The 72,089-nt window shown below is 46.7% G+C and overlaps 1 pseudogene; it reads right to left on the bottom strand.

The window, feature by feature from the left end:
• Positions 1 to 16,873: 16,873 nt before the first annotated feature.
• LOC149337648 (uncharacterized) lies at positions 16,874 to 45,819 on the bottom strand (annotated as a pseudogene).
• Between the last annotated feature and the right edge of the window lie 26,270 nt (positions 45,820 to 72,089).

Below are 72,089 nucleotides of genomic sequence, written 5' to 3'. Positions count from 1 at the left end.
GTTGTGGCGATCATCCGGTACCTTCGTGTTCTCTTTTGAATGTTTGCATTGAACGCATAGGAGGTCGAAGGCTGGAATGTAGTCGAAAGTGTAGTCGCCATAGCAGCTCTAAAACCTGTACCACTGATATTACTCGTTGGAGGTCAGGGCGGCGGTCCAGTGGCTGAATTTGGTTGTTGAATGCTGCCGTGTAGAGAAGGCCTACAGGGTGGCCAGTGCGGAACACAGCCACCAGGAAGAGGAACAGGACTGATGTTGCCCGGGTCAGTGTGCAGAAGCAGCGTAGTTCGCCAGTGCACGAATAGAATGAGTATCTACGTGAGGCCCGTGCATAAGAAGTTCAACGGCGAGCACGCTCGGACGGGCAGCACATCGCTTTTCCTCCCATGTATACATAGATGGCACAGGAAGCGCAGATAAGGCTTTTTCTTCAAGCAGCAATCAAAAGTGGCGCAAGAAGCCAGATGGGTGAACCTGCAGAAAATGGACAGTTGCGATTCAGAATAAGAATGCTCACCCCATGTCGCCCTAAATTACTTCCGTTTTAAAAAGTAGGAAGTCTGAGCAGGCGTTATTATTTTTGGCAGAAAGCGGACAGGAATGAAATAGATTTGTTTATTTTGGATATATAGCATATTTTCCAAGCCCCATATTTCAGAAAACGTGGTGGAGAAGCCGGAGAAGTAGGGTTTAGCGATAAGAAGATGCCTGCACTTGCTCATAACTTCCGAGTAGCACAGCATTTACGAAAACTATGAACTCCTTTTCAACCGTTGGAGTCTTTATAGCTTGTGTTTGTAAACTTGTGAGTGCACGATTAATTCCTCTATCGGAAGAAAATATTGAGCCGGTTGCGCCTAACATCATCGCTGTAAGTAACCGTTATAGCATGTCCAATTTTATCGCATAAGAACTGTGAAAATTTGAAAATAATAAGTTACTCTTATAGGAATATTGAAGGTGACGGTCCATTCTTCTGATATGTAGCAAAACATTTCTTTTCCAGTGTCTCTATCAATCGCATGGAGCAGTTTAAAGGTGACATACAACAGCAATGGGGAACGCTTTTGATGACAGCAAAATAAGGATGCATGGACTGCCATTGAGTGATCTGAGGATATATTCATTGTTACACCGAAATCTCGCAACATATGAAAAAATTATGTTCATAAGCAGTTTCCCGCTCAAAAATGCTTTGGTCCGGAATCGTTTGGTATGGAAGAGCTGTCGAGTGATTACTGCCTCAATGGTTGATACAGCAGCGATGGCGAGAGAAGCGATGGCGTAGAGGTAGAGCATCCGCCTCGCGTGCAAGAGGACCGGGGTTCGAATCCCGGTGCCACGCAATTCTCCTCCGGATATAAAAAAAAACTCTGCGTGTCGATGGAATTGCATAACCAGGCTTGGAGTGCGGCCTTATTTCGGTGACCAGAGCCGACAACGCACTTCCCCACCAGAACAGGATTTGGCCACCCTGGTGTAGCACTTGGCCACTACCTTCTATGAGCAAACCAATTAACCCTCGGCCCTCAGTACCCAGCGGCTGCGGAGCAACTGCCCAAGGCGGCGGTCAGATCTGTGACGCAGCGGAGGGTGCTAAGAATCTCTGGCTCCGGACAGGCCGCCATTGGAAACTGAACCTGGCAACGTTTAACGCAAGAACCTTATCAAGTGAGGCTAGCTTAGCAGTGCTGCTGGAGGAATTAGCCAGTATTAAATGGGATGTCATAGGCCTTGGTGAGGTTAGGAGGACAGATGAGGCGTATACAGTACTAAAGGGCGGGCATGTACTGTGCTATCGTGGATTAGCAGATAGGCGAGAACTAGGTGTGGGATTTCTCATAAATCAGGATATAGCTGGCAACATCGAGGAGTTTTACAGTATTAACGAGAGAGTGGCAGCTATCGTAATTAGGCTTAATAAGAGCTACAAGCTGAAGGTGGTGCAGGCCTACGCGCCAACATCAAGCCATGATGACCAGATAGTTGAAAGCTTCTATGAGGATGTGGAATCGTCAATGACCAAAGTAAAATCACAGTACACTGTACTGATGGGCGACTTTAATGCAACGGTAGGTAAAAAGCAGGCTGGAGACAAGGCTGTAGGTGACTATAGCATAGGTTCTAGGAACAGTAGGGGAGAGTTATTAGCAGAGTTCGCAGATAGAAATAATTTACGGATTATGAATACCTTCTTCCGCAAACGAGCAAACAGGAAGTGGACGTGGAAGAGCCCCAATGGTGAGACTAAAAATGAAATAGACTTCATACTGTGTGCACACCCTGGCATCGTTGAGGATGTGGATGTCCTCGATAAGGTCCGTTACAGCGACCACAGAATGGTAAGGTCTCGTATTAGCTTAGATTTGAAGAGGGAACGGAGGAAACTGGTGAATCGAAAGGCTATTAACGAGTTAGCATTAAGAGGGAAGGTAGAGGAATTCAGAATATCGCTGCAAAACAGATTTTCCGCTTTAACTGAAGAAGACGACCGTAGTGTTAAAACAATGAATGATAATATTACAGCTATCGTTACAGAGTGCGCCGCAGAAGTAGGTGGTAGGATGGTTCGACAGGATACCAACAAGCCATCTCAGGAGACTAAAGATCTGATTAAGAAACGTCAAAGCATGAGGACGTCTAACTCCACAGACAGGATAGAAATAGCAGAGCTATCGAAGTTAATAAATAAGCGCAAGGTAGCCGACATAAGAAAGTTTAACATGGAGAAAATCGAGCATGCTCTAAGGAATGGAGGTAGCCTAAAATCAGTGAGGAGAAAACTGGGCATAGGTAAAAACCTGATGTATGCGCTAAAAGACAAACAGGGCAATGTCATCAGCAATATGGATAAGATAGTTGAATTAGCCAAAGAGTTCTACACAAATCTATACAGTAGCGAATGTAATCATCAAGTTACTAAGGGAGGCAGTCGAGCACAGCAATGGGACATCCCGCCAGTAACGAAGGAGGAAGTAAAGAAAGTCTTAGGAGCAATGCAAAGAGGGAAAGCAGCTGGTGGGTATCAGGTAACAGCAGATTTGCTGAAGGACGGAGGAGAGATTGTGCTACAAAAACTAGCCACCCTGTATACGCAATGCCTTGTGACCTCGAGAGTACCAGAAGCTTGGAAGAACGCTAACATTATCTTAATTCATAAGAAAGGAGACGTCAAGGGCTTAAAGAATTACCGACCGATCAGCTTATTGTCCGTTGCCTACAAGGTATTTACTAAGGTAATCGCTAATAGAATCAGGACAACCTTGGACTTTAGTCAACCAAATGATCAGGCAGGCTTTCGTAAAGGATACTCGACAATAGACCACATTCACACTATCAATCAGGTGATAGAGAAATGCGCAGAATATAACTAACCCCTATATATAGCCTTCATTGATTACGAGAAAGCATTCGACTCAGTGGAAACCTCAGCTGTCATGCAGGCATTGCGGAATCAGGGTGTGGAAGAGTGCTATGTGAAAATATTAGAAGATATTTGTAACGATTGCACAGCTACTATAGTTCTCCATAAAGTCAGCAATAAAATTCCAATACGGAAAGGTGTCAGGCAGGGAGACACGATCTCGCCAATGCTCTTCACTGCCAGCTTACAGGAGGTATTCCGGGGACTGGAATGGGAAGTGTTGGGGATGAGAGTTAATGGAGAATACCTTAGTAATTTGCGATTCGCTGATGACATTGCATTGCTAAGCCACTCAGGACAAGAACTGCAAAGCATGATCAATCAGCTAGACAGGCAGAGTAGAACCGTGGGGCTAAGAATTAACATACAGAAAACCAAAGTAATGTTCAATAGCCTTGCAAGGGAACAGCAGTTCGCAATTGGTAGCGAGGTGCTAGAAGTAGTAAGAGAATATGTCTACTTAGGGCAGGTAGTGACTGCAGATCCGGATCATGAGAGGGAAATAACTAGAAGAATAAGAAAGGGGTGGAGCGCGTATGGCAGGTTCTCTCAGGTCATGAATGGTAGCTTACCAATATCCATGAAGAGAAAAGTATATAACAGCTGTATCCTACCGGTACCCACCTATGGGGCAGAAACGAGGAGGCTAACAAAGAGGGTTCAGCTTAAGTTAAGAACAACGCAGCGAGCTATGGAAAGGAAAATGATAGGTTTAACGTTCAGAGATCGGAAGAGGGCGGAGTGGGTGAGGGAACAAACGCGGGTTGATGACATCCTAGTTGAAATCAAGAGGAAGAAGTGGGCTTGGGCCGGGCATGTAATGCGAAGGCAAGATAACCGCTGGTCCTTAAGGGTAACGGAGTGGACTCCAAGAGAAAGCAAACGTAGCAGGGGACGGCAGAAAGTTAGGTGGGCGGATGAGATTAAGAAGTTTGCGGGGATACAGTGGCGGCAACTAGCAAAGGACAGGGTTAATTGGAGAGACATGGGAGGGGCCTTTGCCCTGCAGTGGGTGTAGTCAGGCTGATGATGATGATGATGGTTGATACAGGAGACCTCAGCGTCGGCATCTCGGTGCATAGATTAACACTCCCGTTCCGCAGTAGGCCCCACACTGCAAGCAGAGTGGCGCGACTCCGACGATCATATACATTTTGTTCGTCTTATATGCCCCCCACAGGCTGACCTCAAGGTGGCAACAGTTTTCTCGCCAACAATCGTACCACAGTCGCGAGCAACCGTTTCTCGCAAAGAGTTCGGGGCGGTTTCATATGATTTCTCTGTTATTTTTTTTTTTTTGTGAAGGCGAAAGTAGGTTGCATACTGGGGAATGGAACGAAGACCCGCCTCTGAACGCGGAATCTTGAAAGGTCCGAGTGAAATTCTGATAAAAAAAAATCCCTTTTGGGGAAAGCAAAATGCGAAGTCTCGGACTCGATTGAAAGTGCATATGTCGTGGGTTCGAATTCCCGTCACAGGCTAGCCTCCAATGTGGCTAGCACTTGTAAGGTATAGCCAAGGAGAAATCGTATGACACCACCTGGAACGCTGTACGCAGACGGTTGCTCGCAATTTTGGCCCGAATGCAGCGCTGAAAAACAGACGCATTCCGCCGGTTTTTCTTGTAATCGGACAAGTAACGCTTTCGCAATAAAAGGAACACAGACACAGCCAAAACACAGTTATTAAGCAAGAAACAGTAAAGTAGTAAACTCCGCATCTGTGTTTTACGTGAGGTTTTCTAAATGCGAGTCATATGTAGTGTATGGTGTGACGTCAGTACACGTTAAATAGCCACAGGTGGTCGAAACTTCCGGAACCCTTCACTACGGCATCTCTCATAGCCCGAATAGCTTTGGAACACCATAAACCAACACACATTTTTTTATATTTTATAGATACTATAAAAGGCAGATGAGGATCAACGTACCTAAATGGGGTTGGTTAGGTGATAAAAATTACAGCCGAAAAGTGCCCGCCAACCATCCAAATCCCTAATAATGCCGATTTCTAGCTTTTGCTTCATCTAAAAATACCAAAATTTCTTGCTTGCGTGCTGAATAGGGCTTTAGGTTGAGCGCTTATGGAACTAGCGAGGCTGCCAATCAACCCACGGTGCTGCACGTGAATTTCATCACCACTGGAATCCCAAGATGCGGCGAAGCCTTGTCACTGCCGCAGCGATGATCGTCCGCAGAGCAAACCGTTGTCGCTGCCGTACTGGTAGAAGTCAGCGATGCTCGCATGCCACAGGTCGCCAGTATTCCCACAGCATTCCAACAGTTGTCATGTTGGCGGTCGTGCTCGTGGCAGAAACTGCCGGTGGTGCCATTAACGTTCAAGTATCGAGCGGAGTTCGTAATGTTATGTGCTGTCTTAATTTCTGTAAAACATGGGCTGTTGGTGTCGCCCGTGTCGCCCGAGCCAGACTGCAGTTAGTGCTGCAGTATTCTTGTGTTATCATAGTGTTTCCATGTAGTAATGTAATAACTGTATGTGGTGTGTCAGATCGGTGCGTTTCGCTGCCTGTTTTCTTGGTCGATGTGTTTGTGTTCGCTGCTGTTTTTCAGTTGGTGGTTGCGGGGTCATACAATTAAGGGTCAAGTTTATGTTCGTGAGTATGGCTGCATTGACTGTCTCTGTCGTCGTTGTTGTCTCTCCTTGAATGGTGACTTAATTCTTACAGTGTTCTGGGGCCTCGCCCAACTTTTTGTTCTGGCTGTGCTTGTTGTGTTGCGTTCGCTGAGCCTGTTGGAGTAGGGCGTGGTGTCGATATGTAATGCTGGCAAGAGGAGGGACGCCGCAGGCATGAAAAACAACACCACCGCAAGAAGCCGCTGGGACGCGCCGGTTGCTGGCACCATGAAGAACAAGAGGAGTGTCGCCGTGGGCGCAGAAGGTGGCTTTCGGTGGCAGAAAGACTGCGTTAATCCTGCAGACGCCGGGCAGGGGCTTTGACCAACAGGCTCTGCTTGTGAGCGGCGCTCAGGGTCTTCACTGCCTGTGGAAATAAAAGACGCATTTTTTCTAAATGTTGGCCATTGAGAGAATTTAAAATGTTCTAGTTACACAGCTTCGCAGCCGCACATCGACAATCCGCAACTAATGGCGTGGAGCTTTTGCTTACACATACCGAACACGGAAACCCGCACTTCTGAATCCTGCGTAGACCTTGTCCGCACTTATTCAGAGGTTTGATGATGACCTACATGTTGCAAGACGGCGCATAGCACTGTAATTTCGAAAAATGACCGCAATTAAGCTGCACCAAATTCACACCTTAAACGGGCCTGCAGAATTTCGCCTCCATTGACATTCCGCCGCCGCGGCCAGGATGCAGCCAGGGTGAGCAGCCGAGTGCCATAACCACTGAGCCACCGCGACGACTCCTATCTTGACTTGTACCGCGGGGCCAATTTAGGGACTTAAATTTAATTCTTGAGAGACCCTGCAGGGAATCAGTTTTTGTCATGTTTATCGCTATATCTCGCAGAAATGCAGCTATAGGACGGTAGTGCTCCACCACCTTCACGTGAACATGCATGTGTGATCGGCTTTGATTAGCCCTAAACAGAATTACCAAGCGGTTCTGAAGGCTCGAACTTGTTCGAGCTTTTAAAGATTTACCTCCGTCAAACCTTGCCAGGCTACAGGACTAGCGAGCTTATGTTCGCGTGCAAGAAAAGCATAGCCGCAGAGATACAGATCCACATTTCGGATGGAGATTGAATACTTCGTGGATATGATTATTACATTGTCCTGCCTTTGAATTATTATGCGGCCGGCTTGCACCATAAAACACCAAAAAAAGTTCACGCAATGCAGAACACAAGTGGTTTACAAGATACCGCTTAGCTGTGGCCTTGTTTACATCGGGCAAACAGGTCGTTGTTTTAATGAGCGTGCAAGTGAGCATTCCCGAAACTTGCGCAACAACGAAAGAAGCTTCCTAGTTGACCACTGCAAGAGCTGTTCTAATTGCCGTCCCGAATTCGAGAAAACCAGATTTTTAAACAGTGGGAAAGATAAAACTGAGAGAGAAATTGTTGAGGCATATTTCATCGAAAAAGCTGGCAACAAATGCGTTAGCAGGCCTTCCATTAGTCTTAGCAGCGCCGAGACGTCTTTTATAGAAGGTTTTTTGTAGTTCGCAGATTTTCCTTGGTATTGTGCTCTTATTTCGTGCTTTCTTTCGGTGTTTTACAATTTTTAGATTCTTAGACGCTAAGACGACTGTTTTTCAGGAATGATCTTCAGTTTTTATCTCTTGACGCTAGGTGCTGTACCTTCAGACTTCATCCCTCCTTATTGTTATTGTTGGTCATGTTTTTTCCGGGTTATTGTTGGTCATCTTTTCTCACGTGGTTTTATCTCATAGTCGTTCGATTTTTTGCTCCTTTTCGCCTTCATCACGCGTTTCATAATTCGTTAGTGTGGACTTGTCATGCCCCAGTGCCTTGTTTTTTTTGTGTTTTTTTTGCCTTGGTTGATGTTGTTTCTGCTGGCCAGAAAAAAAGTTGGCTTCCCAAGCTTTGTTTAGATTAGATTCTGTTATTATCAGCGTTACTTTATTGCCAGTGGTCGCATGAATATCCGTTTTATATGTACAACGTTTACGCATTTGTTGATATGGCTTGGTTGTGGTATAAAACGCAGGTTTGGTGCAATAAACCCCAGTTGCAAGTTGGCGTCAGTCCTGTGTTTTGTGTGCCTTCTGTGTCCCCGTTTCTTCCGCCATACCAGTTTTTATTTCATCATGAACCAACTCGCCCAAACTAGAGTTTTACTTGAATTATTAAAGCGCCGCACAGAACGACGTGACACCTTTGCTAGCACTGTCACCTTTTCTAGCGAGAATAAGTGCCATTATTCAAAGAATTTAAAGTCCTGCGTAATGCCTCACATTTTGTCCTAATTCTTGGAGCGCAAAAGCAAGCATAAGTTTCATAAGGGCGATGCACTATATCTCATCGAGTGGCTAGTGAACTCATCCATGACATGGCGAAATATATAGGAGGTTCTGGTTTTGGTTTTGTGGGGTTTAACGTCCCAAAGCGACTAAGGCCATGAGAGATGCCGTAGTGAAGGGCTCCGGATATTTCGACCACCTGAGGTTCTTTAACGTGCACTGACATCGCACAGCACACGGGCCTCTAGAATTTCTCCCCCAAAGAAATTCTAGCCGCCGCGGCCGGGATCGAACCCGCGTCTTTCGGGTCAGCAGCCGAGCACCATAGCCACTGAGCCACCACGGCGGCATAGGAGGTTCTGCCCGTTCTTGACAAATTTTAGACGCAGCACGTGTTGTTTTCTCTGAATTTGGTGCCAATGCTCTACTCGTGAATAAATGGAAAGTGCAAAAATCAGCCACCGGACATGGGCGTCATTCCCGCGCTCAAGATGTGCCACTATGGGCATAGAGAAAGATATTGGTAAAGAGCGGACACTCCCATAGGGCCCAGCGGCCCATTTGACTGCAGCGCACCAAGCGGGCGGAGTCTCATAACATCCGGTTTCGGTTTCAACGCGCGCAGTTTGAATGGCTGCATGCGCTGCGCCTCGCTGCCTGGGACGACTTCCGGTTCCGGTTTCAGGGGCGCGCGGTTTGAATGTTAGCATACGCCGCGCCCCGCTGCGCCGTTGGCAGCGTATAATTAAATAGATTTCGAGTGCTTTTGACCAGCCATGAACGCAGCTGCATCACAGCCTTTGCCAAATATTAGCACTCCACAAAAGACACCAGGTTTTGAGTGAAATGAGAACATTTATTTTGTGCAACATAAACAAAGCCGTGGGATGCGGAAGATGGTTCCTGGCCTCCTGCTCAAGGTGATCCTGTTGCGGCACCACGGAACACAGCAGGTGTTGCCGACGGGTGGCATCACCTGAAAAATTCGCAAGTATGGTCATTCTCAGTCACCTTATATTGTAACTCTGTAAACAGTGAAAAGGTGCGAAAGCGGCGAGGGAACGAAATTACGAGCGGAGTAAACATGTTTTTGCGAAACTCGCGTGCTGAACGTCGTTGCGCAAAGTACAATACACATACCCTACTACACGACAGATACCAATCAACTTTTTGCAAGCATTTCTACATTCCCCGACGTTATTGTCTACCTTCCAAAAACCTAGGTGGACAGCAGAGTACGCGGTTTGTTCGAGAATATTTCGTACAAAGACGGCCACAACACGGACTACGAACCAGAAGTACACAATGTGTTAGGGGCACTGAGAAATACACGGGTGCAACGTATGTTTTAAGAAGCATAGAAAATTAAACTATCGACGCAACAGTTCTTGGTTTTCAAGCTCTTTAGAGTTTAGAAAGCCCGACGCGTTGCCTTTTTTTGCCGGTTTTAAAAAGCGCATCCCTGTGTTGTCAATGCACGGGCGAAATGTGCGTTTCCACGAGCGTAGATAACGGACTCTTTCACACGTACTACATACATACATACGTACTACAAGAGTAAGGTTTTTGAGCTTTTCGTGCGTCATCTTTTTTTTCCACCAGTCTTGAAAACTACGGTCCCGTACTTGCTGCGCGGGAACGGTCGTCTTCGCCGTTCGCCCACTTTCAAAAAAGTACATTTTAACCTTACACCGACAAATGTCACCCATAAGAAGTTACATATTGTCGGGGGCCATACAAAAACGTGACGTCCCGAGAAAGCGCGAAACCAAGCAAAACTAACCGCTAGGCACAGCGCGTCGGGTCACAGGCCGTGGGCAGGTTTTTTTTTTTTGTTTCTACGCACCGACCGGCGAGGCTGCATCATGCAGCATCATTCCTCCCGCCGCTCCCGCCACGGCGTAGCATGACAGCGTGCGCGCGCCCTTCACAACTGCGCCGGCGTACTAAGCTAGAGTGCTCGAAATGCAGCGTAATTTTGCATAAAGTGCTTGAAATGTAGCGTACTTTTGCAAAAACAAAACATTCCTTCCTTGACGTTGTCACAAACTGCAAGAATGCCGTGAACAACAGCCGGCTGGCCACAGAGCGAGCGCGCCGCTTCACGAACTGCAGACAGGCAACGGCGGCCGGCGCGGCCGCCTAAATTGCATGCAATACAGCGTACTTCCACAAATAAACATCTCTCACCTTGCCGCCGTCATAAACAGGAGGAGTTCTGCGTCGAAGGGCAAGAGAGACGAAAAAAATTGCGGTCTGCCCGCACGAACAATTACGCCGCACACTTTCACGCGCACAAAACAGCCCCCACGACGCTCCGTTGTCTGCCACTCGGATGGGTCTGAGCCGCCGCGCCGGCTACCCGCCCGCGCGCGCGCGCGCGTTTAGAGACTGGTGGCGCCATCCTGGAGTTGGAAGATTATCTAGTGGAGGAGGAGGATTGCGCGTCATTTCCTGGGGCCAGATTTCGCTGAGTGTCCGCTCTTTACCAATATCTTTCTCTATGCTATGGGCGCTTTATACAGCATGCATACGCATACCCCATCACGCCGAAGGTGGCGATGTTCCGGTTCAGGTATCTTTGTTCGCCGCTGTGGAAATGAATCAGGACTTGTGGATGCGGGTTATGGCAGAGTGAATGGTAATTTGCTTCCCGGAATAACAGTTCATGGGCCAAAAATACGAAACACGCGAAACACGCGAGTTCGATGCCTACCAAGAAGTCCGCATTTTAAACGGCGGCGAAAGACTATGTCAGTGGAACTTAACCCCAGATGGTCGAAATTATCCGCAGACCTCCACTACGGCATCCTTCATAGCTTAAGCCGCATTGGGACATTAGACCCCAAAAAATCAAACCAAACCAATCAATTTTGGATTACCACCTTTGCTCCTCAAATGTCAAAAAAGATGACTAGTTAACTTTAGCTAACTGTGTACTTATTCATACATAATGGGTTCGTAATCTACGTTTTGTTCTACAATCTGCCTGCGCATACCACACCGACGTATACTTCTCACAGTTTTAAATAAAATCCTGCAAGCTTTGAAAAAAACCTTCTGACGTTTAATTATGCAGGCTACGCCCGCCCATCTGCATACAGGTGTTTATTGAATCTACGGCATCGATGTGGGAATTTGATGGTTAACTCTCTTTTTCGCCGGTTTTCGTGCGAACCTTTTTGTGAAGTGAAGCATGTCGTTCCCGCAGATATACCAGGTGTTTGAGTTAAGTCCAGCCCACCACAGCTTTTGTACGGGCGTCGTGCTTTTGCATATTATTCAAAAGACCAATGCCCTCCTTGCTCTCAAAACACGAAGACTTGTTTACAGTTGTAAATCTGTTGTCTTCAAGTACTTCCTTTCGCACGCAACTCAACCACATCTTTGTTTTCTTAAATTATCAAGAACATTTACCGAGAGCAAAAATATTTAAATCTTATGTTCTTTGTCTGTCACTCTCGATATACTGATGGCTGCGTGCATGCTAAAATGATCTATGCCTTCTATGTGCCGTTCAATCTTTCTTAATCTCTCCATTCTTCTTGATGATTTATAGCCACTTTTAGATATGCTCATTGCTCAATATGCTCAGATTTTTCCTGTCTGCTACTAATTCTGACAAGTTGTACTTTGCTGTGTGTGGGTTATGACTGTCAAACTTTTATTGGAGAGCTCGTGCTTCGTTTTCACTGCATGTGAGACTTGCAGGCATGATCTCAGTTGTGTGATGAGCAGATAGGTATCGCTAAGTGCTTATTTTAATACGAATTCTCTCCTCAAAACACAATTTGTCATGCTAAATGAAAATAATTTTTTTGTTGCTAGCGCTGACGTGGAGGAAGAAAACACCTTCAAGTTCATCGCATCAATGCACATGGAATGCAGCAATACATACTACGTTTTGCACAAAAACTTGGACAACTGACCGCATCAAGCTTTAAGGGCTAGAGCATTACAAAAGACGTCAACGTCAAACTCCGCCACATACAGCGGTTCATACGAGCGCAATGTCATGCACAGGTTTGCCTACAATGGGTGTGATATCTGAGCTGCCTTAACACCATACGACGGTAGATACACTACGAATCCTATTTTGAAAGCTTGCATGAATCCTCTCCTTCACACTAGATATTTACTTGACATGGTGCGTTTCCTAAAAATGTCCGCGAACGGTGTGTTATTTTATGCGACCAAAAACCTGGCATGCTTGAACCATCGCACGAAAATACTGCGGACGGAGTAAGCGCGTCAAAAAAACAACTGATTTTTCCTAACGCCACACATTCTATCAATTTTATTTGCAGAAGTCTGTGCTTTCCCGACTAGCACGACGGTAGTTGTGTTCGGCGCTCATTCGAAGACAACGACCAGCATGGAAGGGCGATGTACACTACCAGCTAAGTACCCTAGCACCTCCACTCACTCATGGAACAGAATTTGTTCGGGTGACAGGCGCCAGTATTGAAAGGAGATTTGTTGAGCTGCCCCTCCTGCGCCTCATATGCATATCCAAAACACTCTGCAAAACACTCTGCATTGATCAGACATTTGCTACTGCGCATAGAGGATAAACGCCAAGACTTAAAAATACTGGCCACCCTTCCGAGTATTAGCTGCCGTGGTGGCTCAGTGGTTACAGCGCTCGGCTGCTGACACGAACGACGTGAGTTCGATCCCGGCCGCGGTGGACTAATTTCGACGGAGGCGATATGCTAGAGGCTCGTGTACTATGCAATGTCAGTGCACGTTAAATGCCCCAGTTGGTCGAAATTTCTGGAACCGTTCACTACGGCCTCATCCCTCATAGCCCGGGTCTCTTCGGGACGTTAAACCTCGATAAAGCAAACCAAACCTTCCCAGTATTGCCTCAGGAAACAATCCTCTGCCTCAATGGTACACCTTTCCTAATGTGTGCGACTTCACATAAACACACTTTCGAAAAACCCGCCGCGTTGGCTCAGTGGCAACGGCGCTCGGCTGCTTGCCTGAAAGAGGCGGGTTTGATTCCGGCCGCGGCGGCCGAATTTCGATGCAGGTGAAATTCTCGAGGCCCGTGTACTGTGCGATATCAGTGCACGTTAAAAAACCCCAGGTAGTCGAAACTTCAGGAGACCTTCACTATGGCGTCCCTCATAGCCTGAGTTGCTTTGGGACGTTAAACCCCAATAAACCAAACGAAACACTTTCGAAAAAAAAAGCGAATACCATGCGCACACATATTACAGGAGTATCTGGCACTGCAATAAAACTTTGTGAACTACACCGAATTTCGCATTGACGGCTAAAAAACAGCAGATTATGTCGGAAGCGAGGTAGTACAGAGAAAGTGGCAAAATATAGTACGGTTGCCAAACTGTGCATCCATTTTTATTGCCGAATGTTATGCGGTCTCTGTAGCTGTAGGCAGACAACAGTGTAATAAACATTTAACATGCTCATGGCGTTACATTCCAGAAATGCAATCGAATGTTTAGCAGGAATCATAATGCAGAATGAAAAAAAGTCGTAACACAGGGATATATGATAAAATTCTGCTGGGTGCCGAGCGATGTATGAATACATGGAAACGAAAGAGCGATGCCTGTGCTGCACAATGTCACAATCCTGGAAAAATTAGCATGCCCATAGAGACTGCATGAAATTATTAGAGGGAAATGTGAAGGCTAAATGGCAGACAACTGAGGAAAACGAAATAATCAACACGCTGCATTCTGTGAAGCCTCTCCTGGGCGAATGGAAGACCGGCATGTCGCAGGAACGTTTTATAGTAGTAATTTTATGTCGTCTCCGCGTTTGACACACAAACACCTTACAATTTCCTACTGACTATAGGAGAGAAACATGGCTGTGAACAATATTGAGAAGAACTTACAGTAAATCACATATCGTCGTGTGTGAAAGTTGAACAACAAATAAAAAGGTTCTTCCCTCAACTTCATATCGAGTGCATACTTTTCACCCAACCCTGCTCTTGGGTGATAATCTAACTGCTGACATGTCTTGTATTTTTAGCTTTTCTGGAAAAACTGGTTTTCTCAGCCACTTAATCATATCTGAGTCCCTGGGTGGCACCTGTTGCTTTGGTGAGAAAGAAGGATGGGACACTTCGTTTGTGCGTCGATTACCGCCGCTTGAATAACGTAGTGAAAAACGAAGTCTATCCCCGTAGTAAAGATCAGCCGTTCGAAACGATGATGTAGTGTAGGAACGAACTCTATTCCTGAAAAGTCTGGCATCCGGCAGCGTAGACTTGCGGGTCCGACAAGGAGCAGTCGAGCGCCGCGGCTGCTTACCATTTTAGGCGGTCGCATGCGAAAGTGCGATTACCATTCAGCTGAGCGCCTGCTGCGGATGTCTTTCCAGACGGGAAGACGGCCCTGCTTCGACGGAGCCGCCACTCGCTCACTCCCAGAATGCCTTGCTACTGCGCACCTCCACCACCGGGGACGCAAGCCCATCGAGCTCGACGGGTTGAGAAGGGCAGGCGAATCTCCGTGTGGGTGGCTGACAGGCTTTGTTCAATGCTTCAAACGGGACAGCTGCCGAGCAGCCACTGCAGAAAAGAAATCATAAAGTAAAACCAACAGTACAGAAGCGGTCATTATGGCGATGGCGAGTAGGATCTAGATACCACTTATGTCGCGCTTGAGGGGTCGTGGCAATACTCTGACTGCTCGGTAAAGACGTCTGGCGCTTGCTTTTCTTTGGGACGCAATGTGTTGACGCCTCCGGCAATAAAGGAGGCCTTAATGTATTTAGAATTTCAAATTCTCAGGGAGACAACGTTGTCGTTCTGTATGTATGCTCTCACAAGTCAAATGCAGGTCCCTTGCAGCAAATTTCCACGATTCAATAAAGTTACAGGTATCAACTGAATGTTTACTTTATTCATCACTTGGAGGAGTCATGCTATGCTGTAATGTTCGAACATCGCGCATCATGAAGTGATATATTCCATAGCGAAGCAAGAACTCAGGGGACAAACACAAGCGCTAACTTCCACTAAGTCTTTATTTCGTGCAACACACAAGTTATACATGAAGAAAAAAAATGATAAGTGTCAGATTAAACAAAAGAATTTTTGAACAACAAAATTAAAAAGCAAATCCAAACACGTTTCACCCGTTGGCATACTGCTCTTAGTTTAAAAATGCCATATCTTCCTTTCTTAGCAAAAATGACGGACCGCTGACGCAGATTTCACGTCCAGCTCTTTTGATTGCGGTGGCCTCGATATTCCTCTTGTTAATCTATCCGCATTTCTACTAATCACCTCGCATTCTTTAAAACCAGGCTTGCATTTATGAGGACGACAGTATTGTGCCGAATTGCTGGAACCATATAGTTCCGGATCTCACACGTGTCTTCTTTTTCTTCATGTGCAAACTCTGTGTGCACCAAACAAAGCCTTAGAGGAAATCAGCGCTTGTGTTTGCCCCCCTGAGTTCTTGCTGCGTTATGGAACATAACGCATACCCTCTAGCCCGAACTATCCCCTTGCCATGAAGTGATCCAAATAATAAAGAACGCTCCGTACTGCGCTAGATGGGGCTTGCTTCAACGGACGCAGCTCAATTGAGCGCGGCGTGGTGGATGGCGCGACGGGCGGTCTGCGCAGTAGCCGGCAGTCAGCAGTTTGATGCAGTCCGAGTGCGCTTCTTCGGTGCGCCGTCGTGGCGATCGATCTGACCAGCAGATAAAGTCAGTGCACGACATTTTAGAAGCAGTTTGAGCTGGTGGTGGAACAGTTCTGTAGCCACCGCAGCCGCAGCTTGAAACATTCAACGGCTCCGACGGAATCTTGGAGAACGGTATTGTGGGCGTGGCACTGGCAACTGGCAACGCTTCTTCACGAACGCTTTAAGTATGTTCGTGCGGGACTTGTGCCGGGAATCATATGCTTGCGGAGTCTACGCCTCGGCCAGCCATGTACAATCGCCCAATTTTTTAACCTGAACGCGCGAGCGTCGACCGGCCAGTCGATAAGCGCCGTACAACGGAGCATAGCGGCGAAGTGTGCGAGAATACGCGCGTGCGCACAATGCCCAGTCCAGTGCAGCTGCCCTCTGCCAGACTGTTCCGGGAACCGGACCCCACCCCCTTTCGAGCACCGTTATCGTCTTCGTCTTTTCTTTTCTGAACGCTGCCATCACGCTATAAATAAAGGGTCAAGTGGCACCGCTTGGGCTCGATGGAATGCGACATACACCGGCTGATTGCACTACGTGCGAATCAGCACTTCTTTTTATTTTTATTTTCCCTACGGCTCACGCGGCAATTTCCTGCGGCAAAAAGATATCTGCCGCTGGAAGTCCTGCTGATTAGAAACTTCGATGTTGCAAAGAATAGCGTGCCTTGCCTATGTCTGACCAGAAATAAATTTATTGCTTTTCTCGAGAGCAAAACCAGAAGAAAAACAACGCCTCAATAAGGATACCTTTGCTCGCACTGGTTACCAAGGGGTATTAGAGATTTTGGTAATTCCAGCTGCTTGAGAAATTGTGAGGTCCCGGGTGTCGCAACTCGCTTGTTGCCCTTCAGTATTTGCAGAAGGCTCCACCAGACTGAACAACCGTTGCGATGCGTCGCGGAAGAGAGTCGTACAGCGCTGGTACGAGGTTGTGGTCGATTTTCAACAGCTCCCATTCGGCTTCAACTTTGCGCCATAGTTCATCGCAGCTCACGTTGTGAAGCCCCATTTTTGATAAGTTCTTTTTCATTAGGCCCCACACGTTTTCAATTACATTCATGTCCGCTCCTTGTGGCGGCCAGTCAATGGTCATGATTCCGAGTTCTTCCAGGCGGCCTTTGGCAGCGCGAGACGTGTGCACGGGGGACAAGTCCTGCTGTAGGATAAAGCAGCCGTCATTGAAAGGACCGTCGAGCACATGAGGCAGGAGCACCTGTTCGACGATATTAATGTAGGAGGCGGTACAAAATCGGCCCTGTATTCTGTGTAGTGGTCCAAGGCCCTCTTTGGTTACAATCCCCCAAACGTTGATGCTTTTGCGTCCACTGGCTCTTACTTGGTGGACGTATCGGGGGTCATACCTACAAGAGAGGAGAACAATAAGTCAATTTAAAATTGCGGCAATTTACACCACAAACGTATCTTAAATTAACAATAACAAGAAAAGGCTCACAGGAATAAATTTGAGAAAATAGAAACAGGCACAAACTAACTAAATATTCATAATAGGAAGAAACGAACCTCGTTAGGTCTGGTCTGTATACTTTGCGTTTTTGGTCCCACTGCGTGCAGAATGTGGACTCGTCGGTAAAGACGACATTGTGCCAGTCATCTGCTGTCCAGTGCAGATGAGCCTGTGCAAAATCCAGTCTTTTTGCTTTCGCTGTGTCGGAAAGAAGCGGCTTTTGGGCAGCACTTCGATTCTTCAGGCCTTCTTCCAAAAGCCGTTTTCTCACCAATTCTTCGCTGATATCGAGGCCAACCGCATCTCTAACCTGGCCAGCCGTCATGAAGGGATTAGTCTCGGCGACGAGAACCAGGGCGGCATCCTCTTCTGCTGTCGTCTTCCGAACGCAGTTCCTTGCTGCATCACCTATGCGCCCTTCGTCTCTAAACGCGCAAATTATCCTGTTCACTGTCGCTACATGTAAATCCAAAGCCATCGCGATCTGTCTTTGGGATGTGCCGCTCAAAGACATGCGTACTGCAGCTACTCTCTTTTCCTCTGGCACCCGAGGAGGCATTGTTGATGCTGCGTGAAGCAAACACTCCAGAAAGCGGATGCAAGGCCTTATATACTGTGAAGCGCGATAGCAATGACATCTGATCGGATTATTTCCCTTATCAATTCACACTTCCCTCTCCTACAGAAAAGAAGGCGGTACCACGTTGCCTTTTCTAATCCTTTGGCAGTGGCGTGGAGACAACAGAAGGAAAGGCGATAACGGACAAAAAAGCAGGTGTGGTGGGGTCCGGTTGCCGGAACAGCCTGGCAGAGGGCAGCTGCACTGGACTGGGCATTGTGCGCACGCGCGTATTCTCGCACACTTCGCCGCTATGCTCCGTTGTACGGCGCTTATCGACTGGCCGGTCGAAGCTCGCGCGTTCAGGTTAAAGAATTGGGCGATTGTACACAACAGACGAGTAAGTGACTTCATGCTGCCAGGCTTCAGTTCGCGCACTTGAACAGTTGCAAGCAGGACAATAGGAATGGGAGAAAGGCAGTGCGTAACGCCTGCCGTTGTTTGGGGTTTAAATCGGTGGTTAGCGAAGACGAGCTTTTGTTCGGTGTGCTTAGGAGAACGGTACTATATATTTTTCAGGCTCCCCGTATCTCGTGTGCTCACGCCGGGAAAAGGAATAACCCCGGTCTTCGTGCATGCGCCTCTGAACACTGTTACAGCGGGGAAGCGATAAAACGCAATAATTTGAGGTCTCGGCGACATTTGCGTTTCCGTCCGCGTGATGGTACTTGCTTAAAGATTTTAATCGATAACCTTTAATTACAGGCGAACCGGACACGTATTAGAATACTCACACGAGCTTGAGTGTCCGCGGAATTCCGTACCCTTCACAACGACGCAGAATCCTTAACGAATGTTACAGCTAACAAAAAGAAACTATAATAAATTCCCAAACTTCAAACCAAGTGAAAGAACAGCGGTGAAGATAAAAACAAACGTTGAAGGTGCAAAGAACGGGTTAAAAAGGATAGTGTGCAGGCGCATGAAGATACTGGTGCTGATCCGCCTATCTTTTGAATCATGTCGGCGCCATGCCAAGTACGAGACGGATCGAGCAAGCAGTAGCAAAAAAGTGATAATGAAGAAGCGATATCTCGGCCTTGCGCGCTGTTCGAAGCTTTCGAAAACCACCAAGCCAGTAGTTTTTCATACGGTGCTTCGTACCGTCTGCGAGTGCGGCTGTGAGTGGCAAGCGGGTGGCCGGAGATGTGGGTGCCCCATGACGATATGTGCCGTCGTTTCCAACGGCTGGCCGCGCTTCGTCGGGAACCCGTCGATGTAGCGTGATCCCTCAACACTTGTGCACAGCGCTTCATTGCATGCGTTCTTACTGAGATGATTACGCCAAGGTCAATTGAAATAGGTCGCGAAGCCGGAGCCTGAATGCGGTCCAGAACCAAGTGCTAGCGACATCAAATTAGTGGTTGAACTAAAGCGCCAAAATGAAATGAGTGGACAAACACGACTAGAAGAGGAAAATAATTAGGACATATTTTGTGTTTCAAAAGCATTCGAAAATAATTGCAGTGATTCCTTTTTAAAATGTTTTAGTTGTGTGCATTTTGTTAGAAAGTATAGCGCTTGCTTTGTAAAAATATTTATGACAGCGTTCGCTCAGAGCAGCGGCAATGGCAGCGGGACGATGCCAAGGTTGACGGTGCTCTGATGTCATACCTTGCATATCTTTTGACCATTCTGCTTGCTTTTGTTTGAAACTCGATTCTGCTAGCACTACTTTTTCCTCGTTGCTTGTTGCTCGAGTTCTTGGTGTGCACATCGTTCGTGTACAGTTTCCGCTTTTCCCTTTTGCCAGCGCTTCTGTGTAGTTTCGTTCGGTTGGGTGCGGTTCTGTCGGTTTTGCCCCAAAAGGGCATCGTATGTGGCCATGGGGCCCCCGTACGCAAAAAAGAGGTGTGCGGTTGCACGATGTGCGAGCGATAACCTGTCTGGCGGCGTCACATTTCATCGCTTCAGCGCTACACCTGCGACATTCAGCGCGACACCTGAGGCGGGGACGATGAAAAAAGGCACAACGAGAACTGACTACCTAAAAATAGCGTTGGTGGTCGGCACTCGTCGTGTCTTCTTTCTTCGTTCTCGTGTCGGGTGTCGCGCTGAAGCTTCGCGGCGTTCAGCAGTTTATTTTTCCCGCCAAGCAGCACGTGACGCTGACGTCACTAAAACACGTGACTTCAACGTGGCGTTTTTATTTTAATTATGACGTCACTTTTTAGTTGCCCACGCATTTCGAAGACGGCGCTGGCTGCGCACCATGAGCCGCCATGTTTTGAACGTATGGGCTTCTATGCAGCCTACGCTACCATAGTACATCTACCTTGATTGCGCCTCGAGCAGTTGAAAGTTTCTTCCTTGGCAATCGTCGGCTTCAGTGTCGCGGACAGTGGCGGGGATGGCTTCTTTCTGGCTCCTACTCTTTCTGCCACGTTGTTTTGCGTATTTTGGGTGCTGGCAAGCTTTTTTTAACTCATTTTTAGGCGGGGTATCCAGGCATCAGAATCAGAACGTTTATTCAATCGGAAATTGTTACAGAAATTGCTGCGTAGTTAACTGGATCCTTAGCCGCTATGGCTAGTGATGGATCCATTACAAACATTATCAGAGCTAAACAATCGATAAATGGAGCATCGCTATGAACAACATACGTGTTTAGCTTGATGCATCAAATTCCTTGTTCAGATAGTGCCGTTTTAGTTTAGACACAAAGTCCGACGAGTATTTCATGTAACACGGATGGTATTTCATATTTTATCCCCGATAAAAGATATTGAGCGCCACCCGCATATGCTGTGAGCTAAGGGTAAATTAAAATTATGTTGTGCCTGCTAGTGTAACGTTTTGGAGAGATGAATATGTAAGAAGGATATGTAGAGTCCGTGCTAATTATCTGGTGGACTAAAATGGCCGTTTTGTACTCGTGTACATTGGTGAAGGGCATTATGTTTAATTAATGTACTGGTCACGATCGTACCGTTTTCATAGGTAATGCACAAGTTGTACCCATGCATTGCATTGAAGTTCTTGCAACGATGGAGTAGGTCCACATCCGCTGCGCACAACTGCTGACGGGCAAATTCGGGAGGCGAATCTCATGCACAGCCGTTGCCTTATGGTCCTGAAACGCAAAGACCATGGAATAAAGAAAACTAGAGGCCCTTTCCATTCGCAATATAGTAGAGAAAGTGTGTTGCAAGGGAGGTCAGAATTTACGCTTAAAAAATTGTAACCGCTAGCACCTGCGCATGGCGCCATTGTTGCAGAGGGCCCGAACGTTAGTTTCAGTAGCAGTGGGTGGGATTTCGGCGAGGTGTGCTTGGCCTTGCTTATCAAAACCACATGTGTCTACCTTCTTGACAGTGCCCATGCATTTAGGATTACTTCTGGGGACTGAAGTTGGCTCCATTGTGTCGCGAGGCGAGTGCGCTATCTCTACGCCACAAAGGCGCATGAGTTCAGCAGAGATAAAGAGAGAAAATGCAGCTGACAAAGCACAGGTTGCCATGACATATGATGATTGCGAAGAGGTTTCCTCGCGTCTGGCGCCACGAAATTTGCGCGCTTGCCAGGGAGCGGATGAGTGGGGTGGAAGGTGGACATGAATAGTTACTAAAAGTTTCAAGCAGGCGGGTTCGTACTGAGGAATCCCGCATGCTATCGCGTTCAGACGTGGTTAGGGTTACTACCACGTTTTCAAGGTTTCGTGCGCTCGCACTACCGCTCCCACTTCTGAGTTGGCCCAGTTTGTCCGTCCGAAGCCTGTGCGTGCACGCTGGTTACCATGGGAACTCCTTCTCCACGCTGGCGCTCCGTTCCAGAGGAACACATGCAGGAAAATGCGGCGTCGGAAGGGGAGGAAAAAGAGGCATCTATCGCCTCGTTTACATGAAACCGACCGCGGCAGGTCGAGTCAGGGTCGAGTTGATTGAGGTCAACCCAACTCGATGACACACTGTTTACATGTACTCGCTACTAGCGAGTCGACTCTCCCGGCGCGCCCTGCGAGTCGCGACCGCACGAGTAGTAAACTGCCTCCCGCTTATGTTGTCTCCTGCAGAAAATGCTTTCCGAAGCGTGAAAGAGGATAAAAGGTAATTTGCAGAGGGGGCTGCGAGTGAACCTACCCATTGCGGCGTATTTCAGGGTTCCAGTCCACGCGACCCTCCGACCCGACTTGGGGGTGTTTACGTGAACCCAGTGACCGAGTTTCTACCGACAGCTGTACTCAACGCAGCCCTATTGTTTTCATATAAATACTGCTTTTTGAGACGCATGCGGATGCGTCCTTTATAAAAATGGTCTATAGACAGGCGACTTGCTTGAATAGACAAAAGAAAATATCTCTAGGAAATCATTAGTCTATAAGGAGCCCATAGACAAAAGTCTATTAAAATTGTATGGCCATAAATCTATAAATTTCTTATAGACTTTCTATAGCAATTTGTATTGCCTAAAGACTGTCTATAGCATTTGTATTGCCTATAGACTGTTTTCTAGAACTTGTCTACAGAGAGTCTATAGACTGTCTAAATAAATTTGTAAGGAGTCCTTGCGCCTCTTCATGCGTACGGGCCGAACAATACGGCGGATGGTCGCGTCCGCCCGGGCTGACCAAGTTGGTGAACTTCAGCTTTCGGGCACACGAGCGGATGCCACCGAGAGGTCGCATTGCAGCCATTGGCTGCTGTTCCCTGACATACCAGGTCTTACCTCCTCATTTTTTTCTGTACAATATGGCCTCTCGCGAAGCGGAGAGGCCAGGCCTAGGTGATAGTAGCTATGCCGAGAGACATGTTATATTGGCCGCGTGTAAAGAGTATTGATAGCGACTTCGAACTTCGCCGCATGCAACAGCGGCCAGCGACAATTTCTCCCGAGTTGTTTTGTCGCCGCCTGCACTGAATTGACTGAGTGGCCTTCAAACCTACGCAAGACGTACACAGTGGTGGTGTCGGGAAGATTTTATTTGCTGTTTGTGATTGTTACAAGTGTTATTTACTCCCGCGGGTATCTTCGTGAACAGCAGCAAGAAGTGATCCCAAGCGTGATTTCCTGTGCATACCGTAAGCTTCACAGCGCGGTGACAACTGCGAGTTTGTGGAAGTGATTACCGCCGTTACGAGTGTTTTTTCAACAGTTAGTAAAGTCGCCTGCAAATATATAGTACGTTTGAAAAGCTCACCACACACGCCTTGTTTTCCGAATGTTGAAAAGAGCTTCGAGCTCTACAGCTAGTCGTATTCGTTGCAATGGTTCCAGTGATCGCCAGCGCAGGTCATTGCTGCGACTTAGCCATCACTGATATTGATCTTACTTTGCGTGTATACTGTCAGAAAACCGCCGTGAAAGCGACGTGACCTTTCTGAATTCTGTGCTTTGCCTATGCGAGACGGTCTCGGCTGCACGGCCGTTGAGCTGTTTTCTGCCGGGAACACGAAAGCGACGCCACCACTCTGTGGCACTGTGCAGCATAAAGTGCCACTGGCGACTATGGGTGGCCGCATTACGATGGTTTGCCGGTGGCACTGTGTAATACGTGGGAAAACTGGCATCTGTCCCTTCTGGGATGACTTCTTTGTTTTTTATTTCCTGCAGGCTTATATCTGCAATAAATAGTTGTGTGACGAATATAATGAATCCAACTTCCCTCAATGTGATCATGAGCGCAGCCAAAGCAGCAGTGTTAAGCTTGGGTAGTGAGGTGTTATCACCATATTAGGAACACTTATGTGCGAGGAAAAGTCATTGTCGCGGGCGTTTCACAATGCGAAAATTTCTTATTTGATTCGACAAGTGCAGCTCTTTTCCATGATCACTTTATGTGATGTAAAAAAAAAAGACCACGAAGCCCACAGGCCTGAAGATTTCACGAGACATTCCCCGGAAGCCCTCTGCCGCAGCCATCCGCAGCGTCCTCCTCGGTGACGGGCACCCAGGACAGCACTGTTGGGCTGGGCCTGTTTCCTAAACCCACTATAGTTGGATACAACTTAAGTCTGCAGTGAAACTGTAACGAGACAGCGAGAAAACACGGGACTACAGAAACGAAGAACACATACACAGCGCTGACTTACAACTGGGTGTATTTCGTGCGAGAAAGCATTAAATGAAGGAAGCAAGCACAAGAAAAAGCACAACACACTACTGAAATCATTCGAAAGTATCCAAGAAAGCCGCTTCTTTCATTGACAAGTGAACAGACGGTTCGCTCAAGCATCCATCTCCTTTGCGGTAGATGACAGAGGCTTCATAGATCTCGGTCAAATGTTTACGGGAATCCCCCAAGGTGAAGTAGATTTGTAATAAGGGAGTAATTACTCATTGGCATCCACCCGAGCGCAGCCATACGGCTACAAAGGAAAGCTGTACAGCTTTCTCAGAAACTTCGTAGTTAAAGAAAAATTCGTCCAGGTCCCGCATTCAATCCCGCATTGCTTTTAGGCGAGAAAGCACTCGTCGAGTTTTCACTTGTTTGTAAGTTTCTAAAGAAAGCCAATGTTTTAAATTTAATATAATGTAACTTCTATACACTTAACATAACATCATCTAACCTTGTGTTTGGCGCATGATAGCCATAGTTGCTTATGCACCATAAAACCCCATATAACTATTTCGACCCAAACGCACCTACCGAGGTCCATACTGACGCCAGTGGGGTAGGAATCGGCGCCGTACTCGCACAACGCAAATCTGGCTTCATCTAATACGTCGTTGCCTATGCCAGCCGCACGATAACAAAGGCTGAATCTAACTACTCGGTCACTGAAAAAGAGTGTCTGGCTATAGTTTGGGCCCTTACCAAGTTCCGCCCTTACCTCTACGGACGCCCGTTTGAAGTCGTGACCGACCACCATGCGCTATGCTGGCTTTCCTCTCTGAAAGACCCATCCGGTTGCCTCGCGATGTGGGCCCTTCGCCTCCAGGAGTACGATATCCGCGTTGTGTATCGTACTGGCCGCAAACATCAAGACGCCGATGCTCTATCCCGCTGTCCACTTCCAGCCAAAATTTCCAGCCTTTCCGCCTTCGACGCCTCCTCACCGATGCTTCACATCAGCGCCATGCCTTCCTCGCAGCGTGCCGACCCATGGATCTCTTCTCTTATTGACTTCCTCACCAACCCTACGGCTGCTTCACCTCCGCGCGCTCTTCGCCGCCATGCTTCCCATTTCTCAATACGTGACAATCTCCTTTATCGCCGCAACTAAACTCAAAGAAAGAAAATAAACTAAACAATTCTGATACCTGGCTTGTTTAATAAAGTCAAACATTAAAAAATTGATTTCGTTTAGTGTTGCGACTGCCTAGCGGAGTAATACAAGACGTCGCGGACCGTGGCCCAGTGTTAACTGCTGTTTTTTTTAACCCTTTAACCGCCAATTTATTTTCCGAAAAACGTGCCAAAATCGCCAATTTTTTTAAGTGACCATAATTTTCTCCATGTTATTCTATTTTTGAAAATATATTACTTCGATGGTTTCTGGTTAAAATTAACAAAAAATTAAAAAAAAGAAAAATTACCGACGATTACGTTACTTCCTAATGCGAAATTTGAGCGCAGCAAATAAGCTGTTTCACCTTTTCGATAGTGAGTCAACCCCAGCTGCGGAGTTGGTTTCAGGGACAACGCCGCCGATGCCGACACAAACAATATGATACCCTCGCTTCCGCAGCGCTAAGAACCAGGTCTAGCCGTGGGAAGGTGCTCACGTATTCGTCGACGTGCCGGGGCCTACGTGGAATAACCGGCGCGTCGGCAACTGAAGAGCACCCTATCCGCCACACAAGAACAGGGGGGGGGGGGGGGGGGACCCTTTCCTCCTCTTTCTGCATGGCGGCGACGGTGTTCTATGCAGTCACGTTATCTTGACTCTCTAGCGGCGTCAGCGGCATCCAGCGGTATCAGTCGGTCGTTATCAGTCGGTCGCTGCTAGCGCTGGGGGGATGAAAGGGGGGCGGAGCTGGTTACGAGGCCGACGACGACGCGAAACCCAGGAACGGACGCCAAAGAGCTGCGCTCTAAAACAGCTTATGAGGGTGGCTTTCCCACAGTGCATGCCGTAGTAATGGGTAGAACGCATTGAAATACCACATATTTATTTCATATTATACGCTGTGAAACAAAAGAAAGTGTATAGACATTGCTTCGTCTTAAAAGGAAGGCCTTGATCAGCCTTGAGATCACGGGCCACAACTTCCAAAGCCTGGGGTGTGGGTGGGTTGCTTCATCCACGGTTTTCATATCGGTGAAATGGAGGCGTTTCCTGCTCATGGCCTTCCCGAACACTGGTGTCTGCAAAACTTCTTTTGTAGACCAGTACATTTCCACTCGAGGTTTACCAATAATATCCTGCAATATTATCACAGCAAGGAAGACCGTGACATCATCGCTGTCTGCCGGTTTCTAGGCAGAACGTCAAGCAACAAACTACTCTACTGCGAGAGCGGTTCGTCTCTGTGACGATTATGTCAATGATGTCCCTGTCAGAAAATACCTAAAACCAGCCGAGAATGTCGTGCTCGTCAGTGGGCTAGCGCAGGATCCCAGGCACTGAAGAAAAATGAAACCGTGGAGGCGCGAGCGGCGGGTTTTTCGTGCTCACACGCTGCCACACAAGTGCAGCGACTCACCCTCGTCGTCGTCGCCACTTTCATCGTCATCTGAAGCCTACTCAAGCACGTACAAAGCCCCAGTCACTTTCAGAAACAATTTCAATATTCTCAGAAATGGTCCTGTCACAACTGCATGAAGAAGCAGCTTTTTTTCGGGACACTGCTACCACCGGCATTCCTCATATATGACGCCAATGTGAATGGCACTTTTGAGCCTTCAATTACGCGCCAAAGGCGCAAAATGCGTTTTTTTATGCTCGCCTACCATCCTCTAGTGTTCAAAATTGCAAGGAATGCAACTGACGACCGTAACTCGTCCTTTGAGGTGGCTGCACCGCAATATCGAATCGGACGAGTGTGGCTCGTCATTAGCGATTTTGGTACCATCTCCCATGGCGAGTACAGCTCGGGGTTGGCGCTTAAAGGGTTTTAAGGTGCATCCGACTGCTGTTCCACTTAACTCTGCTTCTACAGCGAAACTTAGTGCAGTTGCAGCACTGAAAACATGGCACGTGAAGGCCATGGGCGTTCGGGACTCCGAATCAACCTCTATGTCCTCCGTGGAGCATATGGAGATCACAGTAAGCCTTCCGCCATCCTTGCTGCCGAGGGATCGCCGCTTCTCTGGCGGTCGCAGTAGCAAAGGAAAACAACGTATCACTGCGCCCGTCAAGGATGTAGTGATATAATCCTTACAGCGTGGTACGTTTTTCGAATCTGCTCCGCTTCCTAATTTACTTCCGACTGCAACCTGATTTATCAATATGGCCCTTTTGTTATTACAATAGAACTGCAGAGGCGCAAGACATAATTGACGATATCTGCACATTACCAGAGGAACACCGCTCAAGCTTGTCTTCACGAAACACTGTTGAACAACACTCGTAACAATATATTCAAACATTACACACTTTTTCGAAAATACGGCGTTTGCGGCGCTGGTGGTTGTGTGGCCATATCATCATGAACTTGGACGTCAAGGGTATAACGAGTGTCTAACTAGCATGGCATATCTTTATCTGAGCCGCCGCGGTGGCTCAGCGGTTATGGCGTTCAGCTGCTTATCCAAAAGACGCGGGTTCGAACCCGGTCGCGGCGGCCGAATTTCGATGGACGCGAAATTGCCCGTGTATTGTGCGATGTCAGTGGACGTTAAGAGCCCCAGTTGGTCAAAATTTCCGGAACTCTTCACTGCGACGTCTCTCAGAGCCTCAGTCGCTTTGGGACGTAAAACCCTGTAATCCTCTTTATCTACCGCCAAATAGTTGTTCTCCCATTAATCAGCCGCTAGAGATAATGAATGAGTCAGTGCTCATCACCCGCTTTGGTGTCAGTGATAAAACAAACTTAGACGGGAATATGATCGAACTGCTTCTAAACACAACGAATATTGTCGCATTGAACAACGATGACATGGCCCATTTCAACACTGCAAATAGAACTTACTCCTGCATAGATCTATCTCATGCATCACCTGGATTATGTCTCCATTACTCATGGGATCTATTTGAAGTCATTCTCGAAGTGATCATTTCCCCATCCTCCTGCAAGCTGGAACTTCAGCTCCAGCTCTTTGAGTTAGACCTCCTCGATTGAAATTAGGACAAGCCCAATGGGACCTTTTTTTATATAGGCTATAATAGTGCATGCAGATTTGGTAGATTTAACTATAGAGGTAGCGAATACTATAATCACCAAAATAATCATCGATGTGGCTAGAAGATCGATCCTTCGTTCCAATGGGAAAGCTCCAAAATATTCGAATTCGTGGAGGAACAATGACTGCCGCCAGTTTAAAGGCCAGAAATAATGCATGGCCAGACTTCTAGCAATGGTTGCTAAACTCATAACAAGAAAATAAATTACAGCTGAAGGGCGGTATGTTCGGCGGAAAGAAAAGAACGGGTCTTCGAAAAAAATTGTTTCCGATGTAAAGTGTCCGTCTTTAAATATATTAGGACGGGAAAAAATACGCAAGGTCGATGACGAAAGTCGGGTATTTACTACCCCTCTTCTAAACACAAATCACTCCGACTCCAGAAGTACGTACAAAAGGGCACGCCGATATTCTGGGTGAGCATTTTTATAAAGAATCGAGTTCTACGGGGTACACGGACGACTTACTGAAATTTAAAAAGAACGCTCAACGCAAGAAACTTCCAAGCACAAGCGCAAGCAAACAGTACAACTTTTAATTTACGCTGTTTAGAACTCGTGCTAGCGAACTGAAAAGCTACCGCGGTTGGTCCAGGCGAAATTCATTACAGCATTCTGCAAAATTTGCCTCCTCCTTCCCTTGATGCCTTACTGTCCTTTTTCAACCGCATTTGGAAGGAAGGTAAACTCCCTAAAGACTGGAAAACAGCAGTAGTGATTCCGATTCTCAAGTCGGAAAAAAATTCGTTGGAGGAACTCGGATATCTCTTAAGTGCGGGAAGGCGGAAGCAGTTTACTACTCATTGCATTCATTTAAATTTGCCGCGCTTGAATTCATTTCACGACAGAGAAGATCGTGGCGAGAGGAAGCGGCGACGTCACACTGCGCATGCGCTGCGTGTCGGCAGTTGTTTGGCGCCAGATCACACTGCTTCGACGTCCTTTCGTCTGATGCGACGTCATCATCCACTTTTCCTCGTGTTCGAGCAATTTTTACGCAAATTATAGATCTTTAACTGATCTTAAGTACTGATGACGCTTAATTACACATTTTTCAATCTAATTTTTCACAAATCCGGCGTTTTCCCGTTCATTCTGTGATAATTTTCTCGATGCTTCCGATGGATGTGACGTCACACCGTTCCCGTCGCTATATCGACGTCCGCGCTCTATGGACGCACTTCGTTTTCTTTTTTTCCTTATAATTCGCTATAATTAACTGATCACTCTAGAGTCATAAAACTTGGCGTTGGCATTACATTTGGTCCCCTATATCTGATGCTACCGTTAGTTTTCTCCTATCTCGATCAGTTTCCGCGTTATTCGTGGAAGACGGTGTTACATCGGACGTGTAACCGTCGCCCACAGCTGCTGCTGCTGCTCTTCGACGACTATCTGCTCAGGCTCCTCCTTTTCTGTACCGAAGAAAATGACAAAGCAGCGGGTCAGAGATCCGCCGCGACAACGCCATCATGTGGGAGGTATGAACTATGAAAATATTATAAGTATAAACTTCTCAACGACACAGCTCGGTATGAAGGACGGCAACGTCGAACAGAAGAGGATCACAGGGAAATGCACTCCAAGAAAAAGTACTTTAAACGCAATCAACCATATCTCAAGGAATTCATGAACTGCATATGAAGCAGACAGCAAAGAATGAGGAAATCAGATGAGTGAAAGCACAGTATCAGAGGCCGCATATCACTCGCGATAGAGAGAACTCGCGGTAAAACATCACACAGGAACCACACCCACCTAATTCCGAAGTAAGGCAGTCAGAGTCTTCACCCACGGAGTCTGATGTCGAAAATGGCAAGGGATAGCCTTTGAGCTCTTCCGCTTCTGTCAGTGGTAACCTTAGCATTACCGACTCGCAATACAGTAAGGGGTATTGGTCGTCCTCCGCCATAGTCTTCAAGCGCGACCGAAGAACGCGAACAAATGCGGTAAGCGAGTGGTCGCTAGTTGTACCGCTGTCACGACTGACAAGTGCAAATTCTGGGCACGCCGTCGCGCCAGAAACGCCAAAGAATCCGATGACAGGTGCCCGGCAGGAAATAAAAACCTTTCCAGAGACTGTTCCACCGACAACCGGCCCCGCGCGGCATATGGCAACTGACGTACTGACCGGTCACAGTTGGAGAGGATTAGTGGGGGAAATATGGGGGACCCGCGGGAAGGGTCAAGTCACCGCGCACCCAAGTGCATGAACTGCAATGGTGCACACTGCGCTTACTTCAGGACTGCGCTTCAGGACTCCTAATCAATCTCCAAGTCATCCGTGGCGGATATGGAGGTCACCGTAAGCCTTCCGCCATCCATGCTGACCAACGATCCCCGCTTCTCTGGCTGTCGCGGTAGCACAGGAAAACCTATCCCCACGCTCGACAAGGATGCAGTTACATACTGCTTACAGAATGGTACGTTTTTCGAATCTTCTCCGCTTCATAATTTACTTGCGACTGCAACCTGATTTATAATATGACCGATTTGTTACTAATAGGGAACTGTACAGGCGCAAGACATAACTGTGACGATATCTGCGCGCTACTAGAGGAACACCACTCACATTTGTCTTAAGGAAACACTGTTGAACAACACTCGTAAGAGTATACTCAAACATTACACATATTTTCGAAAAGATGGCTTTTGCGGCGCTGGTGGTGATGTGGCCATATCATCGCTAACTTGGACGTCATAATCATAGAGCTGAACTTCAACAATTCTTTAGAAGCCCTCGAAGTAACGGTTTAACTCCTGTCTAACTACCATGGCTTCTCTTTATCTGAGCGGTGGCTCAGTGGTTATGGCGCTCAGCTGCTGATCCGAAAGATGCGCGTTCGAACCCGGTCGCGGCAGCCGAATTTCGATGGAGGCGAAATTGCCCGTGTACTGTTGCGATGTACACGGGCAATTCCCCTCCCCCCCCCCCCCCAAAAAAAAAAAAAAAACATCTTTTCCACATTTTCCCGAACGTCCGTTTTCGGGCTCTCATAGGGCGAGATGTGATTTTTGACGTACAACTGGAAACCTTTTTCCTGCGTGATGCGTCATGTAGTCCCCTACTTTGTACGTTCACCGTTTCGCGGCTGCCTTATTTCACACAATTACACGTTGTACACATTGGTAGTTATACGAGCACAACTCGTAGTGATTGTCTAGGTATCGTGGTCCTGCCGTGACCCCAACGTTGTCTTGCCATGCCGCCGGCGCGGCGACGACGGCGTCGCCATTCACCTGCGGATGCTGTGGGCAGCAACCTCGTCGGGCGGCAAAGAGCCACCCATTCATGTCTTTATCGCACCATGGGACACAGCGACGCCAGAGGGGATCATCCCTTTTTGGCTTGACAATTAGCGCCGACCAGCCGCCTTGAAGGAGGCAACTGAGGGCGGAACAAACACACTTCCTAGAACTGAGTAATGAAGGCCCCTAATCCCGCTGGTGAAATGTCCGGGCTGGTGCTTTGACCTTCGTGGACATGCCGTGGCGGGTTATCTCAGCCTTCGGCGTGTTTCCCTTGGTATCCAAATGAATATTGCTCGCGTAAACGTTAACATTCAAATACTGAGTAATAGTATAACATCTGCATCGTTCGTCATTTATTTTTCAACAACAAAGCGCACAAAATTTTTTTGTGAATAAAAGAAACCAAAAATCGTTCTATCTATTTATTTCTTTTTTGATATACGAAAATCTGTCACCCCTCCCTCCCGTCCGCCCCTGCTAAATCCACGTTCTGGGACCGCCAGTGGCTCCACCAACCACCCCTAACATCACTGGGAAACGAATCACTGTGAAAATGGAACAGAAGTTTCTCGATGTACTTTTCGATGCAAAACTGACATTTGGGCCGCAAATTAAAAAGCTGAGGCACCGCGCAAAAGAAAAAGCAAAAAAAAAAACATACTGAAAATTCTTTCCCACAAGACTTGGGGGGGGGGAGGGGGGGGGGGGCAGATAGAATTTGCTTACTCCGGCTGTACCGGTCGGCTGTACCGGTCGCTAATCCGCACCAAGACGGACTATGGTTGCATTGTTTATAGTTTACCCCAGCCGTTTTTCTGTCAGTCGACGTCTCTTTCTACGCTGGGAATCATTTGGCGTGCGAATTTGGCCTTTCTGTAGAAAATATGTTTCAATATAAAAAATACGTTCGACCCTGGTTGAAAATGCCCCTTCAGTGCTAAGTATAACAACAATGTTGAACCTTCGGCAATGGTAAAAAGCGAGTTTCAGAAAATTCATGAAAAATACCGTGATTTTTTAGCTTTCTGCTGGGATGCCTCCAAAAGACGCGACTGTATTACTGCAGCTGCTGTGCAGGAGGCTTCAAATGGTCGTACAACCCAGATGGAAGTGTGCACTATACTCATTTGTAGTAATACGTAAGTAATAATATAATAAAATAAAGAAAATAAAATAATGAGCACAAACAGCAAAAAGGCGGTGATTTACAAAGACTCGAGGAGCCCTATGACATTAATTATTTCAAAACAGTGATAAAACTTCAATTCGTGATACGTGGTTGCAGCGTTCATTTCTGCTGGGTTCGAAGCAATGTTGGTATGGCTGGGAGCGAGTTTGCCGACTCCATAGCAGGAAAAGCAACTGTGATCGATACCTGCAAGATGAGAGTTCTTTGCCAGGACTATGGAGGAAAAATTCAACGAGCGGTAATGTCTACATGGCAGCTCGAGTGGAACCGCAAACAAAAGAACCAACTGCATTTGGTGAGACCAAATATAAGTTAATGGAAGGATTTCCATCGCAAAAACAGATTTTACGAAGTCATACATTCAAGACGACGAATCGGACACACGCATCTAACAAACAGCTACTTGCTTTTATTAACACAAGAGTCTGAATGCGAGCACTGTAATGACCCGCTGTTAGTTGTTCAGATTCTTTTAACCTGTTCATTTCATGAAACTCATCGCCGCGCGCATTTTTGAAAATTTCATGAGTACTCTATGCCATTTCATCCTTCTCTGTTATTAGGGGATGACTCCATTGTGCAATCTGACGACGTCATGCGTTATTGAAATAGAATCGAATTTAATGATCATACAAAGTTTTAATTTTTTTGATCAGCATAACATTTGAATAGGGTACCCTGGCACTGACAAGAGGGCGCCGTAGCCAAGCACGGCGGGGAGGGAACTCCTCGCCCTTTTGCAAGTGGCAAACCCTGTCATTAACTTCCATTTAAATTTTGATTTTTACTCACATCACATCAGTGCATTTATTTCATTCTATATAGGATTTATTTTATTCCAGTCATTTACGCTGTATTTTTAGTCTAGGTTTTAATACCCGGCCTGTAATCATCCCGTCGGTTTACCTAACATAACACAAACTTGAACACTTCTCTGGCACTCTTTGACCTTAGTCGCCCTTGCGCCATTAAACTCCCAACTAACTATCTGACACAAGTTGTAAATTTATTGTTTTCAAACTACGCGAGATGATTAGAATTATGTGTCGTATGGCGCAGAAGTTTTCGGGGGGAAAAATAATGGTCGTCTATACCTAACATCATCACATTAAACGGGAAAATATAAAATTGAGCTCTCTAGAGCTGATAAAACCACGCTAAAAAACAAGGATGACAGCAAAGAACAGGCACCGCCACCGCTTCAGGCAGCAGTTCTAGTCGTGTTGTCCCTTAGTGCAGTTTCACCTTGTTGCTTTGCCACCAGTCCAAGCATTGTGGCACTAAGCCAGGACACCAGCTGAACCCATTGCAGGACGCAGTATGCCCCTATATACAGGGTGTTTCACCTAAGATTGAACACAATTTTTAAGTATAGGCCTTTTGGGTAAGAATAGCGATTTTTTTCCGCATAGCAATGGCAGAGGTGTTGTACATCAGAATACAGCTACGGCGAGCTAACTAGCAGGCTGGTTAACTAATGTCGGACAGTTAACACTTTAGCTATTACTGTTAGGCTCCTTAATTACTTAGAGGTGTGTAGTTCACCTTGAGTAATATTTCTAGGAGTTTTTAGAATTTCGAAAAGGTAGATACCCTCTGCGCTGTGGCCCAACATATTTTGGCTATTTCGACGAGTTACGGGCACTGGAGAGGTTGCTTTGCCTGCAAGTTTCTCGAAAGCACATGCATTTTGGCATGATGTAGTAGAGATTTGTTGGACCTCTGCGCCGAGGGTAACCGCGTTTTAGAAATTCTAAAAACCGATAGCGATATTACTTATTCTGGGCTACACGCCTCCGAATAATTAGGGGCCTAACAATTAAGATTAACTATTCAGTATTAGTTAACCGGCCTGCTCGTTACCATGTCTTAGCTGCATTCTGATGTACTACACCGCTGACAATGCTATGAGGAAGAAGGACTTTATCTAAAAGAGTCAATTTTTTAAAAAATTTGTAACTCGTATGTGAAACTCCCTGTGTATATCTAGTGTTTATAATGTAAATAGTTCCTCATCCCTCTTATATGCGTCTTGCCTGTCGTCACACAGCAACTGTTGCTTCACTTCTATGACTACCACGTGTTCCTAATCATGAAAAAGTGCCGCCGCGGTGGCTCAGCGGTTATGGTGCTCGGCTGCTGACCCAAAAGACGCGGGTTCGATCCCGACCGCGGTGGCTAGAATTTCTTTGGAGGAGAAATTCTAGAGGCCCCTGTACTGTGCGATGTCAGTGCACGTTAAAGAACCCCAGGTGGTCGAAATTTCCGGAGCCCTCCACTACGGCGTCTCTCATAGCCTTAGTCGCTTTGGGACGTTAAACCCCATAAACCAAACCATAAACCAAACCCTAATCATGAAAAACATTATGTACTCTGACTGCTAGATTGGTGCGCCCAAACCATTACGCTTTCTGAAAAGCATTCTTTTGATAGCCAACTTTTCATTCTTCGTGATATGCACATGCACGTTGCTCTCTCTGAGAAATCATGCGATAAAATTCCTTGCAGCATAATCTTAAGGGCTCATGTTTTTACTTGCAACCTACTGTTCTAAACTGGATCCAAGTGATCCTAACCAGCTGCCACTAGTCGGCCTATGCTAACTCTTACTCATCCTGCCTTTCTTTATTTGGTATCTCAAGCCACCTGATATTGTCGTTGGGCCTTCCTGTTTCTTACATTCATTAATGACTTGCCATTCAGCGTTTCATTTAACTATTGTTCATTGATTACTAACTGAAGAAGACGACCGTAATGTTGAAACAATGAATGATAATCTTACAGCTATCGTTACAGAGTGCGCCGCAGAAGTAGGTGGTAGGATGGTTCGACAGGATAGCAGCAAGCTATCTCAGGAGACTAAAGATCTGATTAAGAAACGCCAAAGCATGACGGCTTCTAACTCCACAGACAGGATAGAAATAGCAGAGCTATCGAAGTTAATAAATAAGCGCAAGGTAGCCGACATAAAAAAGTTTAACATGGAGAAAATCGAGCACGCTCTAAGGAACGGAGGTAGCCTAAAATAAGTGAGGAGAAAACTGGGCATAGGTAGAAACCAGATGTATGCACTAAAAGACAAACAGGGCAATGTCATCAGCAATATGGATAAGATATTTGAATTACCGAAGAATTTTACACAAATCTATACAGTAGCGAATGTAATCATCAAGTTACTGAGGGAGGCAGTCGAGCACAGCAATGGGACATCCTGCCAGTAACGAAGGAGGAAGTAAAGAAAGCCTTAAGAGCAATGCAAAGAGGGAAAGCAGCTGGTGAGGATCAGGTAACAGCAGATTTGTTGAAGGACGGAGGAGAGATTGTGCTACAAAAACTAGCCACCCTGTACACGCAATGCCTTGTGACCTCGAGAGTACCAGAAGCTTGGAAGAACGCTAACATTATCTTAATTCATAAGAAAGGAGACGTCAAGGGCTTAAAGAATTACCGACCGATCAGCTTATTGTCCGTTGCCTAAAGGTATTTACTAAGGTAATCGCTAATAGAATCAGGACAACCTTGGACTTTAGTCAACCAAATGATCAGGCAGGCTTTCGTAAAGGATACTCGACAATAGACCACATTCACACTATCAATCAGGTGATAGAGAAATGCGCAGACTATAACCAACCCCTACATATAGCCTCCATTGATTACGAGAAAGCATTTGACTCAGTGGAAACCTCAACTGTCATGCAGGCATTGCGGAATCAGGGTGTGGAAGAGTGTTTTTTTTCTTGGCGGCGAGGGTTAACCTTGTGTGGCCAACTACCCTGAGTTGCGTCATATTTGGTTATAGTTAAGGTGTACAGCTGGCGTGGGCAGGACTTGCCTTCAAGTTCCTGTCGCGTCCCCTTGTTGGACTCCATGGTGGGTGGCTGCCACCATGACCGAAAAACTAAATTTTTTTATGGCTCCCCCCCTTTCAAAACCAGATCGCTCTCTTAAAAGAGGGCGGAACGAAGCAGCAGTCTTTTTTTGCGAAAAAGAAGCCAACTTTCACAAAATTTCATGTAATACACAGCAACTGTGACGAAAAGCAAGCCCGAACCATATCCCCCTTCCTTGTTACCAAATGCTTAACAGATGCCTTGGGGCCTGGCTACAAGGTATCAAAAATGGTCAGTGGCGACCTAGTCCTTGAACTGCGTGAGAGCACCCAATGCTCGAAACTCTCCAACATTGCTTCTATAGGGGACATCTCTGTCTCCGTGACTCCCCACCGATATCTGAACACAGTTAAAGGCGTTATCTCAGAGGCTGACTTCATCCATCTAACAGAAACCGAAATGCTTCAAGGACTTTCTGATCAAAATGTAATTGACGTGCACAGGATCAAAATCCGCAAGGAAAACAAAGAAATAGACACCAAACACATGGTTCTCACATTTAACACCAGCAGTTTGCCCGAAACGATCGATGTTGGATACCTGAAAAGCACCGTCAGACACCACATACCGAGTCCCCGCCGCTGTTTCAACTGTCAGAAGTTTGTCCACGGCTCACAGAGTTGTCGCGGCCGCAAAACCTGCGCGAAATGCGCTTCGAAGGACCACCCTTCTGAGGAATGTGACGCAGCCCTACGCTGCGCGAACTCTGAAGGAGACCACGCTGCATACTATAGGGCCTGTCCGTCCTGAAAAAAGGAGAAAGAAATCATCACCATAAAGACCAAAGAAAACATTTCATTTAAACAAGCCAGAAGGCATTTTGCACTGACAAATACATTCTCTTTCACAGCGAAACCAAACTTCGCTGATGTGGTGCGCAGGGGCGTAGCACCACACAGCGCTCCGGCATCTGCGCGGCCACTTCCACCGCGCCAGTGGCAGGGCCATCCACGCCCCAGGCAGGGACAGCGAAGGCTGCTCTGCCAACTCCAAGCCAGGGAGTGCCGGCCCACGGGTCAGCATCCCGCAGGACTTCCCCCCGTCGGGGGAGGCCTGACACCCACACACCCGCGGCTTCTTCGCGGTCGTCCAGCACCTCTTCCGAGGTGATGGACCAAACTCCCAGCCCGCCTGCTTTACAGTGGCGGAACAGCTCTCTTGAGCGGAAAAAAGGCAGGGCCACCATAACGGCCCCAGAACATAAGTAAACCTCTCGTTTCTCCTACCCCAAAACATAAACATAGCTTTTCTAGTTCAGTGGAAGTGTAGAGGAATATTGAGAAATTACGATGACATAAAAAATATTTTAGGGTCAATGTCACCCGTAGCCTTATGTCTCCAGGAAACCAATCTAGGTCCGCAACATGTGAACATCCTGAATCATTATAAAACTTTTAGACGCGATCGTGAGCAGGCAAATAGACTCTCAGGAGGCGTCGCGATTGTCGTACAAAGCGGCGTCCCTGCTCAAGAGATCAGACTCAAAACAAAACTTGAGGCAGTTGCAGTCTGCATTGTCAGCTACAAAACAATTACAATCTGCTCTGTATATATTCCTCCACATCTCACACCAACAGTCCACGATCTACAAGGCCTCATTGATGAACTTCCAGAACCATATCTAGTAGTCGGGGATTTTAACGCTCACTCCCCTTTTTGGGCAAGTGAGCGCTGTGACTCTAGGGGTCAAATAATCGAAGATTTTATCCTCACAAATAGCGTATGTCTTTTAAATACAGAAAAAGCCACATACTCCTCCCCTGCCTCAGGGAAAATGACCTGTTTAGATTTGTCGTTTAGTTCACCTTCTGTTTTTAACGATTTTAACTGGGACGTCATTGGCAACCCATATGGCAGCGATCACCTCCCTATACTAATTACTTTAACATCCCCACCGGAAATAATCCCCACAAGGCCACGGCGCTGGAAGCTTCACCTCGCCGACTGGTCACTTTTTAGAGCAAAGGCAACCTTAGAAAATATAGTTTTAGAAAATCTCACCATCGACCAAATAAATGAAAAGTTCACTAATTGTATCATAACTTCCGCACTCACAGCTATTCCTCATTCGTAAGGAGTGCGCGACAAAACCATAAAGTATGGTGGACAAAGGACTGTAAAGAATAAAAAAAACAGCAAAATAGAGCTTGGGGTAAATTCCGCAGGTATCCGACAAATGAAAATCTCTTAAATTTCAAAAAGGCAAAAGCTAAAGCTCGGTACGTCCGTCGCAGTGCCGAGAAAGCTTCATGGCAAAATTATGTTTCATCTATCAACAGTCGGATCCCATCTAAAAAAATGTGGGAGCAGGTTCGTAAATTGAATAACAACCATTCACCATTCACAATTCCTTTTTTAACAACACCTGGCACACAAACAAGCATAGAGGAACAGGCAGGCATATTGGGGGAACATTTCACTGCAATTTCAAGTTCATCACCCTATACGCAGTCGTTTTTAAACTACAAAAACACAGCTGAAAGCCAGAGGCTCCCAACAAGTGGAGGTTCAAATGAAAGATTCAATAGTCTATGTACCCTCCAAGAAATCAATAGAGTACTATTTGCCGGTAAAAAAACTGCTCCACGACTCGACGAAATACATTATGAAATGCTTGCCCATCTTTCCGAACCAGCCGTGGACGCACTTTTAAGATTCTGTAACACAGTTTGCATATCTGGGAAAATACCGGAAGCCTGGAAGAAAGCTATTATTGTGCCGTTTCTTAAACCTAGCAAACCCCCAACCTCTCCTAGCAGTTATAGACCCATAGCCTTAACCAGTTGTCTCACCAAATCCTTTGAAAGTGTGCTTAATATAAGATTAACTTTTGTCCTTAAATCCTGTGAACTTCTTGATATTCATCAGTGTGGATTTAAAGAGGGATGTTCCACTTCAGATCACCTAGTTCGCCTTGAAAATACTGTCAGAGAAGCTTTTATACACAAACAACACTGTCTTAGCGTCTTAGAACGCTGCCCGTGTGTGCTTTGGTGTGTGGGATGAGTGAGGTGCAGATAAAACTTGGTTAAAATATGATGTGTCTGCTTTGTAAACTAGCATGACTTGCCTTTGGTTTCTGCTTTCTTCCTGAATGTCCATTTATCACCATCCACTAATATACAGTTTGGACTGCGTGCCATGCACCAGCATGTTTCCGACTAGATTTAGCAAACATGACTTACCGAAGCGTTACCTTATGCCTTGTCATGCCCACCAACTCGACTACAAGTCATGGTAGTTTTGCCGGTAGCTGAAAATTGAGACCTGGAAGTGGGTTGCAGCTTGACTAATACTCCATCTAATATGTTCTTGAAGACATCTTCGCAAGCCATGCTGAAGTCATGTTTTAGACCATCTACACAGTACGTTCTGCACTGCTCTTCCAGTGCGCCTATGGTTGCTGTTAGCTGTATCCATGTGTTAGTGACTACAAGTGGTGGCAGTGAAAGAATACAGCAGTGGTCACATACAAATTAACATAGCAGCGGCACCCCTTAAAGAAGCCCTCTAACCAATTTCATTACAGACGTGTGGACATCAATTGTTAGAGGCCCTTCTTTAAGGGGTATCTGCCACTATGTCTTTGAGTTGTATCCAACCATAGCCGAATCCTTTCACTGCCACCTCACACACACACATGCACGCTTGTACGCACATTCTGCAGCATGTGGATACCACTAACTGTGGCTAAAGGAGCACTGGAAAGGCAGCGTAGAACGTACTGTGGAGATAGTCTAAAACACGACTTCAGAATGTCTTGCCAAGACATCTTCGAACATATGGGAGGGAGTACTGACCAAGCTGCAACCCATCTCAAGCTCTCTTTTGTCACCTACTGGCTAAATCACCCGCTTGTAGTCGAGTGTGTGGGCTTAACAAGCAGATAGCTAGGGATCTTTAACATAGTAGGTTTGTGTTTCTTGGGAAAATTATGCTGTTGTTTCATAGGAACATATATCAAGAAGAGACACACTTATGCTATTAAAGCTGAAAAATGCTTAATACAAGCTCCCACTTCGTTGTCAAAGTGTGTTCTGCGAATAAACCAAAATTCAAAGGTCCCAGGCAGTCTGTATAGACACCTGGTCACGCTGTCTTCGAGAAGGCGTGGCTTCCGGTATAGCGAATTGGATACTTAAGCAAACCACTCCCACTTGGAACTATGTTCTGAAGGCTGACGCTGCAGCAGTTGCGGCTGGTTAATGCTTAGCCTGAGGTTAACTTTGATTGCCTGAATCATTATTCTTAGGTCCAGTGCAAAAAGCTAGCTACCACAACAACTTCTTGATCTTGAATTTTCGCCCAAGGTATATTAGTCTTTTGTGGGCATCCTATCTATGAAGCATTCATTACTATACTCCTATATTATCTGATTAACTGGCCGCTTTCTTTGAGCCTCCCCGTCATTCCAACAGTAGCCCCCTGGCCGGCTGTACTGTTTTGAAGCGCACGTTTCCTTACTAAGTCCAAGGGAAAAAACTGAACGGCAGTGCTGTTCACAGGGGTGACATATTGCTACGACGAAGTGGAAGTGGAAGACGAAATGGACTCCCGCGTGAAAGGGACGAACGAAGAAGAAGAGGCTCGGCGTACCTCACATTCGCACCAGAAAATACAAAGCAGCCATGATACCAGAGAGGATGCTTCCTAGATTCGAGCAACGACAATATGCCTGTGCAAAAATGTATCTTTCGGCAACGACACCGCCTGCGGCAATGCCGCGCGACGAACTGCGCGCTGGTCCCAGGCTGCCCAAGTCGTCGCAAGGCCTAGCTGGTTTCGCATCTAAGCCGCAGCTGACGGCGCTTCGGAAGTCGCCTGCGCTATAATAAAAGGCCTACTATTCACATCGCTTTACTTCGGACTCCTCCCATAATAAAAGATATGTTCGATTTCCACGACGCCTTCAGCAACGGAGCTAGCAGACGGCACGCGAACCGCATTTAGCAGCAGCAGCACCAAAGCCACTCTGGGATGAAATTTGATTGTATCGCAGTCATCCATTTTACCAGCAACTCGGTACTGGTCAACGATTGTCAGAAATGATTCATTTTTGACATGCATCTATCCCTGGGCTTACTATGGACAAGAACAAACAATACTAGCGTGTATTCAGACGCCGGAGGCCGGCATCAAGGCTGGCAGGCCGGCCCGGCGTAGCTCGGCCCCGAGCGCCCTGAGGAGCACGCTGTACGCCATCATGACGCTCCCGCTCTCCGCGCTCGTATTGGCTCCCGCTTCCCGTCGTTGAGTTTGCCGCGTGCAGCTCGTCGTTGACATCCAGCAGGTTGGACGCAGGCGACGAGCTGCGATCAGTCGTTGCGAAGTCGTTCTCAACGGTGCGCAGCAGCGAATTGCACACACTTTTCACACATGTGTCCCCGCCACTCATCCGCAAAAGTCGTTCTTTCAGCTCAGGGTCCATAGTTCGAGAGAAGCCGCAGCGTCTGTTGCGAGACACAGGTCAACACAGCAGACAGCGGGGAAGAGAGCGAGCGAATGGGCGCGTCAACCGGAAGTAAACTAACCGATCTTGTCGATGACGTATTTGTGGGCGGAGCATGGTCCCGGCCTGTAATCTTTATTTTTTTTTTATGGTTTCCTCCGGTGTACGAGTTGAGAGAGAAAAGGCTGGTGGTCATTTTTAATAGCCATTATCTCTGGTTCCACACAAGTTGCATCAAAAATTTTTGCGCTAGGATGTTGAATCGTTTAATGTCTATCAGTGTTTCGACTTCTCTTTGCCTACATGGCCACCTTTTCAGGGACCTTTTAAAAGCAGCCTGGTGTTTTTTTTTGCGCTGTAAACCTAATGATAATGCGTTACTGCTCCATGAATCTTATTGATCGCCTTCGCTCTTTTTAATTTGTTGGAATTAAAATGAAACATGGCATATATTCTAGTCGTGTAGCGGGGGGCAGGAAAGAGGGAGAGGGGGCCTACAACCGCATTAGACAGAGCCCCCATTTTTCATAATCCGGCCCTGATAAATATAGGCTCCTTAATTGAGTAAGAGGAAAGGCGAACCGAAAACTGAACCCATTTATATCGACGGAGAGTTAAGATAACAACGAATTATAGGGCTTCGTAAATGCTTTTTTTTTCACTCGTCGACGCTAAAAAGGCCCTGCTATTCTATTTTATCGAGTTCATCAGTATGCGACGTGGCATACTGTAAAGAAAGCGGAACTTGGCTCTACGCTCTAAGAGTTCAGGCGCTATAAGTATATACTGTCGAAACAGCCCGTATATAAAGTTCTTGTCTCCGCACTGGCGAGGGTTTATAGGGTTTGCCCTGTTTTCTAGAGAGAGCTATAGAAACCCATTGAGGATGCTTTTCGATCTCCCAAGAAGCGGGAAGCCGGAGAAGAAGCAAATCGTTGCGGCCGCCGTGGTGTGCCGCATGAACGATTGCCTTCCGTCGGCTAACAGCAACGCCAGCAGCAATCACTCGAGCGTCGTCGACAGGGCGGATATTGATTGTGTTGCGCCCTCACCGCCACACTGGGCAGAGTCAGGAGCACACTCTTCGACAAAAGAGTTCCCGTTTGCGTCAGCGGTGGCCGAAAGGGCAACACAGGACTGCGTGTTGGCGGGTTATAGGTACTTTTAGCTGTTTCCTTATTTATTTTTTCACTGGCGTTGATGGCAGTTGTGGAACTCTCCAGAGTTTCAGTGGACTTTAAAACAGAGATGCTTGACCTTAAAATGTCCGCGTGTTTTTTAACGTGAAACATTAAAGTTCAGCTTAAGTTAACGACAACGCTGCGAGCTATGGAATGAAAAATGATAAGCGTAAAGTTAAGAGATCGGAAGCGGGCGTAGTGAGTGAGGGAACAAACGCGGGTTAATGACATCCTAGTTGAAATCAAGAGGAAGAAATGGGCTTGGGCATGGCATGTAATGCGAAGGCAAAATAACCGCTGGTCCTTAAGGGTAACAGAGTGGATTCCAAAAGAGGGCAAGCGTAGCAGGGGCGGAAGAAAGTTAGGTGGGCGGATGAGATTAGGAGTTTGCGGAGATACGGTGGCCGCAGCTGGCGAAGGACAGGGTTAATTGGATAGACATAGGAGAGGGCTTTGCCTTGCAGTGGGCGTAGTCAGGCTGAAGTTGATGAGACGGTTGGACAAGTCTCGGCAGAGAATCGATGGACGCTGCTTTTGTTTTCCCGTATTTCATTGAGAGAAGGCAGGAGGGAGAACTTTGTACCACGTGCCAGGTTCGGATCGTGGTCGCTGTAGACACCTAGGTGACGCAGTAGCCAAGACAGTGCAACAAGTGTTGTGGCCCAGTGCTGTCCACAATCCGCCTTTTGCGGGAGGGTGTGGCGCTACCACGAGGGAGCCGCGAGAAAAACATTGAATGTGAGTGTATAGCAGACAACACGAAAGGGTATCCTGCGAAATGGCCACGCCAGCACAGAAATGGAAGCTCCCCGCATTTTTTCCCTCGCGGCCAAACGTAGGGACAGTGACTGCTCTATCATGTTTCGTGCAGTATGGGGGAACGTTTCAGCGTTTTGACAGCCCACTCGTCAACAGACGCAGATGCAGGATCGTTTGCGGGTAGGTAGGCGTATGCTTGGCCCCTACAATGACCTGTTGAGATGCCATTGGCTGTCAAGAGGGTCATCACGGTGTCGAAAAGATGCAAGCCGGTATGCGAATCAATTGGAACAAATACAAGAAACCGTTCGTACACGTGGCCATTTAAGCAGTATCGTAAAACAACTGACAGCTGATCAACGTGTGTAAGGTCAGGAATGGAATCAACAATTAAAGAGAAGTATTTTGCCCGTTTCACTTCGTCAACGAGACGATCCTTGACAGCCTTTTCCATATGCTCGATAAATTCGTCACAAATGGTTTTTGACAGATACGATGGGTGACCTTTTCCCTTGTTCCCATAGCGTTTGATGTGCTCCTCTAGAAAGGGATCAAACTTGGCAATGGCTTCAAGCACTCCCAAGTAATTGCCATAACTTGGTGAACCAAAAACCTCATCACTTCCCCTAAACGCTTGGCTTCGCTCAGCTAGAAGCTTAACTACAATGACTGCGCGCTTCAACACCTCTGTCCAGTAAGGGGTCCCAGTGACAAGATGCTTAACCAGCTCCTTGTCAATTGTGCTGCTGGAGTTAGACCGGGCGAGCCATGATGTCACACTGTCCCGGTGCTCGACGCTATTTTCATGTGCGCAAACCTTTTCTTCTAATTTTTTCCAATCAGAAAAGCCATGCGTAGTGAAAATACTCTGGTTGCTTCTAATCGGAAATAGTTTGCACATGAAGCAGTAAACAGAACCTTTGGACTCCGAATAAATCAACCAGCGTCGCTCGTACGCTTCCCCATTTATAGCATATTGCACGAAAAGATGAGGTGACATATAACGTTTCTGAGTTGTGTAGTGTCTTTCGGAAGACGGAAAAGTTTCATGCCGATTTTGAAAATACACTGGTCCTTTCTCAAGGCATACACTCCGACAGCTATCAGTACGTCCGGCCACTTAGCAGGCTCACTTTGGAGAACCTTACAACCTACCTCCTGCTGCGGAGAGGTATGTACTTCTTTGTTGCCGCAGCGAGAAGCCGTGTGACCCGTCCTCTCGAGGCACACTCTGTGGGTGGAAACATAACTCGAAGCCGCACTAGTAGGAAACAAGTGAGTCGGTTCTTGGAGTGTTGTTTGCTTGCGCTCGTCAGTAGAAGGAGGTTCGTTGGGGATGTTTGGCGCCTGTTGATCAGCAGAAGCAGAAATCGGGCGTGGCGGAACGGACACCTGGAGCTCCGTGGCAGAGGCCGGGCCGAGTAGCAACGACGTTGCTAACTCAGGAACAGGACAGACCTCGGTTAGCCTCGGTTGCTCAGATATATAAACGAACGAGGTTGCCACCGTTTTCTCAGGATCCAGACAACCAAGATGAGTGAAATCTTGCTTGTTGCCAGGAAACCGTAGTGTTGGAGTCCTTCACAGAAGCATTATCGGTACTATCGGGATATTGGTACGGGCTCTGGGTAGAGCAGTCATAATGCTCCGCGGAAGCTCCATTCAGAAGATTCTTTGTCATCTTTGGTAGCCTCTGTTCACGCCCTTCTCTTTCTAACTTCACCTTTCCTTTAGACGCACCACTTTGATGCTTCCGAGCGGGCATTTTCGCATGAATGGACGGCGTCACAGCTGACAAAAAGTTGAGATAAAATGGAATTTTACAGGTGTGCAAAGCACGAACGACGAACGCTGCTCCTCCGGACTTGGCGTGGCAACACGAACGCGACCTCCCGATATCAGTTCAGAAGCGTTTGCGGGTAGGTAGGCCGGAAACGCTGATTGGTCGATGGTATGCACTTCTCCGTGACGTTTTTTGGTGTCGTCCTTGTTCTCAACCAGACGTGGCGTCACCGCGCCTGCCTCGGCTTGTCTCTGGAGAACCTAGGGAATCGCTAGGTGCGCCCGCCGCGCCGCAGGTGCGTGGCACGCGGGTATTCCCCTCCCCTGGTCCCCAACAGTGGTGCCACCAAATGGCCAACATCACCAGCATGCGCCGGGAGCAGTATCCTCTCCCCCGAATAATGGAGAACTTGCAGAATAACCAGCGCCCTCTACAATTTTCCAACGAAAAACCCTCGTACGCAGACGGCAATCTCGCATTCTTCATCGACGATGAACAGCTGGACGCCCCCACTCCAGCTGTTTTGTGCTATGTGTCGTGCGCGTGTGATTGAACAGCGATCTCCCAGATCTCCACGCGCGTGCGACCTGTATATATGTATATATTTACCTTGTAGATATGTAAATAGATTCATTGAAAATGTACCCCTCCCCCTGTCCTTTCTACTGTCCCCTCACCCCTTTCTTTCATTTCTACCCTCTGCCTGCTATCCTTTATTTCGCTGCCCCAGCTCAGGTGCTTCCTGTCGCGATAGCAGATGCCGGGGCTGCAAATATTATGTTACCTTCCATATCAAATGTTCAATAAATAACCACTTACTACTACTACTACTACTTCATCGAAAAGGGAGAGGAGAGACGTCCCTTTATCTGTATGGGAGGAAAATAGTTCAAAGGATACACTAGAGCCGAGGCGCGAACGCGAGGAGCGGGTCGAGACAGGTACTCGTCAAGGGAATGCATCATTGTAACCTTTGCACAACTTTCCTTTACACTCTACCTGGAAAGCTGGTAATGTCCGGCGGGGCTTCAGGTTCACGCAGATTTGGGGGCAGTCCCGCACACCTTTTCGATAAAGGACACAGTGCAGGGCTACTGACTCATCTCCCCTCGCGCTAACCCCTTCAGGCAGCAGGGCAGGAAGAGAAAACGTGTCTGTGAACGAGGGTTTTTGGCTGGAAAACATCTTCCTGTAAGTCAGCTTTCCCCCAATTTTGCAAGTTGTCAATTCCTAGTACCAACCAACACCACCATTCGGTTCGTGAACCACGGTTCACGAACCTCTGCATTTCCAGCTTGTGGCTTTCGCCATTAGTGCATGAGAACATCCACGTTCAGCTTTGGCGGCCACAACGCTGCCAGCCTAGCTAATGGCCATGGTGCGCTTGCATGCACAGCAGGAAGTGATTTGTGTGTAGACCATCCAGGAGGGAATGTACAAGGACGTTAGGATAGCACAAACGCTAACAAAAGGCAAACAAATGCTAGTTGGGGCTAGAAACCCATTTTCGGTTCTAGCAAGTAACAACGTTGGGGAAAAGCCACCAGCTGTGGGCGTCTTGCAGTAGGAAGGGTAAGAAGAATGGAAGCTCTCGAGAAGCAAAGGTAAGGCTGCATACAGCGCACGCGGTGTCGCGCCGCCCAGGGAAGCTTTTCTAATAAACTGCGGTATTGCTGGAAGACTGGTCCTTGACCGAGGCAACACCTCCTATGTTCCTATACACTGTATCGCAGCAAAAGACGTGGACACAAGAGACGAGAGACGATTGACCAAGGTGGGCAAGAGGAACATGTCACTGCCATAACGAAACGTCAATGTTTCCTTGCAGCAGCGCCTCGAGAAAGGGTTAGCTTCTTCCACTCGCCGCTGTCGGTATCCAACGAAGGGAACGATGAGACATTTTATGGTGCCATTCTCGGGAAGACGCTTCGCAACGCACTGCAGAGCCGACTGCCTTCTCTCTTGTCCGTCTACCAGGCAGGAGCTACTCGCTGCAGTTCCGGCAGGGGAGACGGACAATAGTCGCGGGCGAGAGCGAAGGTGGGCCCCCGCCACATGAATGGCATTAGAGGAAAGTTACTGGTGCCTCCACTACGGCTTGTACTGTTCCGGCCCAGGCTTGGTTGTTGCGTTTCGCCGTAATCGCTTTTCGGCGAAGTGAACACAGCATTCGCAGGAGAGCGCCGTGTTGTCGCTTATTTTCTGGCTTTGACAAGTCAAAAAGACAGCGTGTCATGGCACGCCATCCCTTACTAAACCACGCCTGTCACTCCTCTTCGTACTTAAAGCGTTTCTCTTCTTACTAAGAATTATAAGAGTTAGCCGTTCCGGCCGCCAATTCAAACAGCGAGAAAAATTTCAGCGCTGCCGGATTCGTAATGCAGGAGCGCCGCTCTTGCCTCAAGCCATCATCAATGCCGACTTGCGGATTCCAGGATTCTCAAATACACTACACCTTCAGACGCCACTGGACGAGGGGATTGGCAAAAAAACACAAAAACCCTCCCGCAATCCTTAAGGAAACGTATATATCGCTTCGTAGGGGGGCCCTGCCGGGGTGGAGGGGGATTCCTGTTTTGGCAGCTCGACAAGTTCTCCTACCAACCGATTCAGCTAAACGAAGTTACATTAGCTGGGGGCCGTCTCTTCGTTTTGGTTTTCTCGCTTCACACGTTTCGCTCGAAGTTCCATTGACTGTGGTTCCCACTTCCATATACTAGCAGGTTAAAATAAATGGGCCCCCTTCTCCTGCTGTCGGAGGTGAGGCCCTGGGCTGCAGCCCCCCGACGCCCCGCCCCCCCTAATCCAGCGCTGATTTTTATTAATGTAAATGGAGCGGTGAAAGAAGTGGAGGCGGGGCATTTGTCACCGCCGTCTTATTACCGCGAGATTCTTCGACACAGCAAGAAGAAATCACACGAGCACGCTTCGAGACTCAAAGTGAAGCCGATGGGAGCTGAACAGAATACATCCAGAAATGTACATATCTGAATGCGTACACTGCGGAGTGGAGAAAGAATGATACCATATGATATGGACCTGCCAAAAAAAAAAAAACCAACGCACCAAGAATAAACAACTCGACGGCTGTCAGCCTCTGATCTGCGGCGCCAACACGAGTTGAGGCGAGTTCCAGCTGTTGCAGCGTCCAACGGACTCCCGGAAGAGCGTGCCCGGCCACCTAACTTTGCTTCAATCATTTTTTTCTCTCTCTCTTCCAGGGCGAACTACCTAACAACCAAAGTATTTTTAAAAAATTTTCGCTACGATAAACCGCGTAACCTCTCGAGTCCAAGTTGTCCGTTATTTTCTCTTTTTTTTTGCTTCCTGGCTACTTCACTCTAAGACCAACGTGTATTTCTAGGAATGCAAGCCAACTGTTCCCTTCGGCAGTGCGCTCAGTGAGACTCGAAGCCGGGTGACTACCTGTTAAAAAAAAAAGACTTACAAGACGCCGATGCTGCTGCCAAAATTTTTACTCTGCCAGGAAAAAGAGAAAATTTGCGATCAGCACTCAATACTCGTCACCGCTGAGGCCGGCTTTTTTGTACTGTCAAAGATTCGGCACGTCGGTGCAGCGAACCACAGCGGAGAGCCCTGCCTTTCGAGCGCGTCACAAGTGGAAAGGCCTCAGAGGACCACTCCGACAGCGACCGCGCAAGTCAGGTCCGTAGTCCGGTCTACCCAGCAGGCACGCAGTGCGAGATTGCGAAACGCCATCTCAACTTCTTTCGACGTTCGTAGTCGAGCCGCCTACATGGCTGTTCGAGGGCTTTTAAAAACTTGTTTTTTTTTTTTATCTTCAGTAAGGAGACAAGGCTGATGCTCAGAGAAGAAAAAGACGTATAATGCATGTCCCACGCTGATCAAGGCCCTAAAATCATTCGAGAGAAAAAAAAGATATATTATCGTCGAAGCGGAAGCAATTAAACTGCAAACACAGAACGCTGCTGGAACGTTATGAGACTTTGTCCCAATTTTAAGAACGTGCGCTACCCAGATGAGTCGTGGGAAACACCAAGGGCATCACTTGTTCTGCTTTCAAACTACTGGCAGGCTGCATTCCAACTTGGGTATCTGCTCGGCAAAGTCAGCACCGGTCTCCAGGACTGTCATCGTGCGTAGCAAATCCAGGCACAAACAGGGGACTCACACTGTCGCACAGATGTTACAAAGTAGGCCGGTAAGCCTAATAGAACTTCTTACCTGTGACATTCAACTCTGAATTTCGACGACTCCTGGTGCCTTCATAATTTCTGCCATTAAGAACAACGCAGGCCGGGCGCAGCTCAAAACGGCACTTGTAGAGTTCGCCAGGCTTTGCCGGTTGCTTGGTTACGAAGTGCTCCGAGTTCGAAGAACAGTCGATTGCCGAATGCTTTCTTGTAGTGGTCGATGCACCGATTCTTAAGGCACGTCGCGTGGCTGCTGTCGTGCTTGCCTCCGGTTCATCACCAAGGATCTCGTTGAGAAAGTCGATTTTGCTGAGGAACACGTTCCACAGGGTTATCCAGGCTTGCCAAACGGCCAGCACCAGGAGCATGTACATGCCCACCAAGACCAAGCCGATGGACAGAGCTTCCAGCATCCTGGACCGCTGTCTTGTCTCACCCTCAGGCGGGCACCGCTACCGTCTTCTTCATCTCCAGGATGGCGTCTGATGCTGCTCGGTTGATCCTGGTAATGATAGTGACGCTGTGGTAAAAAAAAAGAAAAAGACAGCGACAAATTGAAGGTGTTGAGGGGAAAAAAAAGCATCACAAAGATGCTTAGGATTCGCAGTGGGAAGATGGCTGACAATGCCTGGATGGTGCGAATACAAAGGTGTATGACGTGGATTTTGGTGTCTGTGGTAGCCCATATGTTCTGAAGAAGAACGCAAGATAGCGAGAGAGAAAACTTTTAATTAGCATAGATTAATTCGTAGTAGCCGGGTGGTAGGGGCCCCTAGTCCTGGGCTCTGCTGGCGGTAGTTGACTTGCGGACTAGTTGGATGATCCTGGCTTGCTGGTACAGGTTGTCGCTGGTCAGGGTCTCTTCCCACTGCTCGTGTGTCGGGTGTGGCAAGTTGGTGGTTAGTCATAATTGTATAAAAAAATTGGAGGGGAGATTTAAGCTCCGCCTACTGGGTATGACGTAATAGCGCTGGTGGATTGATGCCCATACATGCAGAATTGGTCATTCTGTAATTTATACGTTCGTAGATCCCTGGGTGCCCTCGTACCAACCCTGACGCAGTGAGAGAGAGAGAGGTTAATCGATGCGCCACTGCACTGCGATGGCAAGTGGAGCAACCGCTGGTGCTTCCACGACTCAAGTTGCTCGTTTCGAACAGCCTCTAGCGACCATGCGATCATTAATTTAACTGCCATCTGCCATGATAGGCCAATCCCTGGGTTATTCCCATGCAACCACCTTCAGGCCCCACCCTCCTCTCTACTATAAGTGAAGAGGACGATTTCTTTCTCTCTTTCTCCACCTCTCTCTCTCTGTCTTGTGCCAACCGTGGAAGGTCGCAGCTGACTTCAGTGTACCAACATTAGCAGGTGTATACACCCGTTTCACATGCCAGATGGCAGCTGGTTGAGACTGACACCGCCGGTGCGCTCGGGGACGTGGGGTTCTATAAACATCACTATCAGCCTCACTACGTCCAGTGAAGGGCAACGGCCTCTTCCATATCTCTCCAAATGCCCCTGTCCTGTGCCAGCTGCGGCCACCCTTTCCCCGCAATAGTCTAAGAGCAATTGCTGTTGGGCTAGTTGTTTTTGGTTCATATTGCTGATAGGCTAGTTGGTTTTGGCGCCTCGTCCTGTTATCTTCCTTTGTGTCTCGTCTGTTTTTTGCTCTTAAAACCTCCCCGCAGGGAGGCGTCTGCAGCATGCAGACGTTGGTGAGTGGCGACACCACGGGGTTAACCCGAGCATCCGCAGGGACATCCCCGCAGGGGGATGATGGTGAACAATGCGTCACCACGGACCCGAGCATCCGCGCTTAGCCGTGCGTGGCATCGCCGTGTCCGGGGAAAAGGGGATCCTTGTGGTTGATCCAATTCCGAGCGTTTGGACCCTTATGGCCCCTCGGCGGAGGCAACACACCACTTTGGCCCCAGCTTCCTGCAGACGGCACCTCCGGCCTGACCCAACCGGAGGAAATCGGCAGTCGCCTTTTCCTGTCCTCCCCTCTATCTTTCACTTTCCTATTCCCTTTCTTACAACTATCCTGTATCCTCCTCTCTTCTCCGTTTTTTTTCCTCTTTTTCCTGGCGGCGAGGGTTAACCAGTGTGACCAACTACCCTGAGTTGAGTCATATTAGGTTATAGTTAAGCTGTACAGCTGGCGTGGGCAGGACTTTCTTTCAAGTACCTGTCGCGTCCCCTTGTTGGACTCCATGGTGGGTGGCTGGCACCATGACCGAAAAACTAAATTTTTTATGGCTCCCCCCCTTTCAAAACTTGATCGTTCTCTCAAGAGAGGGCGGACCGAAGCAGATGACTTTTTCCAGAAAAGAAAAGTATCCTTTCCAAAATTTCATGTCATTCACAGTAAAGCAGAAGAAACGCAAGCAAGGATAATATCCCCATTCCAGGTCTCAAAACGCTTGACGGATGCCTTAGGCCTTGGCTACAAGGTGTCAAAAATGGCCAGTGGCGACTTACTTCTTGAACTGCGCGACAGCATACAACACTCAAAAGTTGCAACAATTGTATCCATTGGGGACATCCCTGTCTCTGTGACCCCACATCGGTCTCTCAATACTGTACGAGGCGTTATCTCAGAAATAGATTTTGTCCACCTTTCTGAAAAGGAAATGCTCGAAGGACTTACTGACCAAGAAGTGATAGATGTCCACCGGATCAAGATCCGGAAGGATGGCAAAGAAATGGACACCAAACACCTGATCTTGACATTCAACATGAGCACACTGCCTGAATCCATTGAAGTAGGCTACCTGAAAATAAATGTAAGACCGTATATGGATGGAAAACTTTATTGAGCAAGTGAGTTTGGACCGTACAAGGTCTCAGGGCCACCGCACATTCCCAACCCACGCAGATGTTTTAACTGCCAGAGATTTGGCCGCGGCTCACAGAGTTGTCGCGGCCGCAAAACTTGCGCAAAATGCTCTTCGAAGGACCACCAATCCGAAGAATGTGTTGCTAACCCACGGTGCACAAACTGTGATGGCGACCATGCTGCCTACTCCAGGGCTTGTCCGTCCTGGAAGAAAGAGAAAGAAATCATTACTCTTAAGACTACAGAAAACATTTCTTTCAAAGAAGCAAGAAGACGATACTCACGGACAAACAAATTCTCCTTCACTGTAAAAACAAACTTCGCCGATGTGGTGCGTGGGCGCGGCGCACCACACCAGGCTTCGGCACCCCTCCAGGTCACACGTAGTGAGCCTGGGGCGGGGCCATCCGCGCCGTCTGGTGGAGTAGCTCAGGCTGCTCCGCCTACCCCAAATGAGGGGACGCAGACCCCGGGGTCGGCGGGCCCAAAGACCTCTTCCCACAGGTCGAGGTCTAACTCAAAAATCAATGTGCCTCCTGCACGGTCGTCCAGTGCCTCTACAGAGGCGATGGACACGACCCCAGGCAGCCCCTCGCCGTCCACGTCGGATGGTCGGCGGAGCTCCCTCGATCGGTCAAAAAAAGACAGGCCCCGAGTCACGGGGCCATAAACAACTTGATCTAGTTTTTCAATCAATACAAACACAAAACTAAGATGGCTTTCATAATACAATGGAATTGTAGAGGACTTCTAAATAATTACAGTGACATAAAAGACATACTAGCAGCACACGCTCCTATCGCCTTATGTCTACAAGAGACCAATTTAGGTCCTCGTCACACTAATTTGCTAAAGAGATATACTGTCTTCCGTCGTGACCGAGAGGGCGCGAGCAGACTTTCAGGAGGCGTAGCCATTATTGTGCAACCCGGAGTTCCGGCTCGAGAGCTCACACTGAAAACTAGTTTCGAAGCCGTAGCAGCCACTGTAGTTGCTTACAAAACCATTACATTATGTTCCATATATCTTCAACCGCACCTCGCAGTAACACAGCATGAATTAGAGAACCTTTTAGAACAGCTGCCAGAGCAATACGTGGTAGTGGGAGATTTTAACTCACACTCTTGTTTTTGGGGTAGTGATAAAACCGATAGCAGGGGTCATGTTTTTGAGGATTTTATACTATCTAATAATATTTGTCTACTAAACACCGGTAAGCCCACCTATTGCTGTCCTAGCTCAGGAAAAATGAGTGTTTTAGATTTGTCTTTTAGTGCTCCATCTGTTTTTAGCGATTTTAAATGGGATGTTTTAGACAACCCCTATGGCAGCGATCATCTGCCAGCTGAAATCAGCCTGTCATCCCCCCCATCAATCATCCCGACCAAACCTCGCCGTTGGAAGTTACACTTGGCTGACTGGGCACTGTTCAGAGAAAATGCCAGTCTAGAAAAACTTTTTTCGGATGATCTGGGCGTTGACGAACTGAATAATATCTTTACAACATGTATAATTACTGCAGCGCGGTTATCTATTCCTCAGTCCTCGGGCGTAGTGAGACAGAATCATAAGACATGGTATTCACAAGAATGTAAAACAGCAAAAAAAGAACAAAATAAAGCATGGGGAATTTTCCGTAGATACCCAACATACGAAAACCTTGTAAATTTCAAAAAGGCAAGAGCCAAAGCAAGGCATATCCGTAGAAACGCTGAAAAAGCATCATGGAAAGACTACGTATCATCTATAAATAGTTCTATCACATCAAAGAAAATGTGGGAGCAAGTGCACAAAATAAATGGCAGCTATTCCCCCTTCACAATACCTTTTCTCACTTCCCCAGGTACACAAACAAGTATTGAAGAGCAGGCAGACGTTCTAGCAGAACATTTTTCTACAATTTCTAGTTCAGTGCATTACACGGAGTCATTTCTGAAGTACAGAAACATGGCTGAAAAACAAAGACTTCCAACTAGTGGCACTTCGAATGAGCCGTATAATAACTTAATTACACTCGAAGAAATCCATGCAGTACTGTCAGCCGGAAAAAAGACAGCACCCGGCCCTGATGAAATACATTATGAGATGCTGTCACACCTTTCCGAAGCCTCGGTAGAAGCACTTTTACAATTCTTCAACAAAATATGGAAACTGGGAAAAATACCAGATGCTTGGAAAGAAGCAGTTATTGTGCCATTCCTCAAACCCGGAAAGCCCCCAACCTCTGCTGGTAGCTACAGACCCATAGCCCTCACAAGTTGCCTCGCCAAATCTTTCGAAAGTGTATTGAATATTAGGTTAATGTTTATTCTCAAATCCCGTGAACTTCTTGACATCCATCAATGTGGCTTTAAAAAAGGATGTTCAACAACTGACCATCTAGTCCGTCTTGAAAATACAGTACGCGAAGCATTCATACACAAACAACATTGTCTGGCAGTCTTCTTTGACATGGAAAAGGCTTACGACACTACCTGGAGGTTCGGGATTCTCCGCGACCTAGCAGACTTCGGTATTCGTGGAAGGATGCTTAACTGCTTGAAAGATTTCCTATCTAACCGTTCATTTCAAGTACGTCTGGGTTCAACACTTTCCAAAAAATTTGTTCAAGAGAATGGCGTACCACAAGGGTGTATTTTAAGTACTACGCTTTTTGTAGCAAAAATGAATTCTATAGCAAAAATAGTTCCTACAACCGTGATGTACTCGGTATATGTTGACGACCTTCAAATTGCATGTATTTCATCCAGCTTAGCAACCTGTGAGAGACAGATATAACTCACATTAAACAGAATATCTACTTGGGCAGACAGAAACGGGTTTAAGTTCTCCCCACAAAAAACAGTAGCAGTGCTTTTCTCACTCAGAAGAGGCTTGCAGAATGACCCCATCCTACACCTAAATGAAACAATGATACCAATAAAGCACGAACATAAATTTTTAGGCGTAACATTTGATAAAAGACTGACATTCCTGCCGCACATTAACACACTGAAAAAGAAAGCCTCCAAATCTCTAAACATACTCAAGGTGCTCCCCAGGAAACATTGGGGCTCTGATAGAACATGTCTTCTGCACATATATCGCTCGTTGGTACGTTCCTCCTTAGATTATGGGTGCATTGTGTACGGCTCAGCAAGACCATCATACCTAAAAAAATTAGATCCAGTACATAACTCAGGCCTACGCCTCTCATGTGGCGCATACAGGACATCTCCCATAGCAAGCCTATATATAGAAACAAATGAACCCTCACTAGAAATCAGAACGACTTCTTTAACGTGTGCATATGTCTTTAAAGTAAGATCTCTACCTAAACATGTCTGCTATCCAGTTGTAACGAGATGTTCTTCTAGAACAATATTCACCAACAAACCTCATGCAATCCGGCCACTGGTCTTGCGTTTCGAAGATATATGCCAGAACCTCAATATACAGGACACATTGCCTGACATTGCCCAAAGACGGGATCCACTACCTCCATGGTACAATTTTCCTGATGTTTGCGACTTCACACTTACTCAGTTCCGTAAAAAGAAAACTCCACAGCAACATATCATACAAGAATTTCTTGCACTAAAAGAAAGATACAATAGCTTTTCAGAATTTTATACTGATGGTTCGAAAACAGATGTTTATGTAGGAAGTGCAGTAGTACAAGAGAATTGGGAGGAAACACTCAGACTTTCACAGTGTGCATCTGTTTTCACTGCCGAATGTTACGCCGTATGTGTTGCCATAGAAAAAATAGTAAACGAGAACCTCAAGAACAGTATCATTTATACAGACTCCCTAAGCGTACTTACAGCTCTCCACTCTAAAAATGCAATCACTCCTCTATTGGTGACATCATACACAAAATAGTAATATCCACAGCTAAAGGACAAAACAAAAAACTATGTTGGGTCCCGAGTCATGTCGGGGTGAAAGGCAACGAGAGAGCAGATTTATGCGCAGCCCAAGCTCGTGACAAGCAAATTAAAAATGTCAGTGTGCCGTATCGAGACTGCATAAACTTAGTAAATCTTAAAGCAAGGCAAAAATGGCAATCTGCTTGGAACAGTGAAATAAACAATAAACTACATTTGGTAAAACCAGTTTTAGGAGAATGGAAGTCATGTGTACACCAGGAACGTTTTAAAGAAGTCATTATCTCTCGTCTCCGTATAGGTCACACGTACCTTACAAACAACTTTCTGCTCACGAAACAAGATAAACCAGTTGGTGCATGTTGAGGTGAACTTACAGTTAATCGCATTTTATATTCATGTCCCAAACTCGAAAAACTAAGGAAAAAGTGCTTTTCTCTGTTTTACAAGCCAACCTTTCTGTTTTACAAGCCAACCCTTTCATCCCGCGTTGCTCATCGGCGAAAATGCAATTGTGGACATATCTTGTGTTTTTAAGTTTTTAACTGAAGCAGGTTTTCTCAACCGAATATAAACCATGACCTATAGCTTCACATGATGTCCCTCAGCCACTTCCTCATTCGTGAGGAAAAGTCTGAGGCTTTTATTTGATTGGTCGGGATCCTCGGCATCCTTGCCCAGCCAAGGATGGCCGCTGAGGCTACCTTACCTTTTTAAGCTTTTACCATTAGCCATTCCTAAATCTCGTTTTCCCCATTATTACTAGGTAGTTAAATTTTTAAGGCGAAAGCCTTTAATGTCTCATCGTTGTAAGCAGCAGTTGTTGACAGAGAATGTAACGCTTTTCAGTTGGTCGAAACGGTCGTGACGTCACAGTGCGCCAATTTCAAACGGGGCCAATTGTACTTTGGCTAGTAACCATGCAACCAATTGAAGGGGCCATATAGTGATGCTCCAAGTAAGTGGGACTGAGCTTAGTTAATTGCTTAATTACCCAATTAGCCTAATTAACTTCTCTAGACAGGCCATATAAATAAATAAAACCTAGTAATAAATTGGTCGAGCTCGGGAATCGAACCCCGGTCTTCGGAGAGCGAGACGAGCATGCTATCCACTCCGCCATGCCAGCTCGATGGTTTGGAAAGAACAAAGACACGTCTAGTGAATACGGTGTCTTCGCTCACTGCCATCCTCCTCCCTTCCCTTCCGGTGAGGTTTAGGCGTCCACCGAGACAAGAGAGAGAAATACATTTCCTTTCCTCAAAAACCAATTTACCGACGAGCGAGGCGTAGAACCGAATGGGCGATGGCGTTATATGGACTCCCTGGCAGCGTTACAAGACGCTCTCGCGTTGCGCTCTTAGAGGCGAAGCTTAACATCTTAACCACACATCAGTGACCACACTTTAGGTAAAAAAGTGCACCCCCCCCCCCCCTGAATTTTGACGGGTGTCCACCGAGATATGTGAGACAGTTACTGCGTAATTTTCTTTCCTCAAATACAATTTTCATTTTCTTCATTACGGGCCATCTTCGTCTTTCTTCTTTCACTCCCACTTCCTCCGTTCCTCTACGGTGCGGTTCAGGTGTCCACCGAGATGACAGAGATTTACTGCGCCATTTCCTTTCCTCAAAAACCGTTGCGTTGAAACGGCAAGGCTGGTTGGTTTGGTTTATGGGGTTTAACGTCCCAAAGCGACTAAGGCTATGAGAGACGCCGTAGTGGAGGGCTCCGGAAATTTCGACCACCTGGGGTTCTTTAACGTGCACTGACAACGGCAAGGCATCGGGCCGAACGGGTGGTGGCGTTCCGTGGACTCCCTGGCAGCGCTACAACACGCTGTCGTGTTCCACTCCTAAAGGCGAAGTTTAAGCTTAAGCTTAATTAGCAGTTAATTAGTACTCAGGCATTAATCAGTAATTAACCATTAATTACTGATTTTTCATCACTTAGTAATTAGTACTCAATTACATGTGACGCCACCAGTGCCACAGAAGCACTGAAAGTGGTGCGGAAAACGCTTTCGCCTCTACGCACTTTAGACAGTCAAAGTGCCCCCTGAATTTTTAGACCTTTTACACCACTGAGAGTTTCCACATTTTTATTAAATCTCACAGAAAACAGTTCCTATACCTTGTGTTTGGCGCATGATGGCCTTAGCTGCCTATGTGCCGTTAAACCCAACACAACACAACACAACCTAAAACGCCGTTAATTTTTTCCACCTTCCGTCATGCACTAGTCCGCCGCGGTGGCTGAGCGGTTATGGTGCTCGGCTGCTGACCCAAGAGACGCGGGTTCGATCCCGGCCGCGACGGCTAGAATTTCTTTGGAGGAGAAATTCTAGAGGCCCGTGTACTATGCGATGTCAGTGCACGTTAAAGAACCCCAGGTGGTCGAAATTTCCGGAGCCCTTCACTACGGCGTCTCTCATAGCCTGAGCCGCTTTGGGACGTTAAACCCCATAAACCAAACTAAACCAAACCGTCATGCACTAGGTTAAAGATGGCGTGTCGTCACGCACTATCACGTAAACGCCGCGTTTAGGCTATTCGGCAAGCCCAAAGTCAATCACCTGACCAAATTTTGGTTCAAATTCAAATTCAAATTTATTTATCATCAACAATGATGTTACAAAATTCGTGGTGCTACGGGGTGCTAGCAAAAAGCCTGTAACGGCTTGACAAAGGCCAGCACCCCGTTCACAGAGCAATACAGCAGCGGACAACAAGACACAGCGATATAAAGAAAAGCAATATATGTATGGCGACGGCTTTACATAATCATAAAAACACGTTAAGTGATCGGGCTAACATTGCGGGTTCATGTTTGAAAGTGTTAATGTCTTGAGTAATTACACATAGACTGATTGATAGATCACTTCCACGTGTTATCAGAAGAGTTAAGAGCGTGTGGTAGTGTGTAAATCAGCATTTGGCGGCCACAGTTAGTACGGGTGTGAGGAATCTTCCATGTCTGACTGCTTCGTGTGCTATATGCTTTCGCAAATGGAGACAGGGTCGAAAGGTTTTCAAGGAAAGGGTCATTATTTAGATGAAAGGCATGATGATGTTTTAACAGAAGTGCAATGAACAGGTTCGGTAATGGTTGTAATCTAAGATCATCAAAAAGAGGTTTTGTGTGTGCGTCATTGGGTTCATTTGAAATAATTCTTACAGCTTTCTTCTGCAGTCGATAGATTTTGGACATGTTTGTGTACGTTGCTGTGCACCATATAAAGTAGCAATACGATAATGTGGATGCGAAAAGGGAGTTATACAAAAGTAATTAAATGTGCTTAGGCAGAAAGAAACGAAAACGTGCAAGAATACCAACTATTCGTGATAGTTTGGAGTAAACGAGGTCACTGTCTGAGTTCCACTGCATATTCTCATGAAATAGAACACCTAAGGTTTTTATTACTGGTACCACCTCTATAACTGAAAAACTAAGTTGCAGGACAATATTTGAATTGACTGGTTTATTTTTAGGGTGAAAGAGAACTGATTTTCTCTTCGAGAAGTTTATAGTTAAGGAATTATAGACACCAAGTGTTCAATACATCCAAGCACTGCATTCGCTTTCTTTACAAGGAGGGGTAAACTGTGATGGGAGAAAAATAAGCTTGTCATCGGCATAAATAACAAATGATGTATTTAAATCTATGTTAACAAGGTCATTAATATATAGGTTGAAAAGTAGTGGCCCGAGAATACTTCCCTGCGGAACGCCATGTAGCAATGGTTTGAAGCTGGAGCAGAGTTATTTATGTGCACCCTTTGTTGGCGGTATTGTAGGTAGGATTTAATAAGAGAAAGGAAACAGCCTCTGAAACCATAACATTCCAATTTTGTTAATAGTGTAAGGTGATTTATTTTGTCAAATGCCTTTGAATAGTTTATGAAAATTCCAAGTGAATACAATTAGTGTTCAAAGGCGTTAAGAATGATTACTTTTTGCGCTAGCAAGGCGCTTTCTGTTGACCTTGATGTCCCCGGCTTGGTCTTGTCTTGGCTGCGACATGTTAACTAGCGCGAATAAAAGATGGAACAGAGACAGGGAAGCAGACGGGACAGTGTCCCTGCACCAGCTAGCCCAGCTTTCTTGTTTAATTGCTGACCTTGACTTGACTTGACCTTGAAATGACATTGATCCTGGCCCTTGACCTTGACCTTTCATCTGTCCAAATGCTTGACCATTGACCATCCACCCGTTCTCCAATCTTAAACAGAAGGTTTGACCTTGGCTGATCATTGAAGGTCATTTGCAACGCACGGCGATCTCAGCCAGAGTCGAGTAGTAAAGCTACAGCTTCAAAAGATATGAACGACTAACTTAGCCACACATTGTGGTTTCTCCCAGCACAACGTCATGTATGACGCTGCCTACATTGGGTGCAATATCAGAGCTGCCTTAACACGTTGTACAAACAGCGTACATAAACATACGGGGGATGATGCACTACGGGCACAATTTTTGAAACTTTCTTGAGTACACTCCTGAACTAGACAACTGCAGACTCTAGTTCTTACCTTTGTATCTGATCTGCACATAGATTGAGAACTAATTGATGCTGAGAAAAGCATTCGTGTGTTATGTGTCCACTTTACGAGTCATTTGAGCTAGCATCACCATGTGACCACCGTAATAACAAAGCTTTCTCGTATCACACGCATTACAATTCGGCATCGGCGTCTATAAATATCTAATGTAGAACTTCTGTTGTATCAATCTATTATTTTTATCACACCTGAATTACTCCTAGCTTGTGTTGGCAACTACCACTGCATTAAAAAAAAATAAGATTGATCTGCTTCGGAAGAAAGTTTTACGTGCGACATGTAACCACAGTTTCTTCGCCCACATAGCCCAGCTTTTTGATCAGTGCAGTCAAAATATCAGGCCTTTAACCCTTAAGACTGCTTGACACTTACAGAACAGACCTAGTTCGAAAAAAAACCAGATGTGCCCTTAAGTCGTCTTAGGTGCCGTAATGGGAAAGCATTTCTCTCAATGCAGCTGATTCGGTATCTACCATATGTTCACATATCTAGTTGCTAGAGAGTGTATAAGCACACCGAAGTACTAAGTCATTTTTCAGTAATTAAGTAAATCATCAGTGTGTGAAGTAAGCTACAGATTGAAATAATTAAGTCGGTTATTTATTCGCCCAGTAATATATTCAATTCGTTAATTTGAGCAACTGTTTGAATATAAGTGAAATTACTTTATATCATTATGCAGCTTATGATCCGTCGATTCAATTATTACATCTTAATATGCAGGTCGTCAGTTACACACATATTTGGTAACCTCCAAAGTGCCCGCGAAAAGGAACTATAACTTAACTATCAACGTGTGACAGTCATTTGACTAATTAAACTAATTGCTTCATCCAATTATTACCATTTGATTAATCACTCTTGACAAAAAAATGCCTTCCCATTAACACAAACCACCTCCGCCGTATAAAAGATCTTCGTAATAACACTCGCGAATTTCACAGCAGACACCCTGAACACCGGTATGTTAACACATCTACTACATATGGTACATAAAGTATTAAAACACATTGTCACATACTTCGAACACACTAAACGCTGTTGATGTGAACACTGCTGAAATTTTGTGCAAATCACCCTGAAACTGATCGCACTCCTGTAACTACATTGAAACTGTTTTATTTCCTTTGTTTTCGCGTACATATTTGTCTTCATTTGATTTCTGCCTTTTCGTTTGCTGTCTCACACTGCAGGGGTGACTGACTTCTTTTGATGCCTGCATGTTTGGGAGCACAGTGCTTACTTTTCTTGCACTGCTGTCTGCTGCTATGATCTGTAGGGGTCGACGCACTCGCTAAGGTGCCCTTGCAGCTTTTATACTCGGCCCTGCCTAAGTGACACCGGGAAAATAATTCGATTCACTTGATTGGGGTGTTGACTTGCTGCGTTTGCTGAAAATCTTCACCTCCTGTATGTTATTAGAGAATCAATCTTTGCGAGACTTACTGCCAAGCATGCCAACAATCTGGCATGCTTGAACCATTGAAAGAAAATATTGCGACAACTAAGTCGACAAAAAAATGTATTTCCCTAATGCCACACATTCTATTAACTTCATTTGCAGAACCGGAGTGCTTTCCTCACTACCAGGACAGAGGTTGTGTTCTGGGCTCATTGGCGAACAACGACGATCGTCGAAGAGTGGTGAACACTACCAGAAGAGACCCCTAGCACTGTATTCACTAATGGAACAGAATTTGTTCGGGTGGCAGACACCTTCACTGAAAGGAGATGTGTTCATCTGCCCCTCCTGCAGCTACGTTTCAGCGAATTTTGCCGATGTTACGAGACACATGCACCGTGAGACAGGAGGGGACCCATTTAAATGCTCAGAGGACCCATCGTTGTTTGCGAATTGTGAACGTAAGAGAGATGTGCGAGGAGGGCGACCGTATGAGAGCGCTATGCGGCTTGTTACAGATGAAGACTCTACAACGCTAACTCGGTATGAACCTACGCGCACCGGCGAAAGCCCCTTCAATCTCAACCCGTATCCTTCTACAGCTGCAACCTCGAGAAATGTTACTCCACAGTATAATATGCGCACTGACGGAAGCCCCTTTAATTGCGTCCCCGCAGGGAGGCGTCTGCAGCATGCAGACGTTGGTGAGTGGCGACACCACGGGGTTAACCCGAGCATCCGCAGGGACATCCCCGCAGGGGGATGATGGTGAACAGTGCGTCACCACGGACCCGAGCATCCGCGCTTAGCCGTGCGTCGCATCGCCGTGTCCGGGGAAAAGGGGATCCTGGTGGTTGAGCCGATGCCGAGCGTTTGGACCCTTAAGGCCCCTCGGCGGAGGCAACACACCACTTTGGCCCCAGCTTCCTGTAGACGGCACCTCCGGCCTGACCCGACCGGGGGAAATCGGCAGTCGCCTTTTCCTGTCCTCCCCTCTATCTTTCACTTTCCTATTTCCTTTCTTACAACTTTCCTGTATCCTCCTCTCTTCTTTGTTTTTTCCTTCTTTCCTGGCGGCGAGGGTTAACCGTGTGTGACCAACTACCCTGAGTTGAGTCATATTAGGTTATAGTTAAGGTGTACAGCTGGCGTGGGCAGGACTTGCTTTCAAGTTCCTGTCGCGTCCCCCTGTTGGGCTGCATGGTGGGTGGCTGGCACCATGACCGAAAAACCTCAATTTTTTATGGCTCCCCCCCTTTCAAAACTTGATCGCTCTCTCAAGAGAGGGCGGACCGAAGCAGACGACTTTTTTCAAAAAAGAAAAGTATCATTTCCAAAATTTCACGTCATCCATAGCAAAACAGAAGAAACGCAAGCAAGGATAATATCCCCATTCCAAGTCTCAAAACGCTTGACGGATGCCTTAGGCCTTGGCTACAAGGTGTCAAAAATGGCCAGTGGCGTCTTACTTCTTGAACTGCGCGACAGCATACAACACTCAAAAGTTGCAACAATTGTATCCATTGGGGACATTCCTGTCTCTGTGACCCCACATCGCTCTCTGAATACTGTACGAGGCCTCATCTCTGAAATAGATTTTGTCCGCCTCTCTGAAAAGGAAATGCTCGAAGGACTTACTGACCAAGAAGTTGTAGATGTCCACCGGATCAAGATCCGGAAGGATGGCAAAGAAGTGCACACCAAACACCTGATCTTGACATTCAACATGAGCACATTGCCCGAATCCATTGAAGTAGGCTACCTGAAAATAAATGTAAGACGGTATATTCCCAACCCACGCAGATGTTTCAACTGCCAGAGATTTGGCCACGGCTCACAGAGTTGTCGCGGCCACAAAACGTGCGCAAAATGCTCTTCGAAGGACCACCAATCCGAAGAATGTGTTGCTAACCCACGGTGTGCAAACTGTGAAGGAGACCATGCTGCCTACTCCAGAGCTTGTCCTTCATGGAAAAAAGAAAAAGAAATTATTACTCTCAAGACTACACAAAACATTTCTTTCAAAGAAGCACGAAGGCAATACGCTCAGACAAACAAATTCTCCTTCACTGCAAAAACAAACTTCGCCGATGTGGTGCGTGGGCGCGGCGCACCACACCAGGCTTCGGAACCTGTCCAGGTCACACGTAGTGAGCCTGGGGCGGGGCCATCCGCGCCGTCTGGTGGAGTAGCTCACGCTACTCCGCCTACCCCAAAGGAGGGGACGCAGACCCCCGGGTCGGCGGGCCCAAAGACCTCTTCCCACAGGTCGAGGTCTAACTCAAAAATCAATGTGCCTCCTGCACGGTCGTCCAGTGCCTCTGCAGAGGCGATGGACACGACCCCGGGCAGCCCCTCACCGTCCACGTCGGATGGTCGGCGGAGCTCCCTGGATCGGTCAAAAAAAGACAGGCGCCGAGTCACGGGGCCATAAACAACTTGATCTAGCTTTTCAATCAGTACAAACACAAAACTAAGATGGCTTTCATAATACAATGGAACTGTAGAGGAATGTTGAGGAACTACAGTGATATAACTCATATTCTAGGGTCAGTGATGCCTCTAGCCCTATGTCTCCAGGAGACTAATCTTGGTCCACAACATTCAAATATCTTAAAACATTGTACAACCTTTAGGCGTGATCGCGAACATGCAAATAGACTCTCGGGAGGCGTCGCAATCATCATCCAAAGCGGCGTCCCGGCTCAAGAAATCAAACTGAAAACGAAACTTGAGGCGGTTGCGGTTAGCGTCTACAGCTACAAAACCATAACAATATGTTCTGTATATCTTCCCCCACACATCACATTAACATGCCAAGATCTAGAAGGCCTGATCGAAGAACTGCCGGAGCCATTTCTGGTAGTTGGCAATTTTAACGCCCACTCTCCGTTTTGGGGAAGCGAACGCTGTGACTCTAGAGGCAAAACAATCGAAGATTTTATACTTTCTACTAATGTCTGTCTTTTAAATACGGGAAAAGCCACATATTGGTGTCCAAGCTCAGCAAAAATGAGCTCTCTCGATTTAGCTTTCGCATCACCATTACTTTTTAACGATTTTAAATGGGATGTTTTAAATGACCCCATGGGCAGTGATCACTTACCTACCATCATCAGGCTCTCATCGTCCACTCCAATCATCCCCACAAGGCCACGGCGCTGGAAAATTCAGCTCGCCGACTGGTCACTTTTTACAAAAAGTGCCACTCTGGAAAAGGAATTTTGTGACGACCTAAGCACAGATGAAATTAATGAGAAGTTTACTGAATGCATAATATCGGCCGCAACACTCGCTATACCACAAACAACAGGACTCGCACAAAAGAAACACAAAGTGTGGTGGACAAAAGAATGCACATTAGCAAAAAAACAACAAAACAAAGCCTGGAGCGCTCTGCGTCGATATCCCACTGCAGAGAACCTACTTACCTTTAAGAAGGCAAAAGCCAGAGCGCGGTATGTGCGAAGAAATGCAGAGAAAATCTCTTGGCAGAAATATGTCTCCTCAATAAATAGTTCAATAACATCAAAGAAAATGTGGGAAAAAGTTCGTAAATTTACTGGTGACCATACCCCTTTCACACTTCCTCTATTGACAGCACCCGGGACACAAACATCTTTAGAAGAACAGGCCAACATACTGGGCGAGCATTTTGCTGAGATCTCAAGCTCATCCAACTACACAAATACATTTCAGAAACACAAAGCAATAGCTGAAAAACAAAAATTTCCATCTGGAGCAGGTGTTCATGAGGATTATAACCAGCCTCTCACACTACACGAATTAAATAAGGTACTATCTTCTGGCAAAAAGACAGCACCGGGACCAGACAACGTGCATTACGCTATGCTTGCACATCTCTCCGAGGCTGCTGTAGAGGCACTGTTAAAATTCTTTAATAAAATCTGGATAACTGGAAATATACCTGACGAGTGGAAAAAAGCAGTCATAATACCTTTTCTCAAACCCGGAAAACCACCAACAAGTCCTAGCAGTTACAGACCAATAGCCCTCACCAGCTGCATTGCTAAATCTTTCGAAAGTGCAATAAACATTACATTGACCTTCATACTTGAATCTCGGCAACTATTAGATACACACGAATGTGGGTTCAAAAAAGCATGCTCGACCACAGATCACCTTGTCCGTCTAGAAAACACCATCCGGGAGGCGTTCATCCACAAGCAGGACTGTATTGGGGTCTTCTTCGACTTGGAGAAGGCCTACGATACTACGTGGAAGTTCGGCATCCTCCGTGACCTAGCAGAGCTAGGTATCCGCGGCAGGATGTTGAACTGCCTGAACGACTTCCTGGCTAACCGCACATTCCGAGTCCGCCTAGGAGCAACTCTCTCCATGACTTTCACCCAAGAGAACGGCGTACCCCAGGGGTGTATTCTGAGCACAACACTCTTCACAGTAAAAATGAACTCCTTAGCTAAAGTAATACCCAAGTCCATAATGTATTCAGTTTATGTAGATGACCTACAAATAGCATGCACGTCCTCCAGCATATCAACCTGTGAGAGACAAATACAAATAACAATAAATAAACTGGCTACCTGGGCAGATAGAAACGGATTTAAATTTTCCCCTCAAAAAACAGTAGCTGTTCTTTTTTCATTGCGACGAGGCCTGCAGGTCGATCCCAATCTGTACCTGAATCATACTCCACTACCAATTAAACAAGAACACAAATTTTTAGGCGTAACTTTCGACAAGAAACTCACATTTCTACCACACATTAACAACCTTAAAAAGAAAGCTTCTCAAGCCCTCAATGTCTTAAACGTTCTCTCACGGAAGCGGTGGGGGTCCGATAGAGCAAGCCTTTTACAAATATATCGCTCTCTGGTGCGCTCCAAGCTGGAATACGGGTGCATAGTATATGGTTCGGCAAGAGCATCCTACTTAAAAAGATTAGACCCCATTCATAATCTTGGTCTGCGCCTATCATCTGGAGCATACAGAACATCACCAGTAGTTAGCCTTTACGTTGAAACTAATGAAGCCGCTCTTGAGGATCGAAGAATCGCCCTTACATGCTCATATGTCTTAAAAATCCGTTCTCTTCCGAAACATCTCGGCCATCCAGTTGTCACCAAGTGCCCATCTAAAAGATTATTCACCAACAAACCACATTCTATCAGACCATTACTGCTGCGCGTTGAAGATAAATGTGAAGAGCTAACAGTACTAGATGCCCTACCGAATATTGCACAAAGGAATGAATATTTACCACCATGGTACAGCCTGCCTTCAGTATGTGACCTCACAATGACACATTTAGATAAAAAGCAAACGCCAAATGAGTACATATTACAGGAATTCTTTGCACTACAAGAAAAGTATGACACTTACATTGAATTTTATACCGATGGCTCAAAAACAGAAAGTCACGTTGGAAGTGCAGTAATCCAAGGAAAAAACAAACAGATAATGCGACTACCAGAATGCGCATCGGTTTTTACTGCTGAGTGTTATGCCATCTTTGTAGCTGTGGAAAAAGTAGTAAGAGAGAATATCAAAAATAGCATCATTTACACCGATTCCCTGAGTATGCTCAAAGCACTGTACTGCAGAAATGCTGCTGAACCCATAGTAGGTAACATCATACATAACATTGTTAAAATCACAAAACAAAAACATAACATTAAATTCTGCTGGGTTCCTAGCCAAGTTGGAATCGTACGTAATGAGAAAGCAGATGTATGCCCTGCACAAGCCCGGAATGGCCAAATAAAGCAAGTGAACATACCGCACAGGGATTGCTTAAAGTTTATCAACAGTAAACTCAGAAATAAGTGGCAGGCCGCATGGCAAGATCACGTAAACAACAAATTACATTCTGTGAAACCAATTTTAGGGGAATGGCAATCATGTAGGCATCAAGAACGTTTTACCGAAGTTATTTTATGTCGGCTCCGCATTGGACACACCCACTTCACGCACAACTTCCTGCTAGCCAAACAAAACAAACCTCTCTGTGAAATGTGTGGTGCTGAACTCACAGTGAACCACATTTTAATTTCATGCATAAAACTAGAAGAACTAAGAAAGAAATATTTCACAACATTTTACAGGGAAAGCATCCCATTACACCCCATGCTACTCTTAGGTGATCGAGCACTGGTTGACATGTCATGTATTTTTAGGTTTCTCAAGGAAGCCAACGTTTTAAACGAACTCTAAGTATTTTTAAAAAAGCTTCACCATAAACAAAAACTCTAACCTTGTGTTTGGCGCATCATAGCCTCAGTTGCTTTTGCGCCATAAAAATCAATATAACTAACTAAACTTTAATTGCGACATGGGTGGTTTTGCACCTGCAGAGTCTGGATGTGCGACTCCACAGGATAGGATGGACATTGGCGAAAGCCCCTACAATCCCGACACGTGTCCTTCTACAGCTGCAGGCTGGACAGATGTCACTCCACAGGAAAGTATGGACACTGGCAAAAGCCCCTTCAATTGTGACACGTGCGCTTCAACAGCTGCAGACTCCAGAAATATCACTCCACATGGTAGTATGCACATTGTCGAAAGCCCCATCAATCACGAGACGTGTACTTCTACACCTGCAGAGTGTAGAATTGTCTCGCACGATAGTATCCACTCTGGGGATAAACCCTTAAAGTGCGACCTGTGCCCTTTTACAACTGCAGCCTCTAGTAACTTAACTCGACACAAGCGTACACACAGTGGGGAAAAACCGTTCACGTGCGACATGTGCACTTTTAAAACTGCTCGCTCTGACAGTCTAGCTGAGCACAAGCGAACGCATAGTGGCGAGAAACCCTTCAATTGCGACATGTGCCCTTATAGAGCTACAGCCTCTAGCAACCTCATTAACCATAAGCGCACGCACACTGGCGAAAAGCCGTTCAAGTGCGATATGTGCCCTTTCACATGTGCAGAATCTTCAAAATTAAATCAGCACAAGCGAATTCACACTCGGTAAATACCCTTCAAGTGTGACATATGCGCTTTTGCAGCGACTAGACGAGAGCCTTTAAAGTGCAATATGCAGACGCACGCTAGCGCAGAGGGCTATCGCTGTAACCTGTGCTTATTCGCGAGTTCAAATAGAGAGGACTTCGGAGAGCACGTGTAAGGTCATGGCCAGTGAAATCTTCAGGTGGCCGCTCCAATGTCAGGAACGAACTTATCGCTAGAGTCCACTCCTATGCGCCTTACCAGATAAATAAGCATCCTCGACGAGTCGTGACGTGAGACGCATTGTTCGTAAAATCAGATGGACATCCACACTCTACGGCTTGGTTTCAAATGCAGGGAGATTATTGCACATTTCGCATCTTTTATTTTTTATTCCTAGATGCGTATTGCTACATTGGCTTGGTGATAAGTGATATTTTAGAACTGGACACTGCATCAGTGCTTCGATTTTTATCCGAAGTGCAGAAGTTTGTACACGCAGGAATTGGAGAAAAAAATTTAGGAGGGTACTAAGACTACTTACGTGATTAGAGTTTGAAAGCATCTTTTTTGTTTTTATTTTTAATATTTCATTTTATATACATTTTGATCATTTTCCCTTCCATTTTAATTAGACATCTATTTTTTAGCATAGTTTTCAGGCAACGCATATTGTACGTGGGCCTCTGTTCTCCAAGAAGCAACGTGTTTTTGCAGACTATGGTTGTATACGCTCGCGTCGCAATCTGAAAGTGCAGGGTTCAATCTCGTGCGCCTTCGGACGAAATGTTATTTTTCTGTGTACACCATGGTGACGTCATCTGGCAGTTTTCTGACCACCACTGCTGGTGGTCAACGCTGACGCCACGTTTCGTTCCCTATGGGCCACATAGTGCTTTCGCATTGATAAACTGCAGACTACAGCTGGCTTGGCCGCTCAGCGTACGCCCCTTTTCTAATGGAGCGTCAGTAGGTGTAAAACATACATGACAACTGCAGCCGAAATCAGTGTCGCTGCACAGAGCTCGTTTCCGAATACTTGCTTACAGTGAGAATGAGAAAGGCGGGCTGCGGACTATTTGCATGTTGCAGTAAAATTGCCACAGAAGGCTCGTGCGTTGACTTCGCATTGTGGTGTCTGCCGTTGTACTTCGACATTCAAATAAAGAACAGATTTTTCAGTGCATGGCTCAAGAATGTGTTACAAGAAAATAGTCTGATCACTACACATTGGTTGGATGCGGGCAACAGTTTTCAAACTTGCTTCATTACACTACACATATCCAGCACATCTATCTTCTCGCTTATGCGGGGAGCCATATGAAAGGCTTCCCGTGGCAGCCACCGTCGGGTTGTCCATTCCGCCACTCTCCCTTTGGCAGGTGGCGTTTCGCTCTGCTCCTACCTGCCACGGTTGCCAAGTCCTATCTGCTATGGTCAAGCCAGCGCTGACATAGACGACTGCGATGGGGAGTCCAGAAACAGGGGCTTGTCGAGGTCGATGTCGAGGTCGCCCAGGAGGCAACCGCGGCCACGTTTATTTGAAGGCTGCCGGAGAGATGATAGCGGCAGAGCAGCGGCGGCAGCGTCCGGCCGAGGCCAAGGCCGTAAGCGTTCTCCGCAGCGCGTGCCAGCAACTTCGTCCTCTTCCGCATGTTGTCGCTGTCGGCCGCGAGGGTCGCTGCAGGCTAATTGATTTTTTTTCCGTTAGCAATACTACTGTAGGTTTCGCCTCGTCGTGTAGCCCCCGTCGGTAGGGAGGGATGACTTTGAACAGCGTTGCTTCAGCCACGCGCCGCCAGATGCCAGCGCCGTCGGCGCGCCGCGCGGTAGCGGCGTTGAGCAGTTTGCTGTCTACGCCAGATGGCGCCACTACGAGGTTCGTCACTTGTGGCCTTCGGAGCCGGCGTTAGCAGCGTTGGCGCGCAGTGCATCGATAGCATTCGAATGACATCGATTAAGCAATTAGCTTAGTTTCTAGTCAGACTTCATAAGTAAATAACACCGAGTAGGAAATCGGTTGAGTTGGGGATTCGAACCAGGCTCTCCGTAGTGCGAGACAAGCACGCTAACCACTCAGCCATGCCAGCTCGATGGTTCAGAACGAACAAAGGCGCGTCTAGTGAATACGGCGTCTTCGTTCACTCCCATCTTCCTCCCTTCCCGTTACGGCAAGGTTCACGTGTCCAGCGATATATGCGAGGCTGATACACTTCCTTTAATAAAAACCCAATTTACCGACGAGCAAGGCGTACAGCCGAACGGGCGATGGAGTTGTGTGGACTGCCTGGCAGCGTGGCGGAATTGCCACGTGACCAAATATAGTGGCGCTCACGCTCCCGCGCTGTGAAGCGTCTATAAATGCGCGCTTGCCTTGGCGAGAATGCTTTCTTATGCAGTCCTCTTTTCTGATGGAAATAAAAGTTCTCAATCAATCACTCAATAAAGAAATAAAAAATAAA

This window comes from Amblyomma mixtum, chromosome 7 (genome assembly GCF_055824585.1).
Source record: "Amblyomma mixtum isolate Tamu chromosome 7, ASM5582458v1, whole genome shotgun sequence".
Taxonomy (NCBI): domain Eukaryota; kingdom Metazoa; phylum Arthropoda; class Arachnida; order Ixodida; family Ixodidae; genus Amblyomma; species Amblyomma mixtum.
This window is presented reverse-complemented; position numbering and strand designations above follow the sequence as displayed.